A 72,089-nucleotide genomic window follows, 5' to 3' on the forward strand; every position below is an offset into this window, starting at 1 on the left:
TATATTGGGTAAATAAGGAGAGAAGCTCATGGCAATTTGATGAATGGCTACTCCAAAATTTTTCATCAAATCTTTTTTTTTTCCTTTTCTTTTTTTTTTTTTAGTTTATTTATTTATTTTTATCAGAAACAACAAATAATCTATTGAATCATGAATCAATAGTCCTTTTAAGAGGAGTAACAACCACAAGAAAAGAAAAGCAAAGCCAAAAACAACCTTGAAGCCCAAATACAGATAGTTTGGATGGGGCATGTTCCCTCAACAACTAGGTAACTTTGCAGAAGTTACAGATTCTGGATTGCTAAAATATGGAGTTAACTTTGAATGCAGGTGTGTACGTAAACACACCTGCATTGGGAAGAGACGTGTTACCTGAATGTGTAAACATCTTGGTGTTTATGATTTTAATTATTTGAAAAACAGGTATTGGGTTAGTGGATCTCACAGTGATGCATTTTGAAAATGATGAGAAGAAACAGACAAAAGCAGAGTCTGTCCTTTGACTCAAAGAAACAGAGAAGCAGTGGAGATATTTCAAGCTTCCTTTTGACTAGGAAGAATCCAAGACAGCAATGCATCAAATTCTGTCTTGATAAGGGATAGAGAGATGGAGAGCCAGGATGCTGCTTTTTGATGTGGGTGAAGAAGACATGGACAAACCACACACCATTTGGCCTGACCAAGAGAGAAATGAGCAGAGGAAACAGAGGTACAATGAAAGAAAATGGTCTTAGCTCTCAATTTCTCTTATTCTTTTATTGAGAAGGATTGTTTTATTTGAAGATTAATAAATACGAAACCCTTACACTTTGTTGCAATGCAGAGTAGAGGAACTGGACCAACATAATACCGTGCAGCATATGTTGATCAGAATCTTATGCTAAGCTGTAAGTATGTTTCAATGTCCACTAGTTAAACGAAATTTAAGTACCTGGTTCTGGTTCAGAATTTATTTTTCTTCAATGGACTGGAAATGAACTAATTTTCTACTGAAAAGAGTAAGAAGCACTTTTATTTTTTGGATGTTAACCTGGACTCAATTTTTTGAGTACTAGGAAAGCAAAACCTTTCCGACCAGCTTGTTATGCCCCAGCAAAGATTTGCTGATCATGAATTGCCCTAGTACAGATTGGGGTTCCATATGGAATTCTGAAAGAAAATTACATAAATTACTTGGTGGGTTCTTCTGGTACATGATATTCATGAATTGAAGGTTGGCCATACATCTTTCTAATATAACTTCTGTAGATCTTGTCCATGGGTGAATGCCCATTTAGTTCACAGGGACTGCAACTTTTAGCAACTTGGTATCACCCCCTCTTTTAGCATTGAAGAAAGCTGGCCTCCAACTAAGACACCAGGATCGTTCCATTTAGAAACCTGAAGGAATTCCAGAAATGTGTTGATGCCAAAGTCCCACAATTTTGAAGTGTGAGACTTCTTAACATGGATGACAAACCTGTCTCTTGGAAATAGAATCTCAGCCCGCCTGTTATTAACTTGTTGAGTGTATTTGTGTGTATTTTTGCCATCTGAATACCAACTATTCAAGTTCACAAGGCGCCAATATGTTTTGGTCCTACTCTTTGGCTGCTCTTCTCTTCAACTACCAGGGAGCCATAGATTAATGCTCCTCTTCACCATATCAAACAAAATAAACTGTAGTTTTTTGAAAATATATATTTTTAAATAATAATAATTAAGGTATTTTAAGATTTTTTTATAAAACGTTTTTAAAAAACAAATTTTAGGTCTAAAAATAATTGAGAATGTGCTAAAAAAATATCATTTACAAAAGTGCTTTTAAAGAAACACTGCACCCTTTGTAGTGTGATATTATATCACATTATAACCTATAGTTAATTATGAAATAATAAAATAAGTAGATATTTATAATTAATTTAAATTGTGATTGATTAGAAGTTGTTACATGATATAAATCTCCAATCAACGAAATAAAATCATATGAAGTCCACATGAAAAATCTTCTTTGAAAAACAAATTCAAAATAAATATTGAACTCGTCTTTTTAAAACATAAGTTCGATATAAAAAAAGAAGAAAAGAAATTCTTTTACATTGCACTTGTATTCTAAAAAAAACCACATCCGTGCTTTTAGAAGTAATTTGTCTTTGAAAATATAAATATTTTAATATATGTCACTGTGTTTTAGTTTATTACTTTTACATTCAACTTTTCTTTTGAGAAGACTAATTTATATTTACATTAAAATAAAATAAAGAAAATATAATAATATATTATGAAAATTTATAAATTATTTTACATGCAATTTATAATTTAATGTAAAGTATAAATTTAATTTTTTTTATATTAAACTTTTTTTTCAAAGCAAATTATTTTCCATTCAAATAAAGAAAATATAATAATATATTATGAAAATTAAAACATAATTGGCCATTGGAAGTTTAAAACTCCAAAACTTATGTCCAGTCCAGCCAGCTCTACGTGATCCCCAGCATATTTAGGAGAATGCGATAGCATGTGAATTTAAGCTTAAAAAATGCACCTAAAGTTTTGAAAGTGAATAAATAAACAGTGGTATGCACATGCATGGTCAGTCTCAAAACTTCAAAACTTGTGTTACAAATAAATAAATAAATAATATTTATTTAAATCAACAAAAATAAATAAATATTTACGGTTTTAATTTAAATTTTTGTTAATTAAAAGTTATTACATGGTCTAAGTTTCATTTCAATGACATAATATCATATGTAGCATCAGGCTTTCCATTCAAGTAAAACAGTTCAAAAAAATTGAAATAGCATTTTTCCAAAAATATTTCTTAAATTATCATAATATCGGGTTTTTATTTTATGATTTTTTTTTCATACGAAACCAAATAGAACTATACTTTTCCCTAATTTATACCAAAGTGAGTTCACTGGAAAACTTTTTTTTTGAAAAGACGAATTCAATATAAAAAACTAGATTTGTCTTTTCAAAATAAATTTATTTTTAAAATTGGACTTAGCTTCTAATTGGAAAAAGTAAATATTAAGTCTTACAATGAAGAAAGTAGTTTTATCTTTAAAAAATAAATAAAAAATAAAAAAAAAATCTTTAAAACTCTTTGAAGCCTTTTTACATAATCTTCATTTTTTTTTTATTTATCAAATTGCGTTCAAATTAGTAAAATCTTTAATTTACTTATATCATTGCCACGAGAATCTTAAGCTTGAAAATGTGCCTGATGAAATTTTGAGAATTTTTAAAAGTACGAAAATGAAAAATAAGAACGCAAATAATGGGATGCACATGGGCAGTTGGGAGTCTCAAACTCCAAAACAGTGTTCCATTAAATATATAATTTTAACAATTTCCAATAATTTAATAAATTGCCTTCACTCGGTTATACTAAATCCATTAAAATATGATGTTGTAGTAGAGATTTCGATTTGTTTATTTGAATGTGACACAAGTCACACCACAATAGACGGGGTGTGGAGCACATGGCCTACTCAGCATGTTGGATTTAAGGGTATGGAAGCAAAAGACTAGTCCAACCTCCAACTTTCTCTTTCTCTAAGCTTTCTAATATTTAAGCCCTCACCCAGCAACCCACGCTTCTTTCTGCTTCCCCAATTTATTTTCACAGTGCTTTGGTTTATAGCTACTTCTCTCTCTGCAAACTGATCACCATGGAAGTTGTTGGAGACGTTGTTCTTTCTGATTTGTGGAAGTACGCATGCCAAGAGCAAGTCCACACTGACCTCATAATCTTTTTGAATACTAAAACATCCATCAAATTATTTTGTTATGAGCTTTTTATTTTAATTAAAAATTTAAAATATGTACTATCTCTCTCAATTTTATGTTTTAAAACAAGTTTCTTTCAAAGCTTGTAATGTAAATTAATTAATGAATTTTAGTCATGAATAATTTTGGAGGAGTTTGAATTAAAAATTTTGAGGTAGCACTTTTTTGATTGTTTATGATTAAATATGTATCAAATAAATGTACAGAATTGAAAAGACTTTAGAGGGTGATGATAAATCAATTTAATGACTTAATTTTAAGTTATTAAATATATCAAGTATGATTGATAAAATAATAAATTTAAAAATGATTTTGAGAAATCGTATTAATAACTATGACTTAATGACTTAAATACAATTAATTTAACTTAAAGTCATCTTACCTAGTTAAATATCAAGTTTTACCAAATTACTTGCTAATGATCTTAATAATTTTTATTTTCCTTCTAAATATAATTATTTTTATTTATTTATTAATGGATTATGGAGAACAACCATCCTCTCTCCATCCTCTTTTCAAATTGCATATCAAAAGTTAGATAGATATTTGAAAGGATCCTTAAATATGGTCTAAAGTATCATTGAACTTGGTCTAATTAAAGTGACATGAACAACAACAACATGATTAGACTTTTCATCAAAGCAATAACTATCTAGGAACCTCAACCTTTAGACTATAATTGCAACTTGAAAATTAAAACAAATATATAATGAGCATGAAAAAAAATTTACTAACAATTACATAGATGTTTTGCAATTGCATTCAATGGTAAAATATTAGAGATAATGATGGTAAATTAATATAGACAAAATCATTGAAGATTGTTTCTTGATAAAAACTTATCTCTAAAATTGCTTCTTGGTAAAAAATAAAAAAAAAACACATCAATTATAATATTCAATATAGGAAAATATTGACTATACTACTATTTTTACCATCATTTGTACCACTCTGTTAAATGTTAAGTGATGATCATAAACTTTTGAATTTAATAAACAAAGACCTATTTTTATTATATCTAGGTATACCCACTTGTTATATAATAAGATGATAAAGGTTTACTAGTGGGTCTGCTTGTGACAAAAGTATGATATATATATATATATATTATTTTTTGTTATATCTATATATATCCACTTGCTATATATTTTTTATTCTCTACAAGCTTCTTATCCTTATAATTGAAGGCAGATTGACCATCAAAACTTAAAATTTGAAGTCATTACACTACACCTTTTGAGAGAAATTTTTTGATCTTGTTTGCTTCCCTTTGTTTCATTAGCATAATTTTAATTATGCATTTAATATTTTTAAAAAACATTTTATTTCTTTTTTTATGTTAATTTTAATAAAAATTTACCAAAAACTTTTACAAGCGGCAAACACTCGTGAAACTACTTAGGCTAAGGTTTGGATAACCCAAGCTAGCCCAAACCTAATTTTATATATTTATAATTTATATTATTTTATATAATAATACCTATTTTTTGTTTTTTTTTTTTTTTAGTTTTTAAAAAAAATGTTGAATTTTAATTATATTATTTCATTTTTGTTGGACAGAGACATAAATTTATTTATTTTTGTTATCATGTTTAAAAGTTATCCAATTTAATTTTTAAAATTATGATATAAAATAAGTATAAAAGAGAAAAAAAAACATTTATGAATAGGTTCAAACTAACTCAACCTTACAAACCTAGTTATGATCATACAACCTAATCAACTCAACTAAAAGTACTATGAGTCAATTTAAGCCTAACTTAGTCGGGTAAAAATGAGTTTGAGCTAAGTTTGGGTCAATACCTCACATTAGAGGCTAAATTTGATTGGAATCGAATTGGCTACCAATCGATCCAGTTCGTTTAAAATGTAATATTAGTTTTAAGTTTTTATTAGCCTATCTTGGAATTTTAATTGAATAATTTAAAACTTTTTAATTAAAAAGAAGAGAAAACATGTATAAAGTTTAGACTATGGAAAGTTTGGATAAAGTGGGAAAGATCACAAAGGAAAGAAAAATCAAGAAAAACAAAAAAATTAAGCTTAAGTTTAATATTTTCCATAAGTTCATAAAAATTTATTTGCCTTTTTTCTTTTCTGTAAAGAGTAAATATTAAAAGTATATAAAACTCTAAACAATTTTCATTATATGTAATTTCTTTCATATTTTTAAGATAATCAAATAAAGTTTGAACTTCTTTCATTTTCTTGTTTTTTTGGTTGCAATTTCAACTATCTAAACATAGCTTTAACCATACCTTTAATGTTTTTAAATTTCTAACTGTTCATCAGTGTTCATATTTCTAAACGAGTTTGAGACCTTACAATATGCAAATAATAATAAAAAAAAGAAATACAAATAAAAAAAATTAACACCAACATAAATTTCTTTCCAACCTAACACGATAGTAAGATCACATTATTCTTTTTTATAAATTATCTCTCCATTAAATTTAATATCATTTTCAATGCAATGACATATCATTTTTAAGGTAATTACTTGAAGGTGTTGTAACATCAGTTTTATAAGTCAAAAATTGATTTCGATTTGTTTATTTGAATGTGACACAAGTCATACCACAATAGACGGGGTGTGGAGCACATGGCCTACTCAGCATGTTGGATTTAAGGGTACAGAAACAAAAGACTAGCCCAAAAGACTAATCCAACTTCCATCTTCCTCTTTCTCTAAGCTTTCTAATATTTAAGCCCTCATCCAGCAACCCACGCTTCTCTCTCTGCAAACTGATCACCATGGAAGTTGTTGGAGAGGTTGTTCTTTGTGTCCCTTGAACTCTTGTTCAGGAAACTGGCCGCCTCTGATTTGTGGAAGTAGATATTTATAATTAATTTAAATTGTGACTGATTTAAAGTTGTTACATAATATCAATCTCCTATCAACGAAATAAAATCATATGAAGTCCACATGAAAAATCTTCTTTGAAAAACAAATTCAAAATAAATACTGAACTCGTCTTTTTAAAACATAAGTTCGATATATAAAATAAAAAAAAGAAATTCTTTTTACATTGCACTTGTATTCTAAAAAAAACCACATCCGTGCTTTTAGAAGTAATTTGTCTTTGAAAATATAAATATTTTAATATATGTCATTGTGTTTTAGTTTATTACTTTTACATTCAACTTTTCTTTTGAAAAGATTAATTTATACTTTACATTAAAATAAAATAAAGAAAATATAATAATATATTATGAAAATTTATAAATTACTTTTACATGCAATTTATAATTTAATGTAAAGTATAAATTTAATTTTTTTTTATATTAAACTTGTTTTTTCAAAGCAAATTATTTTCCATTCAAATAAAGAAAATATAATAATATATTATGAAAATTAGAACATGATACGCCATTGGAAGTTTAAAACTCCAAAACTTATGTCCAGTCCAGCCGGCTCTACGTGACCCCCATGATAAATGATAGATGGTACAGGCATATTTAGGATAATGTGATAGCATGTGAATTTAAGCTTAAAAAATGCACCCAAAGTTTTGAAAGTGAATAAATAAACAGTGGTATGCACATGCATGGTCAGTCTCAAAACTTCAAAACTTGTGTTACAAATAAATAAATAAATAATATTTATTTAAATAAACAAAAAAAATAAATATTTACTGTTTTAATTTAAATTATTATTAATTAAAAGTTATTACATGGTATAAGTTTCATTTCAATGACATATGTAGCATCAGACTTTCCATTCAAGTAAAACAGTTCAAAAAAATTGAAATAGCATTTTTTCAAAAATATTTCTTAAATTATCATAGTATTTTTATTTTATGATTTTTTTTTTCATACGAACGGAATAGAACTATACTTTTCCCTAATTTATACCAAAGTGAGTTCACTAAAGAACTTTTTTTTTGAAAAGATGAATTCAATATAAAAACTAGATTTGTCTTTTCAAAATAAATTTATTTTTTTTAATTGGACTCAACTTCTAATTAGAAAAAGTAAATATTAAGTCTTACAATGAAGAAAGTATTTTTATCTTTAAGAAATAAATAAAAAAATTAAAAAAAAATCTTTAAAACTGTTTGAAGCCTTTTTACATAATCTTCATTTTTTTTTTTATCAAATTGCGTTCAAATTAGTAAATCTTTAATTTACTTATATCATTGCCATGAGAATCTTAAGCTTGAAAAATGTGCCTGATGAAATTTTGAGAATTTTTAGAAGTACTAAAATGAAAAAATAAGAACACAAACAATGGGATGCACATGGGCAGTCTGGGAGTCTCAAACCCCAAAAACAGTGTTCCATTAAATATATAATTTTAACAATTTCCAATAATTTAATAAATTGCCTTCACTCGGTTATACTAAATCTATTAAAATATGATGTTGTAGTAGAGATTTCGATTTGTTTATTTGAATGTGACACAAGTCACACCACAATAGACGGGGTGTGGAGCACATGGCCTACTCAGCATGTTGGATTTAAGGGTATGGAAACAAAAGACTAGTCCAACTTCCAACTTCCTCTTTCCCTAAGCTTTCTAATATTTAAGCCCTCACCCAGCAACCCACGCTTCTTTCTGCTTCCCCAATTTATTTTCATAGTGCTTTGGTTTATAGCTACTTTTCTCTCTACAAACTGATCACTATGGAAGTTGTTGGAGAGGTTGTTCTTTCTGATTTGTGGAAGTACGCATGCCAAGAGCAAGTCCACACCGACCTCATAATCTTTTTGAATGCTAAATCATCCATCAAATTATTTTGTTATGAGCTTTTTATTTTAATTAAAAGTTTAAAATATGTATTATCTCTATCAATTTTATGTTCTAAAACAAGTTTCTTTCATAGCTTGTAATGTAAATTAATTAATTAATTTTAGTCATGAATAATCTTGGAGGAGTTTGAATTAAAAATTTCGAGGTAGCACTTTTTTTATTGTTTATGAATAAATATGTATCAAATAAATGTACAAAATTGAAAAGACTTTAGAGGGTGATGATAAATCAATTTAATGAAAATACCAACATAAATAAATAAATATAAATTAGTGATATTTTTATAAATTATCTCTCCATTAAATTTAATATCATTTTCAATGCAATGACATCATTTTTAAGGTAATTACTCGAAGGTGATGTAACATGAGTTTATTAAGTCAAAAATTGTGTCCACATTCTACTTTTCCATAACTTTCATTTTCTATGAGACTCACCACTAAGTTAAGGCATTAGAAAGTTCAAAATTTGGAATCCAAAGTCATATTCATAGAATAATTCATTTTGTTATGAAACATTTCACTGAGACGTTATATGATAGAAAATACTATTGGAATCTAAAGTGGTTTTAATCATTTATCATATCAATTCTTTTTTGTTGTCTTTAAAATTACTTTAAAAAACTTCATTGCCCTGCAATAGGTCATATATAAGTTGATAGGGTTTGGATTAATAAAGATTTTTTCTTCAAACAAAAAAGGAGTGTTTTTTCTTTTATTTATTGGCACTCAAAAGAAAAACCAATAGTCATAAAGACTTTAGAAAACAAAAATGAGATTTTACATCAAGGTGCTTATATTGAACAAGTTAATTGTATCATTTATACATGAAAGTTCGCATTTGATAACTCATCTTCTATTACTATATACAATACTACAAAAGATTAAAAAAAAAGATATAATTAATTAATTTAAAACATCTTATATTTCCTTATTCTTTCTATCTATACTTGAATCACATATCCTCATTCCAAGAAATGTTTCCCACTCTTTCCCATATCACTATCTTTTAAATATAAACTTTACATGTTTTTCTTCATGTTATAGGTTTTTCTCTTAATAAAATATTTATAGAAATACTTCTACCACTCTTTCGTATTTTATAAGGAAACTTATTTTTACAAAAAGATATAACAATCTCTATTTAAAAAAAAAAACACATTATTAGTATGATAATATTTTTTTTTCCAAAAAATAAGAGATATTTATTACTTATCTCTCTTTTGAAAGCAATTCCTTATGATGGTCAAATTTAATATCAATTCTCAATTCAATGATAGCACACTTTCAAAATAATTACATAAGGCATTGTAACATTACTTAACAAGTAAAAAATTGTGTCTATATTCCACTTTAATTTTCATACTTTTTGTTTTCTTCTAGACCCATCATTGTGGCATTGAAATTGGCCCAAAATTTGGAATCCAAAGTCACTTTCATAGTAACTACATAAGGTATTATAACATCACCTTACAATTAGTAAAAAATTGTGTCTATATTCCACTTTAATTTCCACATTTTTTATTTTCTTCTAGACCCACCACTAGGGCATTGAAATTGCCTTAAAATTTGGGATCCAAAGTCATATTGACATGAAAAATTCCTTTTCATCCTACGAATCATTGAGACATTGCATTGGGAAAAAGATTATTGGAATTAAAGTGGTTTTTATAATTTATCATGGAAATTTTTATCAATAAAATTTCTTGGCATTTTTCTTAACTATAATAAGCAAATAATAAATTAGTAAATGTTACGATTTTTGCTAAATTAACCTAAGGTAGTCACCCTTAAAGGGAAGGGGAAGGGGAAGGGGAAGGGGAGGGAGGGTAAATAGGGTGATGGTTTCTTTCTACAAATTTAAACTATATAAATACAAAATACAATTATATGCAAATATACAATAAACACAATGAAAAGTAATTGCATACAAATTAAAAATATTAGGGAAGAGAGAATACAAACACAATATTTTTATTGTAGTTTGGCGCAACTCGTCCTATGTTCATTCTCCTATAACTTTAATTCTAAACTTTAGGTTCTACCAATCTGAAGTTTCCAAGCATTACAATTAGATTAACCAACTCCAATGGACACTTACAAATCTTTCAAGAGATATCTCACTCTTGAATTTCCTAAATGATACCCCACACTTGACAAACACTAAGTGATCAATATCTCATGCTTAAATTTTCCTTTAAGTAATACCCCACACTTAATCTCCCCTTACAAAGGTTTACACAAAATGATAGGAAAGATAATCTCACACATTCCTAGTATAAATTTAAGCTCAAATGATACAAGATAAATTAAGATTAATGGTGAACTAATGATATGCAAGTTTTGAAACAAGGTGTGCTAAAAAACACTCCCTCAAGGCTCAAATAATGTTCATAAAAGATTTGGGAATGTTAAACTTACCAACAATGAAGATTGGAACCTTTATTTAGAAGTAGAAAGGCTAAACTTGTTGTTAGGCACATTTAGGGGGTCAACCAGTCAAGTTCCGATTTGACCGATGAACTAACAATTAGCAATTAATGCTAAAATCATTAGCAATTAATACTTTTAGTAGGTGTTCGTTAGGGTTCAAGACTTTGACCATGAAAGGCAAAGCATTGACCAAGAAAGAGAGAAAGAGAGAAAGCATGTGTAAAAACACCCCTCAGCTGATTGGACCCAAATGATTTAATCGATTCCTTGGACTTTTGACTGGTTGCACTATTAAGTGTTCAAATACTCAGGTTTTAAGTTTCAAACCTCTAGCAACTCATGCAACCCCTTTTAAAACCTTTTTAAAAGGTTTAGAAAAATATTTGGCATAAGGTTTTAATTAAAAACATGAAATCATCCAATTATAAAAAAAATTTAAAACAAAATCGCACAAGGATGATCTTTGATGCTTGAATAAAATGCATGTAAAATCTAGTGCACCAACAACCTTACGAAGAGATTTTATAAAAAGTTTTGAAGGTTCTTCTCTTTGAGGTCTTCTTTTTCTTATTTTTTTTTCTTTTGTTTTGGTTTATCTTTGTAATTGTTACTTTAAAAATCATCTTGCTTAGTCGCACTCAAGATGAAACTTTAGTTCCAAACCTTCTTTTATTATCATCAAAACTAAGAATTATCCCATCTTTGGTTTCGTAATAGAAATATGAGTGATAATTCATGTTGGTAACGTAGATCAAACACTCAACTAAATTATAATTAAAAATACAAACTCAAACACAATCTAATTATTAACCAGGTAATACATCGTAACCTATTTAATTCTTATAATAATTAGATGTTATTTAATAGTCAAATTGAGTTTAACGTTGTATGATCTTATGTGGTTAGTGTCCTAAACTGACATGTTTATATAACTCAATTATGATGTCACTATTGAAAATCAAATTTTAAGTAAGTCAAATATGAGTTAAATAGGTTAAAGTTATAATTAAGATTAATATTATTAAATAAGTCAATTTGAGTTAAATGTTTGTTATGAAAGTTGACCTAAAAACAATTTATTTTTATTCAAATACAAGTATACTCATTTCAAATTTATAAAAAATGTGTTGGATTTGAATGGTGTGGACAAATCATATTAGACTTTCCCTATCTTAGATAGAAATTACTTATCATAAAGTTTTCTTTACATATTCCTAGAAAATTCTAAAAATATGTTTAGAATAAGACTTTAAGTGAAGATGCATTCATCCCACTATAAAGACAATGTATAATTAGGGTCACAAACATTTTGAAAAAGTGAGATATATTTATTACTTGTCTCTATGTATGGAAATTCCTGTAGTTACCTCATGAGATTTAATATGAATTTTCAATATAATGACATCTCACATTCAAGGTAATTACTTGGAAGGTTGTAAAATCACTTCAAGCCTTAAAAATTTTGTCTCCATATTTCACTTCAATTTTCCAATCTTTTCTTTTTTCTTTTAGACCCACTAAGGCATTGAAATTGGCTCCAACCGTTAAAAGTTTAGACCAACTCCAATTGCATGCTTCAAAAATTAAAAGAAAAATGGAATAAATTTTAAAAAAAAATTATGACACAACATAATTAAATTGTTTTCCAAATGAGATCCAACATGACACAATAGTAACATCATAATATTGTTTTGAAAAAATGGGTGATATTTTTATGATCCAACATGACACAATAGTAAAATCATAATATTGTTTTAAAAAATGGGTGTTATTTTTATTAGATATATCTCTGTTAAATTTAATATCATTTTCAATACAAATAACATATCATTTTCAAGGTAATTAATTGAAGGTGTTGTAACATCACCTCCTAAGTCAAAAATTATGTTCATACTATACTTTTTCACAAGCTTCATTTTCTATGAGGCCTACCACTAAGTTAAGGCATTAGAAAGTTCAAAATTTGGAATTCAAAGTCATATTCATAAAATAATTCATTTTCATACTAAACCTACCAAGGAGACATTGTATTGAGATATTATATTGATAGAAAATATTATTGGAATCCATAGTGATTTTCACTATTTATCATAGAATTGTTTTTTTTTTTTTTTGTTATCATTTAACTAAATTGCTTTGAAACTCTTCGAAGTCCAACTGTGGGCCATACATAATTCATATGAACTCTCAAAAAGGTAATAGGCTAGTTGAAGGAACTTTTACTTATAGGTTATTATAGGCAGATGTTTTTAATAGCTTTTGATAAAACAAAGGCTATGAATAATTAAGGAAAATACCCAAAATGGGGGGTGAATTGGGTTTTTCAAAATCTTTTTCCACACAATAATATATACACAAAATAAATAAAGGAAAGAGATAAAGTTAGAGAATTCAAACTCGGGTTTATAGTGGTTCGGCACTCCTTTGCCTACGTCCACTCTCCTCAATCTCCTAACCGAGTGAGGGTTCCACTAACTTGAAGCTTCAATCAAGCTTTCAATCTTCTTACACTTGGATTCCGGCTCCAATGGACTCTTACACAATCTCTTCAAGATTTGAACCACTTGAAGACTTTCACACTCAGTTTACACAAAGATGAAACTCTCAACCTAGCTTAAGGATGGCTCAAGTACAAGAGAAAGGTAGGATGAATTACAAGAGTGCACTAAGAATATGCAAGTGATGGTTTGATGCACTAAGAGAGAAATGAGAGCTTTTTGATCAAGAACAGGTAGGTAGGCTTTGAATGCAATTGTTCTCTTGTCAATAAATGAAGAGGAGCTCTCAATTTATAGGTTTCTAAGCTCGGGAGTCAAAATCAGCAAAAAGCAACCTCGTCCGGTCGAGCTAGGGGTCGACCGGTTCACTAGCCGTTGGAACATTTAATGCATGACAGGTTACCGTTGCCTCAACCGGACCTTGACCGGTCCTCTATCGGACCTCGACCGGGAAGAGAAGGCTACTAGGAGAGAGAGAAGGTTTTTAACCTTCCTCGACCGGTCCTCGACAGACGACCTCAGTCGGTCGACCGGTTCCTCAACCGGTTGACCGGTTGGCCTTAGCCTCGATCGGTTGAGCCTTTTTGGCCCCGAAAAACCTATTTTTTGATTCCTTTCTTTTCTAACACTTAGGCAAGGTCTTTAGGTGAGTTAATATGCCAATTTTGAATCAATTTGCCTAAAGTATATTTGATAAAACTCGGGTTTTAAAGAAAATCAAGTTTTAAAGAATAAATCGAGTTTTCTAAGATGCATGAAAAGGTATGAACATCCTAAGTGCACTCATGCTATCATCTTACATTCATTTCCTATGATCTCAAGTCTTCCAAGCGTCTCGATCTTGTATCCATTTGGTCCTTTGATGAATTTTCGAGTTTATACCTGAGATTCTTAAACATTAAACCAATTAGTTACTTAACCATGGTTTGTTATCATCAAAACCCGATTAGGAGAACCCTTGGGCTAACAGCTTTTAAATTTTGAAAAGTTAACTTTTTTAAAAAATTTGTTTTAGGAGGAAAATTTAATGCAAGGAGGGTTTTTTTTTTTTTTTTGTACTACGAGGGAAAGCCAATAGTTATAAAGAATATGGAAAATAAAAAGGAAATTTTACTTCAAGCTAAATATATTGAACAAGCTAATTGCATCATTTATGCATGGAGGTTTGTATTCGCCTTATATTTTTTATCTCATTGTCCTATCAACATGAACCCACTTATAATCTTGTATCATTTATTATACTAGTAATTTCTTCAATAAAACATTTATCAATGCATTAATACAAAGATTAAAAACCGAAGAAAAACTTCATAAAAATGGCATAACTTATAGGATCCATTGGAATTGATTATCATAAATATGGTTTTAGCCTATAACGCTTAAACAAAGTTAATTAGCCCTCAACCAATATCATTATAATTTTATTTGATAAAATTTTTTTAAAGCATCTAATGAAAAAAAAAAATGTAATAATAAAGTAAAAGAAGTTAAGAAGTGTTTTTATTTTTTATCCTTACATTTTTTTATCTTAAATGTAAATATCTCTTTATTTCATTTAAATGAGTAGGAGTTAATACCAGTCAATATTGAGTATTTGTTTATATATACTTCTCATTTTTTGTTTTTAAAAACAAAAAGTGAGAAAAATTTTTATATGAAAATAGGAACTCTTGTTTAAAAGGTATAAATTTAGCTTAAGCCCTTAAAAATTATCAAACTAGTTTGCTTTTTTCCCCTCCTTATAATTATGATCTTTATGATTTTTATTCATCTCAAGATTAATTTAAAAGGTTAGGTAAAAGATTAACCTACTTGCAATTTATTAAACTCAAGTTAATAAAATTAGTCAATTAAATTAGTTTGTCGTCCTTTTCTTTTTTATGATTACAGTTGGCAAGGTTCTTATATATATCAAGATTAATTTAAATGTTAGGTAAGACTTAAGAAACCTTACTTGTAATAATTAAATTTGAGTTAATAAAATTAGTCAATAGAATTAACTTGTCGTCTTTTTGTTTTTATAATTATGGCCGGCTTGATTCTTATCAATATGAAGATTAAATTATAAGATTAGGTAAGGCACCCACTTGCAATTTATTAAACTAGATTAGGCAAACTTAGCTTCAATTATTTCTCTTTTTATAATTATGGTCGGCAAGGTTCTTGTCAACATCAAGATTAATTTAAAAGATTAGGTAAGAGACCTATTTACAACTTGTTAAATTTGAGTAATTCAAAAGGTTAGTCAAGTAAATACACTTGCAATAATTTAAATTCGAAATCCACTTTAAAATAATAAATATAAGCTATCTTTTTCTTGTTTCATTGAACTTATTGATAATCAGATTTAAACATAAATAAATCTAATTATTTAAGTATTAATTAAATTCTTAAAACTAATTAAAATTAAAATATCACTAATTAAATAATATAATATAAAATTTAATTAGTTATTTTATATGCAAAATGTAATTATCTATTTAAAATTATTAAATACTGAGGTATCACCATACCTAAGATTTAAAATAATTTTTTATTTTTTATAGGTACAAACAAATAACAGAGGACATTTCAATTTAAATAAATAAATAATCTCATGGAAAATATAGGAGTGAAAATAATATTTATACAATGTAATATTATATTATAACCTTTTACAATCCTATTTAGATTGATTTTTAGGAGGTTGAAAGCTTATAAATCGAAGAAAAAGTTTTATAGTTGTTTGTCTAGCTATGGAAGCCAAAATTATTTTGCATCTTATAAAAATTTTAGTTTTACTTATATGAGTTTTTTCATGATTAATAAAACTTTTTCATTATATAAAATATGATGTTACTAAAAGCAGATACTTTTACACTGTTATTTCCTTAAAAGAATATGCACCAAGTAAAAATCCCAAAAAAAAAAAAGAAAAAAGATATAAAAGAGCAAAAAAAAAAAAAGGGAAAAAATATTTGTTGAAGGCTTGTAAAAATATTTTCTGGTATACATTTCTTAGCAAATCACTTCTCATGATTGTTGGTTATTGAGAAAGTAGATGCAAAGTGCAAAGTGAGAATGAGTGAAGCTGAGAAAGTGTTATGCATTACAGGTTTCTCGTTTCATAACCTAAATAATGAATAACCTAACATTAATCTATGGGCTTGTTTGGTAAATAGTTTTTAAAAATTATTCTGTTTTATTTTCTAGAGTAAAAATTTGTTCGAAAATCTCAAATGTTTTTAAATAATCCTCAAAAAACAAGTGAAAACAATTGAAAATAACTAAAAAATGTTATCTAAAAACATTGTAAATAGAAAATGGAAAACAATTTTTTATTTTTAAATATGTTTTCCTTATTTTTTATTGTGAATAACAAAAACTATTCTCGAAAACAGCTGTCCAATAAGACTCTCATAAAGACAATTCAAATTGATCTACTTTATACAATTCAATTTTCTATATTGATCAACTTTTGTCTGGTTTCTAATTTTTCAATAAAGATTGGCCCCCAAATTGACTTTTTCTTTGGTGTTCTTTTCTTTAATTATGATTAATTAGCATTGATGTTAAGATTAATAAAAATGATGTAATAATAAAGCACAAGAAGTTAATTTTTTTATCCTTGTATTTGTTTTATTCATTTAAATCTCTCTTCATTCCATTTAAATGAGAAGAAATTAATATCATTACATATTAAGAGTGTGCTTTATAATGATTTAAAGAAGTGTTTTTATTTTTTTTCAATATATAAAATTTTTATTTTTTAAATATTAAAAAGATTAGAAATATTTTTTTAAATCACTAAAAAAAACACTCTAATTTTATCATATTTGATAATAATATCGTATAATATGATTTATCATATTTGATAGTAATATCGTATGCATTGATAAAAATATGAATTTTATAAATATACATTTATTATTAAATTACATATAATATTATGATATTTGATTATAATATGTCTAATCTTAAAATATATATTAATATTAATTCAATTTTATTAAACAATATAAAATAAATTATGATATATATATATATATATATATATATATATATATATATATATATATATATATATATATATATATATATAAAATTATATAATGTTTTTAATATTTAATTAATTATTAATGATATTAAAAATATTATGAAGAAAATTATATAATTTTTATATTTTTGGTAATTAATTAAAAAATTTACATTTAATTATAAAATAATTATAATTAATTTATTTTTAAAATATTTTCTTTATATAATGAATTTAAGTATATATATATATATGTTTAGTGTACTTTATACTACAAGGAATAGTTAGTTCAGATGGCAAGTAGAGTAAACCCCCATAAGCAATTTCAAGCAAAAGTGGGGTGTATTGTAACACATTTGACTTCATTCTAGTGCGTTTGACTTCGTTAACCATGCGATATAAACGTGGATGATTAAATAGATAAAAAAGATTGCTTTGATAAATATTTGGAGATGCGTATTTTTATTTTTTTTTATTTTTATGAACGGGATGATATTATTCTTTGCCGTTTCTTTCTACGAACGGACCACAAACGGATTAATTTGTACTTAAACGTCTCTCTCTCTCAAAATTGAATAATTGCTACAGTTTAAAGTTGGTGCATCCCATCCCACAGCAATAACTCTCGCTCCCTCTCTCTCATAATTGCTACACTGTAAAGTCCTCTCTCTCCCTCTCTCATAATTGCTCCACTGTAAAGTTGTTCTCTCTCTCTCTCTCTCTCTCTCATAATTGAATAATTGCTACAGTCTAAAGTGCATGTCATCTCTCAGCAATAATTATGTCTCTCTCTCTCTCATGATAGCTATTGGAGAGGCTCTTCTTTCCGCTTTCTTTCAACTCTTGCTTGTATTGAAATTTTTTGACTTGTTTCTTATTAAATATGTATCAAATAAATATTAAAAATTGAGAAGACCTTAGAAGATGTTAATAAATCAAATTTAATTTCTTAAGAATATTCAGTATCTTTGATAAAATAATGTAATATTATAATATAAAATCAACAATAATTTTAATAAATCAAGTTAATAACTTGATATAATTTAATTTAAAATTAATTTAAACCATTAAATGTTAACTTTTATCAAAATTACTCTTCTAATATCTCAATAGGTGGATTATGTCACATTAAAGTTTAAATACTCAACTAAATATCTCAATCCAAATATAATGTGAATAATAATCAAGGTTAAAAACATAAACTCAAAACACAATATAATTATTAACCAAGTAATATATTATAACCTATTTTATAATTAGATGTTGTTTAATAATCAAATCGGATTAAAGGTTGAATGATATAATATGTGGTTACTGTTTTAATTGAATATGTTGTTTATGACTCAATTATGATATATTAAAAAAAAATTAAATATGTCAAATATGAGTTAAATAAATTAAAGTTATCATTAGGTTTATCGGTACTATTATTAAATAAGTCAATTCAAATTAAATATGTGTTATGTATATTGACTTTAAACTAGATATATAATAGATTGATACAACTTTGATTTAAAACCGATTATAATTAACTCAAATCCCTAAAAAAGAAAAAGGTTGAATTCGAGTCATATTAAAAAATCATATCAAGTTGTATTTGCCTAAAATCAAAGCTTCTATATATGATTTCATTTTTGTAAAAGATATAACAATTATGTAGAATATTTGAAAATAATTTTTTAAATTATATTTTTTTGAAAATTAATTTTAACTTAAAAGTCCAACTAGTTTAATAAAAATCATAGAAATATCAAATATGCAGGTAGGGCCTTGAATAGGACTAGTTTCATCACTTTATGCTATTGGACTTTGCTTTTTACTTTTTGGGAAGAGTGCAGAAGCTTTTGTCAATTCATATCCTACTTTTTATTTGGTCCACCCACCTCAATCATATCTTTATCTTTCTCACCATCAATATAATTATAATTTTATTTATTAAAAACTATTTAAAACATCTAGATGTAATAATAAAGCACAAGAAGTTAATTTTTTATCCTTGTATTTGTTTTATTCATTTAAATCTCTCTTCATTCCATTTAAATGAGAAGAAATTAATATCATTACATATTAAGAATGTGATTTATAATGATTTAAAGAAGTATTTTTAATTTTTTTTAATATATAAAATTTTAATTTTTGAATATTAAAAAAACTAAAATATATTTTAAAATCACTAAAAAAGCACTCTAAGTACTTCTTATTTTTTGTTTTTAAAAACAAAAATTGGTAAAAAATTCCATATAAAAAAAAAATAGAAGTTCTTAACAAAAAATATAGATTTAGTTCATGCCCTTAAAAATTATTTTTAAAAAATTTTAAAATTTAAGATAGTATATCAAATTAGGGTGATTTATGGTGTTGAAAGTAATTTTTTTATGGAATATGAAAATAATTGGTGGTCCACTAAAAACAATCACATAATATTAATCTAAATTTAATTTATATGTATTTATTTATACTTAAATATCATTTATTTGTGTCATGGTTTTATACTACTAAAAATATTAATGATATTTAAAGTTTTCACCCTAGAAAATTTAAAAAATATTTCTTAAAAGACAATTATTTTTTCCTTCCTTCACAACTTTTGTTTTTTTTAATAAAATTTTAATTTTTATAACAAAATTATATATTAAAAATGAAATGAGACTAAGACATAAATAAATAAAATTAAGTTATAAGACAATCGAATTTAAATTTAAAGACGTATAGCTTTTCTATTTCAAAAATGTCAAAATTTATAATAAAAATTATTAAAATAATTTTAGAGGTTTTTATTATAAAATAATTAAAATTATTAAAAATTTCTAATGATTTTTTTTTCTTTTAAAAAAATATAATTATAACAATGTTCATGACTCATGTTTCACGTGCATGCACCTTCCAATAATTTAATAAATCGCCTTCTCTCAGTTAGACTAAATCTATTAAAATATGTGACAGCTGTCTGCAAAATAATATAGTGGAGATTTTGATTTGTTTATTTTGTGTGGTGCACATGGCTTACTAATCCTGCTCTCAGGCTTCCATTTTCATCTTCCTCTTCCCCTTTCTCTCTCTCTCACTAGTCACTCTCTCTGCAAACTGATCACCATGGAAGTTGTTGGAGAGGTTTTTCTTTCTGTGTCCCTTGGACTCTTGTTCAGCAAACTGGACTCCTCTGATTTGTTGAAGTACGCACGCCAAAAGCAAGTCCACACCGAGCTCATGAAATGGAAGACAGGACTGTTGGAGATTCGGGAAGTGCTCGACGATGCTGAGGGCAAGCAGATCGATAAGCAGGACGTGAAAAGATGGCTCGCACATCTCAGGGATTTGGCTTATGATGTGGAGGACGTCTTGGACGAGTTTGGCTACCAAGTGATGAGAAGAAAGTTGGTGGCGGAGGGTGGTGCGGCCAGCACAAGCAAGGTACGCAAATTCATCCCTACTTGTTGTACTACTTTCACTCCAATTCAGGCTATGCGGAATGTTAAGCTGGGGTCCAAGATAGAGGACATCACTCGCCGATTAGAAGAAATTTCAGCTCAGAAGGCTGTGCTCGGTTTGGAAAAGCTCAAAGTGCAGATCGAAGGCGCCAGAACAGCAACTCAAAGCTCAACCCCTCCACCACCTTTGGTATTCAAACCTGGGGTATACGGCAGGGATGAAGATAGAACCAAGATACTAGCCATGCTTAATGATGAATCCCTCGGAGGGAATCCGTCTGTAGTCTCGATCGTGGCCATGGGTGGGATGGGAAAAACTACGCTGGCAGGTCTAGTGTACGATGATGAGGAGACATCCAAACTTTTTGCTTTAAAAGCTTGGGTTTGTGTGTCTGATCAATTTCATGTGGAGACCATAACCAGGGCAGTTTTACGGGACATTGCTCCAGGCAACAATGATTCGCCGGACTTTCATCAAATTCAACGCAAACTGAGGGACGAAACCAAGGGAAAAAGATTTTTGATAGTTCTTGACGATTTGTGGAATGAGAAATATGATCAATGGGACAGCCTAAGCTCCCCTCTCTTGGAGGGAGCACCGGGAAGCAAGATCCTCGTCACCACTCGCAATCTGAATGTTGCTACTATGATGGGAGGAGATAAAAGCTTTTATGAGCTAAAACAGTTGCCTGATGATTATTGTTGGTTGGTGTTTCAAAAACATGCTTTTGGAAACAGAAATGTCAATGATCATCCGAACTTGGCATTGATCGGAAAGGAAATTGTACAGAAATGTGGAGGCCTGCCCTTGGCAGCAAAAGCGCTTGGTGGTCTTCTGTGCAGTGAACACAGAGAAGATAAGTGGAATATTATACTAGCTAGCAAAATATGGAATTTACCTGGTGATAAGTGTGGTATTCTTCCTGCGTTGAGATTGAGCTACAATCATCTCCCTTCACATTTAAAAAGGTGTTTCGCTTATTGCGCATTATTTCCCCAAGATTATGAGTTTAAGAAGGAAGAGCTAATCCTCTTGTGGATGGCGGAGGGTTAATTCAACAATCAAATGAGGATAAGAAAATGGAAGAACTTGGTGGTGATTATTTTTGTGAACTATTGTCAAGGTCATTTTTCCAATCGTCCAATAGCAATAAATCACGATTCGTTATGCATGACCTTATCAACGATCTAGCTAAATCTATTGCTGGAGACACATGCTTGCATTTGGATGATGGGTTGTGGAATGATTTGCAACGCTCCGTTCTTGAAAATACTCATCATTCATCATTCATCCGTCATCGTTATGATATCTTTAAAAAATTTGAAAGGTTTCATAAGAAAGAGCGCTTGCGCACGTTCATAGCTTTGCCGATTGATGAACAACGAACATGGGGTGATCACTTCATAAGTAACAAGGTGCTTGAAGAATTGATACCAAGGTTAGGGCACTTAAGGGTGCTCTCATTGACTTATTACAAGATAAGTGAGATACCAGATTCATTTGGTAAGTTGAAACATTTGAGATACCTTAATTTGTCCCACACCAGTATAAAATGGTTACCGGATTCAATTGGTAATCTTTTTTACCTTCTGACATTGAAATTATCATGCTGTAAAGAGCTTATCAGGTTGCCTATTAGCATCGGTAACCTAATCAATCTTCGACATCTTGACGTTGCTGGTGCAGTAAAATTACAAGAAATGCCTATACGAATGGGCAAACTAAAAGATTTGCGGATATTGTCTAATTTCATTGTGGACAAAAAAAGGGTTTGACAATCAAGGAGTTGAAGGACATGTCACATCTACGAGGAGAACTTTACATTTCGAAATTGGAAAATGTGGTGAATATTCAAGATGCAAGGGATGCCGATTTAAAATTGAAGCATAACCTTGAAAGCTTGATAATGCAGTGGAGTTTTGAGATGGATGGTTCAGGGAATGAAAAGAATCAAATGGATGTCCTTGACTCTCTACAACCATGTTCGAATCTGAACAAACTCTGCATTCAGTTGTATGGTGGTCCAGAATTCCCACGTTGGATAGGGGATGCTTTGTTCTCTAAGATGGTGGATCTACGTCTCATAGATTGCAGAAAGTGCACGTCTTTACCATGCTTGGGGCAGTTGCCATCGCTCAAACAGTTGAGGATCCAAGGAATGGTTGGAGTAAAAAAAGTGGGTGCAGAGTTTTATGGAGAGACTCGTGTTTCTGCAGGTAAGTTTTTCCCATCACTAGAGTCTCTACATTTTAATAGCATGTTAGAATGGGAGCACTGGGAGGATTGGTCTTCCTCAACAGAGTCATTATTCCCTTGCCTCCATAAGCTTACAATTGAGGATTGCCCCAAATTGATTATGAAACTACCCACTTACCTACCTTCTCTTACAAAGCTCTCTGTTCTCTTTTGTCCAAAATTGGAGTCTCCACTTTCAAGACTTCCACTGCTGAAGGAATTACGTGTAGGAAAATGTAATGAGGCGGTCTTGAGCAGTGGAAATGACCTCACCTCACTCACCAAGTTAACAATTTCTAGGATTTCAGGGCTTATCAAATTGCATGAAGGATTTGTGCAATTTTTGCAAGGGCTTCGGGTTTTGGAAGTATCGGGATGTGAAGAACTCGAATATTTGTGGGAGGATGGTTTTGGATCGGAAAACTCTCTTTCTCTTGAGATTAGAGATTGTGATCAACTTGTATCCTTGGGATGCAATCTTCAGTCTTTGGAAATAAGTGGATGTGATAAACTAGAGAGGCTTCCAAATGGATGGCAGAGTCTAACATGCCTCGAAGAGTTGGAAATCAGGAATTGTCCAAAGCTAGCGTCATTTCCAGATGTAGGTTTCCCACCAATGCTGAGAAATCTTATTCTTGACAATTGTGAAGGTCTAAAGTGTCTACCTGATGGCATGATGTTGAAGATGAGGAACGACAGTACTGACAGCAACAACTTGTGTCTCCTTGAAAAGCTAGTGATATACAGATGTCCACCTCTCATTTGCTTTCCAAAAGGGCAATTACCCACCACCCTTAAGAGTCTAAGCATATTGTATTGTGAAAATCTCAAGTCTCTTCCAGAAGGAATGATGCACTGCAATTCCATCGCCACCACCAGCACCATGGACATGTGTGCCCTTGAATACTTAAATCTACATATGTGTCCCTCTTTGATTGGTTTTCCGAGAGGTAGGTTACCCATCACTCTCAAGGAACTCAGCATAAGTAATTGTGAAAAGCTGGAGTCTCTACCAGAGGGAATAATGCACTACGATTCCACATATGCTGCTGCTCTCCAAGACTTGGAAATCCGTAAATGTCCATCTCTCACATCCTTCCCAAGAGGCAAGTTTCCATCCACCCTTGAGCGACTTGACATTGGGGGTTGTGAACACCTCGAGTCAATTTCAGAGGAGATGTTTCACTCTACTAATAATTCACTTCAATCTTTAATCCTCGGGAGGTATCCTAATCTCAAAACCCTACCAGATTGCCTCAACACCCTCACAAATCTACGTATTGCAGATTTTGAAAATCTGGAATTGTTGCTTCCTCAGATAAAAAAGCTCACTCGTCTTACAAACCTTAGTATCTGGAATTGTTGCGAGAATATCAAGACCCCCCTATCCCAATGGGGCCTTGCCAGACTTACCTCTCTTAAAGACCTCTCGATTAGAGGCATGTTTCCAGATGCAACTTCCTTTTCGGATGACCCCCACTCGATTCTTTTTCCTACAACTCTCACCTCCCTTACCCTTTCAGAATTCCAGAATCTGGAATCCCTAGCCTCCCTGTCTCTCCAAACCCTCACCTCTCTTGAACAGCTAGTAATCGAAAGTTGCCCTAAGCTCCGGTCGATTTTGCCAAGGGAAGGACTATTGCCTGACACCCTTTCACGACTGTATGTGGAGAGTTGCCCACATCTAACACAAAGGTACTCGAAGGAGGAAGGAGATGATTGGCCCAAGATTGCCCACATCCCCTGTGTGAAGATAAATAAGGTATTACATCTCATTCCCAACACATCATTCTTCCTCTTTCTCTTCTCAACACCACTTTCAATTTCTCTTACGCGCTACTGTAATTTTCTAATTGGACTTAATTTTTAACAAGAAAGCAGCTCTTGACATGGCTCCTGGCTTGGTATTTTCCCAGTGTCTAATTTTCTCTATAATCTGTCACAATAAAAATGAGCATTACTACTTCTACCTTTCCAGGTGCAATAAATGAGATTTTAATCCAACAAATTCAATATCTAATGTATCAAGACCTTTATACTAGAGGAAGTTCTAGTTTATTGACTTGGTTTGGTTTACTAATTAGATGACATTATCACTTCACTTATTGTAGTTCTAATGAGGTCATTTACCGGAAAAACGGTGTCAATTTGAGAAAGGGGAAGAATGGCGTTATATAGATCTCATTCCTAAAATAGTGATCAATGAAGTGCTATTTTAATCAAAGGGCCACTCCGCCAATACACAGTCAGGTAATTCTTTTGCGCTTAAACTTTTCTTTCTGTTTATTTGATTTAAGATTTTCTTTTTCTTGAAGCTTCAAGCTTGAAACAAATGTTGAACACATTTTCATGCTCTGTTTTGATTTGGCAGTTTGCAAAAATTAAATGAACCATTTATAACTATTGAAAAATTAAGAAAAAAATAACGTAAGAACCATGGATATTTTGTTTGTTTTTTTTTTGGCAATTTTATTTTTTATTTTTTATTTTTATTTTTATTTTATAATTTCTTATATAGTTAGCTGCTTTATTTATTCTAGTTAGGTGCTTTATTAGCAAGTCATTCAAATGCTTTGTTTTTTTCTTGCTTTAATATACCAAATTTTATGGACAACTTTAATGACTTGAATTTCAATGCTTTTAAATAATTTTATTTACAATTTCATGTGTTTGATTAAACTCATTTAATTGGAATTAAACATGTTTAAATTATCGATTTGATAACAACTAAAACATTTTTGGTTCCTAAGAAGTGTTAAATAAATTCCTCATAATTTTTTTTTCCCCTCAAATTTCCCATAAACAATCAAACAAAAACAAAAAAGTTTAAAATTTACGGGAAAGTAAATTTTATGAGAACCAAAATAGTTTTATAATTGCTCATTTTTAAAAATTATTAAATTCTTTTTTTTTTTTTTCAGTGTTCATTACAAGTAATCGGGATGAGCCTAGATGTGTGAACTCTCCTTTGGTTCAGCAGCTTGCACTGATTGGGCGTCCATGTAAAATGTGCTCTAACCAAGTGGATTTCTTCAAAAGGTAAGCAATAGGCATAAATCTCTTCTTGAGATAGTTGATGCACTCTTTTTGTCTCAATTTTGATGATATTTTCTTCATGTTTTGACTTTTGCAAGGAAGTGGAATATGAAGAAAGGATAGATTGTTCAGATTTTGCCTGTAGAGGAAGGGAGATTGCTGGGTGCTCAACACTTGATGCTCATTGCTCTGTTCAAGAAGAATAAGAAACTGAGAGGTACAAGGTTCATCTCCCTATAATTATCTCTAAAAATTTTGATTAATTCTTTTGCACATTAATCAATTGAAGAGATTTGGATACTCTTCTGTTAAATATCTACTTGTGTATGTGAACTTTGATTTCAGGATCAGTTTCAGCCATGTCAGGACTCTAATCCATGGCAGGCTTTCTCTGAGGTAGGTGCCCAGACAACAATAGCAAGTCTATTAGGACCCGAAATGGCCATCACAACAAACCAGCCACAGAAGCAACTTCTGGCCCTGAAACTTGGGGTTTTGGAACAGAGATTTTACAGCCACCCTGGTGCCAGCTCTAATATTTCCAGACCCTCCATTGGAGGCAATAATGCCCAGCTGTTTGTTGACTCAAAGAAGATTGAGGGCAAGCTGGCTACTCAACCTGCTGGATGGGCTGGTTTCTAACTTATTGGTGATGTATATCATCCTGGGCACTTCTGGCCATAAGAGATGGGAATAGGTAAAAAAGCAAAACAAAAAGGGATTCATGGCTTTCTGGGCATGGTTATGCTTGTAAGTATTGAGTGTTTGCCTTATGCAATAGAATACAACATCTGCATATGTTCCCTGGTTTCCATGGACTACTTACAAATGTGTACTGTTCTGAATGCCTCGATTTTCAGGTGGGACAAATAATCATTCTTTAATATTGTCCTGTCTGTGACCTTATCCTTCTATTTGCCATCTATTTTGTTTAATCCATGAAAATCTTGTTTCATATTTCATTGCATTTGTTACATGCATAAATCTCTTTATTAGATAGTTGATGTACTTGTTTCTGTGCCAATTTTGATGTTGTCTTCTTCTTGTTTTTGGCTTGTCTTAGGTCTTGAGCCCAAACAACATCCACTGTCTCTTAAGACCATAAATGGTCATCGTAACATTTATTGGTATTGAAGTGGTGTTAGGTAGAGGGTGGATTCTTCATCCAGGTTTTATGTTACTGCTTTTAGAAAATTATTAGTCAAATGAGTTTTTGGACTGTCTTCAGCTATTTTTGACTATTTTCCATATCTTATCTTAGATCTAAATGCATTAGCTGGACAATCGAATGGCGGTTACTTATCTAACAGATGTTGTTTTACTAGACCATGGTGAGCTTTCTTACCAATTCTTATCTTTAAAGGGCTTCTATATATAAACTTTTAGTGTTTCATTGATGTTTTTAATCTTATGGCAGAATAAAAGAAAACTCAACCCTCTCATCCGTAATTCAGAACCATCTAAAGCCTGGCCATGGAATAAGCTCAAGCCTTTCTGTACAGAGAAGCTGGACTCTCTCAAATTTTTGATTTGTAAATATCCAAAGGTATTTCCTTTTCCTTGCTGATTGATAGTTGTTGACTGTTGATTATCCTGAGATTCATGTTTGCATCCCTTCACACAGCTATGATTTCAAAAGTCATTAAATGTGCCAATCCCGTTGACCTCAATCAGAGCTTAAGGAGTGTGTTAGACTGTTACCATTGATCACCTCAGTCCAAAAGGCATTCCATTCAGGGAAAGAGGAAATAGAAGAAAATGGCAGCTCTTGATTTATTTTGATTTTGATCAAGGCTTTCTTGATGTATACTCTGATGTTTTGCTCAAATTAATCCTGATGATTTCTTGATTGGGAAGGTGACTTTCCTCCAAGGAAGAGGACAGATGTTATGATTTTGGCAGAGTTTTCCCAGTAAAGGAATTGAAGGAAGGGGAGATTCCTGGGTGCTGAACTATTGATGTTCATTGCTCTGTTCAAGAAGAACAAGAAACTGTGAGTAGAAGGTTCATCACTTAGAATTATCTTCTGAACATTCTGAAATATAATTACTCACTCGGGTTGAGCTCTAAAATTATGGTAATGGTTAGAAAGCAAAGCCCTCTTCCAGAATTTATGGTCTTGTCATTTTGTTCTCTCCAGTGTTGAAACTTTCCCAGTCTTCCAGAATTTGGTTGTTACTCCAAACAATGAATAGGATTCATTTATACATTTAATCAATTGAAGAGATTTGGATCAGTTTCAGGATAGTCAAAGCATAGGAAAAGCTGAAGCTGAAGATACCATGCACAAAAACAGGAGAGTTTCCATTGAAACAAGTCCAAATTATGGTACTCTTCGTTACCCAGCTTCTTAAGAAATTGCTGTTTCGCCCAGGCAAAGTCAAATCCCCTCAACCGTGAAACAGTTTTGGATAAAGTTGGCCAAATGATCAAATTCCACCAGTTCACTATGATTTATAATATAACACCATCACCATATTCACTGACAAAATAGGAATGAAGTTATACATAGAAACCCCTAGAGTTCTTGTATAAATGCTATAACAAACACCACTGAAAATGCAGAATGATCCATTTCTGTTCCTTATTATTTAGTTTGAAGGAAACATTGATGAATCCCTTGCTTTGCAGATTGAACCTTGGCATTGAGCTGATGCTTCATAACGTGTTATTATAAGAGACATAGGCTGCTCGAGTTGTCTGAATATACCCCATAGTCCCTCTGATGCCTGTGAGTGTTCTAGTCTGGTTGATTATCAGAAGCTTTCCCAGTCCGAGTTTGCAACTTTGGCTGTAAAAGAATCATCTAAGAGTTATGTTCTGAGGGCTTTATGTCACAATGGATGATCTGTTTAGTGCATTCTTCATGTAGGTACACAAGTCCTTGGGCGCCTCCAGAAAGGAAGCTTGATAAAGAGCCATTGTGCATAAAAAAAAAAAAAAAAAACACCAGTAGTCAGTGTTCACCCTCATGACAGTAACGCAGCAAGTGTCCTTGATTCTTATGGTGAGTTTGGCCTATCACATTCACTTCTGCTTTGAATTCTTTCTCATCTTCTCCCACCACCTTCTCCAACTTCTTTTCAGCAACAGAATTTCCAGAACCTGATGGTAATATCCCTTTATAGACAGTGTCAAAGGCTTCTACCATCGCTTGTACTCAGGATTCTGTGATAAAGCTGCAGATTTTTGAGGTTCAAGTGGTAGAAAACTAGAGAAATTGCAGCCAGAGAAACAAAGAAGAAAAACACAGAGGGGCCTAAGAGGACTGAGAGTATTAGAATTGCTTTATTTTGGTTGCCTCTGCCTGAAGTTAGTTCACTGGACTTCAATATCTTGATTAGAGCACTTCTGGAAACATCAGTTTGATCCAACCTCCCATTTGAAAGAGGTAGTCTTTCCTCCAACAGCTTCCAGTTCCATTTGCAAACCTCAGGTCCTCAAAAATAGCAACTGCACAGTAGGCTCCAACACCAATCCCTGGTTGGCAATATGGTATTAGTTGGGTGCTTGAAGCTCTCCCATATACTGGTATACAATTTCCAGTCCAAGCATGGCACCATGCACTGCTTCGCTGCTCACATTACCAGTCTTTGTCTTCATCTCTTAGCCTCTGGAGAACAAGTTGTCCATTGGTAGTAAGCTCAACTTTTGATCCTCTTGGCACCGGTTAACTTCCATTTGCAGTCCAGATAGCAAGAAGATATTGATCCTTTCACTTGGAGAGGGTCAGAATCCAAATGCAAAATCACCAGAAGCGAACCCCATGTGGAGTTGTCATCAGAGACATAAAGAGATGAGCCCAAGCTTATATTACTATAAGCTTGGCTAATGAGTAACAAGTAGAGGTAGAGAGACGATGTATGTAAGTTGGTATGTGAATAATTGGCCACCCGACTGCTTTTCTCTGCATGTTGATTAAGTTGAAAGAGTCTAGTGAATATTATTTTCTTCTATAATTGAACATTCTCCTGTAATTGAATAGTGTGAAAGCATTTTTTTCTTCTTCTTCAACAAATGAATATTGAGAGCATAGGATTACAATAAGTGACAGCTGATAAGATTTCCTACTATTGAACCTGATATATTTCAGAAGCTCTGTTGTCTTCTGCAATATCATGTTGATATATATCATGCTCACCAATTCTGGGAACATCTTAAACCTACTCAAGCTTTTCAAACTCATCCCCTTGATCTAGATCCTTCCAGGGTGATATATGTCAGAAACATATATGAACCTGGCATGAACATTCATCTGCCCATATACAAACCAGATCACAAAGGAGAGTATACTTTTCCAATCTCTAAGTATCACCAAGGAGACATGTACAAACCAAGCAGCTTATCCCATGAAACAACAATTCCTAAAACACATTGAATGGGAGTTTTAGGTCTTTATCTGCAATTTGACTCCAAGTTTTCATTGAGAACATCTTTCTTTCCTTAGTCTTTTAAAGCTAGTGATCTTGATAAAGCCTCTACAAACCCTGTTTGGGGTCATTGTGGTGTAAACCAAAGTGTCCCCAGTTATATGAATGTAGGCCACCATAGCACCATAGATTCATGGAGTTTTGCATGTTTCTGCAATTTGGATCAAATTAAGATGAAGTTAATGGGCTTCAAGATGAAGTACAACACACTTTTTGCCATTTTTTCTGTGATCAAAATAATTGCTAGCTGTAGAGGTTTAATGGCATTTGTCAAATGTAACTTCTTGGCGCCCATTTGGATGGTGCAGTTTGACTTGTATTTGTTATATATTTTGCCTTGATTGAATTATGATTAATCAGCATTGAACCGCCACCTAGTCATGTCCATCCTGAATACTATTAAAACTCATTCGATTTTTTGGGTCTTATAGGGTGTTTGGTAATCATTCATTGACATAATAACTTAATTTAATTATTAAATAGATTAAATATATTTGATAAAATAACTTAATATTATATTTAAAGTTACTTTTAATTTAAGTGTTAAATCAAAGTAATTAATTTATTCTTAATCTCAATTTTATTTTGTTTCATTTATCTGCATCTAGTTATCAAATTAACGAAGATAAATATGACAATTTGATAATTTAAAATGATTTTTAAATTAATTTTATCAAATAACTTTAATACTTAAAGTAAATATTAAATAATAAATTTTAGTAACTTAAATATAATCTAACTTAAAGTCAACTTAAGTTATTAAGTAATAAGTATTAAGTTTATCAAATAAGCCTTAATCATCAGCTTAAATATGAGATCTCTCTACTTAGCATTGCAATTAATGTTAAAATTCTCTATTTATTTAATGACATATAAAATTTTATTAAATAAGAATATTTACGCAATATGTCTATAAAATATTTCGATGAAGTTTGTATTATTCATTTCTTACTATTTTATACTCTTGAGGTATCAATTAATAAGGTCAATAATTTAATTTAGTGTAATTACTCATTACTTGAATTGTCCAAAAATATGACAAATTAATACATCTCAACCATAATATAAGTTTTTATATATAGAGTAAAAATGTTCATACAATATGCCATCTTTCGATGAATCTAGTTCAAAAATGTAATCTTATCTTATAATTCACACCTTCTAATATTTTTTTATTATTTTATATTTTCTAGGTATTAATTAATGAGATCCTTAATCTAAGCAGTTTTTTTTTCTTTTTCTCTCTCTCTTTATATATATAGCAAATCTAATCAAATTTTGTACATGGATATATAGAGTTTCTTTTTCTATCATTTATTTTAATTAATGTAACAAAGGTGTATATCTTTTTTTGCAGATGTTTAAGGGCTAATGGAGTTGTGTTTCATACTAGAGATAGACGGGCGACAAGGTTTAATTTTCACTTTATTACATGTACGTTCCTTTGTAAAGGCTTTGAGTATACATTAAGCCAAGTCATTTGAATTGAAACACTTATACAATACCTAAAATTGAAAGATACCTAATTTGATATTCCATATTGAATAAGAAGAAATTCATGATATTATATACATATGAGTTGCTCTTAACCATGTGGATGCAATTTAAAGTGATGATGATCCATTGAAATTAAAGTGGATATATTTACTGATTGGAAGAATCATTATACCCTAGTGTCACTTAACTGTCGAGCACTAACCCAACATTCTTCTATTAACTTCATGACAAGATGAGAACAAAAAATCAAACTACCCTAATTTTCTTTCTTTATTTTTCTTATATCCTTTGTTTGGTTGTGGAGAATGTGAAGGAACAATCAAAAAGTTTTTGGCATTAATTTTATATCCACAATAATTGCTTCACTACCTAAACTTAATAACATATATCTATATATATAAATGATTTTTAAGTTTTGATTTCATTCCTTAGTTGGAGGATTATAGCATGGAAAAGTTATTTAAGTATATATTAGATGCATGGCACAAACTTGGTCAATTAAAAGTTTTTTACAAAATAATTAATTTTACCTTTAAAATAAATTAATATTAGATGAGTAATTTAATAGGATGAGACAATTAAAAGAATAAAGAAGAGAATCAGCCATTTAATAATGTATGTATTCAATTTTTCATACAATATTTTATTAAATATTTGAAATGTAAGCCATGTAATTAATTTTGTTTTTTCTAATTTTTGTGGTATTTTTTTAATCCTCAATTTCTATGAAATAAATAAAAAATATTGATAACAATTACTATGACGACATCTCCAAACTACCTAATGTTGTTGTTTGCTGTCATGTCCCAATTAAAAAATGTTAACCTGATTGCCTTTCAAAGCTCGCACATTGTGCGCTATTAAACGGGCTTCCCTCGTCTCTTAAGATTGACGTGTGCAACTGTTGTTCACATGGAACCTTCCCATCACAATGAAATTTCAAAGATTACCCAGACCTGTCAATCAAGGTTATAGACTCGTTGCATACATTAGTGTAATGCACATGTGCCTAAAACATCTAAGGGCATCACAGACCTATTATCACCTCAAACTTTCTTGGCCTAAGTGATCATGGTCCCTCTAAGAAGCTAGCTATAGAGGTTCACCTCCACATAGCTAGTTAGCAATCCTTTTAGTATTAGTTTTTTTTTTTTTTTTTGGTGTTTTTTTTTGGGTTTGAAAAGACTAAAGAGCCCATCATATGGTGACGTGGCACTACAGTACTATTGGACTCACAAAAAGAGAGTAACTACATAAACTTCGATCTACGTGTAATGCATGCAAAAGAAAATACATGCAACGTGTGTAAAGCCCTCTAGTTTTCACACCAAAACCTCTTAACAAAAATTAGTACCTAAAATACCACCTCAAAGAGTAGGCCATGCCTTAAAATCTGGAGGATAGTTTAGGTATTTGAGAGACTACCACAAATTTAGTAGCAAAAATACCCCCAAAAAGTGCGCCATGCCATGGGTTGGAGGGTTTTTTTGGGATATGTAGAGAATAATGTGGGCTTAGCCATGGGTTGTCTTTTTGTATAAAGGAGATGATGCTTTGTAGAGAAGAATCAAAAGCAAAAAATGGTGATTAGAGGGTCTCTTCTTGTGTTATTCTCTGCTATTGTTGGATCAATGGCCCCAAATATTTCAGACATCTTTGGTATTGTCTTGTTTAACTTGCCATGTAACACCTTACGAACTTCCTGTTAAGTACATCCTTTATTGGCAGTTGTCATAGGGAAATATTCTAGAAACTTTTACCATCTTACATTTAGCCTCAAACATTGTGTTAGCATAGGAATCATCTGTTGTGTTGGAAACAACTTTGATACCACTTGTTATGCGGAGACAATTGAACAATAAACAAGAAAACAACAAAATAAACCAAAACATAATTAACATAATTCAAGAATGTGCTTACATCCATGGGAAGGAAGAAATCAACTCACTATTAACCTAATTTTTCTTTGCTTTCCAAGAGCCAAACCAAGGCTAAATTTATAGAATTTCCCTTTCAAGTTAAGTTACAACATCAGTTGATAGCTTACAAGAGGTCAACTCTAATATTACACATAAGACTCACAGACAGTTTTGAGAAAACAATATTACAATATATGGAATACTCTTAGAAGATTTTAGAAATACCACTTATCATCACTTGCTATTGTTCCATTTGACACAACACTGCATGATTGGGATGCAGAAAACATGCACCTCCATGCACACACATAAAGTTGGTCTTGTGAGGTTATCTACTATTCCTCTTACGATAGTTTCTTGGAGTGAATAGATTGCTTTACTCCATTCCCAGAAAAACTAACCACTAGAAGGTGTCATAAATTCTTGAAATTATGGGATCAAAAATGGTTGCACATGCAGGCTATATTTGTACAATACGAAGTTTGAAAGAGTAACTAGTTCCAATTGATTGTTACCTCTAAAAGTGTTCCAAACCCATAAGGCAGTAGCTTGGAAAGACTTCCTTGGGATAATGGAAGTTTGTTTGCTTGGTTGATAAGAACTTATTTCCCCATTCATCACTGCTGGTCTCAAGACCACAAGCATTGCAAAATGATTCCACATCTAATTCCTACAAGAATGCAAATGAAGTCTTCAAGGTTCAAAAGAAATTGGAACTTTGGATGACAAATTTTAGCAATTTAATGCTAGTAAATGCAATCATACCTTCATCATCAAGAGTTTGGACAGGTGTGCAATTAGATACGGATGAAGTTTGTAGCCACAATAATTTACACATGACAATGCCAATGCTCGAACCTTTTATGGTCAAAAGAAAACCAACAAAAATGTATATAAATCAGAAAAAATAACGTAAGAAGTGTTCTCTGTTTTTCATTTGTTTGTTTTTTTTCTTGGTTTTTTTTTTTTTTGTGTTCTTTGTTTATGTCTTATATAGAGGGCAATGAACAAATCTAGGGCATATTCTAGTTAGTTGCTTTATTAGCAAGTCATTCAAATTGCTTTGTTTTTTTCTTGCTTCAATATACCAAATTTTATGGACAACTTTAATGACTTGAATTTCAATGCTTTTTAAATAATTTTATTCACAATTTCATGTGTTTTACTAAACTCATTTAATTGGAATTAAACACGTTTAAATTATCAATTTGACAACATCTAAAACATTTTTGTTTCCTCAGAAGTGTTAAATAAATTTCTCATAGATTTTTGTTTTTCCCTCAATTTTCCGATGAACAATCAAACAAGAGAAAAAGTTTACAATTTTTTTTCCCTACTTTCCCATAAATTTTATGAGAACCAAAATAGTTTTATAATTGCTAATTTAAAAAATTATTAAATTCATATATATATATACTCTTTCTTTTCTCATGCAAGAAAAAGGAAATTATGCGTGCTAAATTTATCAAACCAAACTAATCATCATTTTTTGTGTTTTTTTTCTTTTCATTTCAGTGTTCATTGTAAGTAATCAAGATGAGCATAGAAGATTTCTTATGATAAACAAAGTTTCGATTATGACCATGGAAGAAACATGTAAGGTAAACAACAATAATTTTATGCCAATGTTTTTTTAGATATGAGATCATTTAGAATTCATATGAAGTATTTTATGATACTTTAGTTTGTCAAATTTTTTAGATGTTTGAACTCTCCTTTGGTTCAATTGCTTGTAGTGATTGGGTGTCCATGTAAAATGTGCTCTAACCAAGTGGACTTCTTCAAAAGGTAAGCAGTAGGCATAAATCTCTTCTTGAGATAGTTGATGCACTTATTTTTGTCTCAATTTTGATGATATTTTCTTCATGTTTTGAATTTTCAAGGAAGTGGAATATGAAGAAAGGATAGATTGTTCAGATTTTGCCTGTGGAGGAAGGGAGATTCCTAGGTGCTCAACACTTGATGCACATTGCTCTGTTCAAGAAGAATAAGAAACTGAAAGGTACAAGGTTCATCTCCCCATAATTATCTCTAAAAATTTTGATTAATTCATTTATACATTAATCAATTGAAGAGATTTTGGATCCTCTTTTGTTAAATATCTACTTGTGTATGTGATTTTTGATTCTAGGATTAGTTTCAGCCATTTCAAAAGCTGAATATACTAGTATTGTAAAGTTATATCAATTCATTTTCAATGATGGAAGTCAGTTACATCCTACATTTTATAATTTGAGCAACATAAAATGGTTTTCAGATGAGTTATTAATGATTTTTTTTTGGTTGAAAGAATGGAATTTGGGTTTTATGTTGAAGGCTCAAAACATGTAGTGAATGGAGTTAGTGCTTGATGATTGCAATCCAGATAAATTATAACAAGAAGCAACAACTTGTATCTGTCTTAATTCCTAGAAATCTCGAGATGTCCAAGTCTCATAAGCTTTTCCACTAGATAAAGTACATACCATATTTAAGCATCTATGTATTCATGATTGTTCAATTTTGTGGTCTATAGCTAGCTGAATGATATATGATGACAACAATAGCCATAGGAATTATCCTCTTGAATCACTAGAGATCGAGGGATTTCCACCTCTCACACCCTTTCAAAGATATGAGTCACCCACTTCCTTTAAAGCAAATTAATAATATTTTGGTACAATCAAATGAGGCCAATTAGGAATAGAAATTACAGAGAAAATGTCATTTGAAGTCTTTCGTAGTTGGCTAATTCTTTAATGATTGATGCTTATTTGGATTTAATCTTTCTTAGCTCAGCTGATTTTAACTCATTTATTAGAATTATTTTATTGCCTAGCCATCAAATCCTTGTGGAATTTTTAATGATGCAAATTAGGTACTTGTGGTGATGATATTCTTAAAAATTTTGGCGTCTTTCCCTTTGTGCTAAAATCAAACATGCTCATTCACTATATATAAATCTTATCTTCTTAGACATTAACTTCATATTTTTGTTTTAGTAAAAGTTTTTTGTTTTAATGAAATTTTTTGTTGTACGTGTAGTATGCCTAAATAGGTTGCACATCCTATTGGACATGCTATTGGAGCAGCAATGTCAAAGAAGATGTACATTATACAAATATTTGAAGAAAAGTATCTAAATCTAGAAACTACTAGTGTGTCTACAACATCAGAATTCTTCACTTAAGAAAATGTGGATCTCAAGTCCTACCTCATCAGATTTAGAGTCTCACATCTCTTTAACAGCTTTGTGTTGTACATTGTCCAGGTTCAGGAGTCCTTTGAGGAAACAATTTCATGAATACACTTGCAAGAGTATTAAAACCTCTTATTTTTGTGGAGCCTCGAAAGATTCAATTCTCTAAAAACTTAGTTCATTCATTTTATATTGTACATTGTTAAATGCAATTTCCTTTTGACAGGATTTCTTGCTACAACTCTCATTAATCTTTCAATGAAAATATTATCAAATATGGAAACCTAGCCTCCTCCCTTGGTCTTCAAAACTTCATTTCTTTAACTTGTAGAGATTGAGGGATGCCTTGTTCTAGTCCTCCTTGCCAAGTGAAAGGTTGTCTTCTAAGTTTTATCAAACTTTGAAATCAAAGATGTTTCAAGGAGAATGATAGAGATTGGCCCCAGATTGCTCGCTTCCCCTAAAATGAGGATACATCATATTTATCTTTCTATTCGATGGCTAGTATTATCTATATTCTACTTTTTATTAACTAACAAAATTATAGAAAAATAATTATTTTCATTTCCCAAATCATTGAACACAAGTTTCTAATGAAATTGGAAACATGCATAATTGATTACATGACAAAATCCATCTTAGGAACAAAAGAAAAATGGAAACCTCAATTTAAAAAGATTAAAGGAAGAACACATGAATAAAGCAAACCACATATAAAGGTTAGACAACTACCAAGGCCCAGACATCTCACTTTTTTTGCTCTTTGTATCTCTATCATAAACCATGAATCATTTTGCTCCACTAAGTGTTTCTCATTCTTCTTCACATCTACACCCTTCCCTAGTGAACCCTCTTGTTCTACCAATGTCTCTCGCTCTTGATCACATCCTTTTTCATCTCTTCCATAACTTGTTCTCTTCATGTCCTAAAATATTTATAAATATATTTGTACTAGCTTGAATTTAATTACAATCACATATAAACTTTGGAAATATTCTATGTAATATTCTTTTCACAAAAAAAAAAAATGGTATATTCTAATTTGGAATTTAAGACATTTCCTAACAATTTTTTATATCTTATAGTTAATAAAATTAACTAATGAAATATCAAATCGACTTTTGTTTTGGCTCTTCTTATGATTATGGTTTGTATGATTCTTACTGATCTCAAGATTAAATTAAAAAGGATAGGTAAGATATCAACCTATTTTTAATTTATTAAACCTAAGTTAACAAAATTAGCCAATTAAATTAGTTTGTCGTCTTTCTCTTTTTATAATTACTATTGCAAAGTTATCAAGATTAATCTAAAGGTTAGGTAAGAGAAATTGTGATTCATTAAATTTTAGTCAATAAAAGTAATCATAGCTTGTCGTCTTCTTGTTTTTATAATTATGGCCAATTTGGTTCTTATCAATATGAAGATTAAATTAAAAGATTAGGTAAAGGGCACCCACTTGCAATTTATTAATCTCAATTTAGTAAAATCAACTTGACTTATCTGTCTTTTTATAATTATGATTGGCAAAGTGCTTGTGAACATCAAGATTAATTTCAAAGATTAGGTAAGGGCACCCACTTGAAATCTAGTAAATCAACTTGACCTATTTGTCTTTTTATAATTATGGTTGGCAAAGTGCTTGTCAACATCAAGATTAATTTAAAAGATTAGGTGGGGGAACTATTTGCAACTTGTTAAATTCTACTAATTTATAAGGTTATTCAAGCAAATCTACTTGTAAAATTTAAAATCAAAATCCACTTCAAAATAATAACGATAAGCTTTTTTTTTTCTTGTTGCATTGAACTTATTGTTAATTAGATTTAAACATAAATAAATCTAATTATTTAACTATTAATTATATTATTAAAAACTAATTAAAATTTAAATATCACTAATTAAATAATATAATATAAAATGTAATTAATTATTTTATATGTAAAATGTAAAATAAAATGTAATTATCTAATTAAAATTATTAAATACTTAAGCATCACCATACCTAAGATTTAAAATAATTTTTTATTTTTATAGGTACAAATAAATACCAAAGGACATTTCAATTTAAATAAATAAATAATTTCATGGAAAATATAGAAGTGAAAATAATATTTATACATTGTAATATTATATTGTAACCTTGTATAATTTATCAATCCAATTTAAATTGATTTTTGAGAAGTCAAAAACTTAAAAGTTGAAGAAAAAGTTCTATGCTTATTTGAGTAGATGTGGAAGCCAAAATTTTTTTGCATCTTATAGAAATTCTATTTTTACTTGAACAAGTTCTTTCATTATTAAACAAAGTTGTGATTAAGGTTTGCTAGTGGTAAAAATGGGATGCATATAACTTGAGATAGATATGAGATTCCTTCTCCGTGAAATTTGAATATTTGAAGTTCATAAAATAACAAGTTCATCGTCCAACCAAAATATATATTATCTATATCTTCAATTTTTATTTAAATTGTTGTGAAAAAAATAAAAACATTTCAATTTTGTTCTAAAAAATAACTTGTTTTAAGAATAAATTCTAAAAATAAATTGTTTTATATTAGAAGTTTGTCAAATGTATATTTCTAAGTGAAAAACCCCATTTTTCATGTTGTTTTCAATAATAGTTTTCGAACAAGACTTTTATTTTATGTTTTTATATCTTCAAATAAAAATTAATCGATTATTAAATCTAAAATTATATAAAGTTTACTGCATATAAATCTTCATAGTTGCATTAAATTACTTCATATAAGCAAAACCATCTAAGTACAAATTTGATGTGAAAACACATTAATTGTCATATTTGTCTTTCTATTTGATGGTTAATATTATCTATATTCTATTTTTTATTAAGTAACAAAATTTAAAAAAAAATTATAGAAAAATAATTATTTTCATTTGCCAAATCGTTTAACACAAGTTTCTAATGAAATTGGAAACGGGCATAATTGATTACATGACAAAATCCATCTTATGACCAAAAGGAAAACCGAAACCTCAATTTAAACATATCAAAGGAAGAATACTAATATTAATAAAGCAAACCACATACAAAGGTTAGACAACTACCAAGACCCAAACATCCCACTTTTCCTGTTCTTTGAATCTCTATCATAAACCATGAATCATTTTGCTTCACTAAATGTTTCTCATTCTTCTTCACATCTACACCCTTCCTTAGTGAACTCTCTTGTTCTATCAGCGTCTCTTGCTCTTGATCACATCTCTTTTTCATATCTTCCATAACTTTTTCTCTTCATATCTAAAAATATTTATAAATATATTTGTATTAACTTCTATTTAATTACAATCACATATAAACTTTGGAAATATTCTATGTAATATTCTTTTCACAAAAGAAAAAAATATATTCTAATTTGGAATTTAAGACACCTCCTAACAAATTTTATATCTTATAGTTAATAAAATTAACTAATTAAATATCAAATCGACTTTTGTTTTGGCACTTCTTATGATTATGGTCTGTATGATTCTTATTGATCTCAAGATTAATTTAAAAAGGATAGGTAAGAGATCAACCTACTTTTAATTTATTAAACCTAAGTTAATAAATGTCACACCCCCGTTTTTTTTTTCAAACATAACAATTGATACTCAATCACAACATAAGTGCTCTTAAACAAAATATGGGGATAGAAAAATTTAAATGCTGAGTTCCTGCTTGATTTTGCACAGAAAGAGAATATGCAAAACCTGTTATAAAGAGTACATCCTGTATTAAACTTTGTAACTAGTAGTTAATAAAATGTGATTCGTTTCACAAAATAAACTTATACTACATTAATTTACATATACCAAAATCCCATGGTTCACTATGGGTAGCCCATACTACAAGTGTACATAACAAATATACATTACATCATTACTTAAAAAAGATTTAGTCTTTAATACAAAAGCAAAGCCTCAAAACACTTTCAATGTGAGCCAACAACATCCAATCAATAGAAAATCAATGCTCAAGCATTATTTCCAGCATAGGTCTTTTGACTTGCATCTAAAGGTGGAAGGGATAAGGTGAGTTCATAACTCAGTAAGAAAGTTTATAACCATCCTAAGCATACCCTTAAAAACCTTGAATTAAACATATAATAGCATGCATGATATACATTTTATAACCATTAACAAATATGTAATCATGTCAAACATGTATGCATGTGTTTGTTGGTTTCATCTTTGCTTTTCCTCATCCATTCTTTCACAACTAATAAACTACTAACCCCCACCAATCTACACATCATATATTAATGCTCCACAAGATACTCAGTCAATATAATAATGACTATTTGGGACATCACTCAAGGGTAAGTCATACCCCGTGTTTTCTGGGACTCATACCCAAGGACAGGACCAACCTCGTGTCTTTAAGGACTAAAACCCAGGGGCAGGACCAACCCCATGGACTAAAACCTAGTGGCAAGACCAACCTCATACACCCATATCGGAGTGTCTTCCTCGAGGGCTTTAGGGATTTTCACCCAAGAACCCATGATCCCACATAAACAATATATCAAAGGATAATGCCTGTAGCATCACATAAACACTTCCCACCAATCAATTCTCTAAATATCATCTATGATTATTCCATATCCTTCTTGCAATGCAACCACATTATGAACCATTTCTACAACATAGAACCATGAATCTTCATACCAATATACATTCCAATATCGTTGTAACATTTCAATACAATAAACCAAGATGCAATGACACATTAAAACATTTTATGAAATCATAAAAATGACATGAAATTCCAATAAATGTTTCCAGGAAAGAAATCAGATACACCATGGAACAACATAAAATTCTCTACCTTACACTGATTTCCCTTTGTGATACTTCTATGTAGGCAATCTTTACATATTACAAGGAACTGAAATAAAACAACATAATTTAGGTTTCTTAACCATAAAAATTTATTCAATTAAAACTTATGAAATTTTCCTTTCTTACTAATTTTTAACAACTTACTATTATTAATTTTTAATTCTCATATTCTCCAATTAATTACCAAAGACTAATTGTTTTGATTTTTTTCCTAAAGCCTAACCCATTAACAAATCCCAGGTGTCTAAATAACCTAATTAATCACGTGTTTACTAATCTATTTTTCAATCAAACCAAACTAAACAAAGATTTATGCTGATCTCACCATTAATAAAATACTTAAGCTAAAACACTTTAATCCTTAATTAATTGTGATTTTTAACTAAAACATGTTTGTAGCTAATTACACTCATCTTTTACACAAATTTTACCATTAATTTGTTTCAACATACTATTAGGAACCAAAATAAACCAAATTACTAAATTAAACAACTTGCTTACCTCAAATCTTCACTTTATTTCTCTAGATCCTCTCTCTAACCCAAGCTGTTACAGGTGAAATGTTGCAAAACGAGCTACAGGCCCTTATAAAGGGGTCTCCATGCAGCTAAGTAGGAGGTGGCAAGCCACATGGCTGCCACCAACCCCAACTTTCCAATTTTGCACTTCAATCATCCAAATTAACCAATATTAAACCTACAATTGCCCATTAGTCCTTTAGGTTTTCATAACTCTAATCAGCCCCTAAGAACCTAATAAGCATGCTTAAGTTATTAACTAATCCCACTTAACCTTAATCAAAGTTTAATTCATAATTAAACAAGATTAGCACTAAACTAGTTTTAACATCTAATTAAGCATGTTTAAAGTAAGTACTAAGATAATCATTATTGCCTATTTAATTCATTAGTACTAGGTATTACATCCTTTTCCCCTAACAAAAATTTGGTCCTCAAAATTTAAAGAAGCGAACCTGTAAAGAGTTCCAAGTACTTGTTTCTCATATTTGATTCCAAATCCCATGTATCTTCTTCCACTCCATGATGATTCCATAACACTTTCATTAGAGGTATGGTTTTGGTTCGTAGTACTTGCTCTTTCTTTTCTAAAATCTCTCTCGGCCCTTCCTCATACATTACATCTTCTTGCAAATTCAAATCATGTCAATCTAGTACATGTGTGGTATCAGGCTCATACTTCCGCAACATGGAGACATGAAACGTATCATGTTGGTAAGGCTAATTTGTATGCTACCTCTCTGACCTTTTGAAGGATTTTAAAGGGCCCAATATATCTTGGAGCAAGCTTTCCCCTTTTACCAAATCGAAATACGCCTCTCTGAGGTGTTACACGTAAAAACACGTGATCTCCTATTTGGAACTCTAGGGGTCTCCTTCTATGATCAGCATAACATTTTTTACTAAAAAAAAAAAAAACCTTTATTAATTAGGAATTTGGTATACATTCCAACATTATATATATATATATTATTATTTATTATTTATTTATCTATTTTGAAACTAAGTTGTAGAGGTGAATATAATTGAGTATCATAAGCTAGGATGCTTTTAAGTTCAAGCTATTATAAATAACAATCATTGTCATTGACAACTTTGCCTAATAGTGTAATATGCATATAAGATTAGAATAAATAAGAAAAAAAATGTTACAAATCAGAAATTAAAAAATATCACATTTTATTTAGCTTTCTTACAATGAAATGAAACATATTGATGCAACAAAAACAATATATTTTATGAATTTTAATAAAAATTTCTTCATAGTTTTGATTGGTATGAAAGAAATATCATGCAAAAAAAAAATAAAAAATAAAAGACCGCCTTCTTTCTGCTTCACTTTTTTACCCACTCCTCGATTTGCTCTCTCTCTCTGTGCAAACAAAGTACAAACCAACCATGGAAGCTGTGGGAGAGGCTCTTCTTTCTGCTGCCATCGGCCTGTTGTTTGACCAGTTGGCCTCCACTGAATTACTCGACTTTGCACGCCAACAATGGGTGTACTCTGATCTCAAGAAATATGAGATAGAATTGTCGGATATTCGTGAAGAGCTTAATGACGCGGAGGACAAGCAGATCACGGATCACTCTGTGAAAGAGTGGCTGGGCAATCTGAAAGATTTGGCTTATGATATGGAGGACATCTTGGACGAGTTCGCCTACGAAGCTTTGCAACGGGAGCTCACGGCCAAAGAAGCTGATCATCAAGGCAGGCCGAGCAAGGTACACAAGCTCATCTCCACTTGTCTTGGCATTTTCAATCCTACTGAGGTTATGCGTTATATTAAAATGAGGTCCAAGGTGTGGGAAATCACTCGCCGCTTACAAGATATTTCGGCTCAAAAATCTGAGCTTCGTCTAGAAAAGGTGGCTGCGATAACCAACTTTGCTTGGGGAAGGCCAGTCACTGCATCTCTAGTCTATGAACCCACTAAAACCAATTTTTCTGTGGTTTCCATTGTGGCCATGGGTGGGATGGGCAAGACCACACTGGCAAGACTGGTGTACAATGACGATGAGACCATAACCAAGCATTTTGATAAAAAAGCCTGGGTTTGTGTCTCAGATCAGTTCGATGCAGTGAGAATAACAAAGACGATTCTCAACTCGGTGACTAATTCTCAAAGCAGTGATTCACAAGACTTGCATCAAATTCAAGAAAATTTGAGGAAGGAATTGAAGGGAAAAAATTTCTGATAGTTTTGGATGATTTGTGGAATGATGATTACTTTGAGTTGGACAGGCTATGCTCCCCTTTCTGGGTGGGAGCACAGGGAAGCAAAATTCTAGTCACAACTCGCAATAATGATGTTGCAAACAAGATGAGAGGACACAAGAACTTACATGAGCTCAAACAGTTACCTTATGATGATTGTTTGAAGATATTTCAAACACAAGCTTTTGAACATATGAATATCGATGAGCACCCAAATTTGGAATCAATTGGCAGGAGAATTGTAGACAAGTGTGGAGGTTCGCCCTTAGCAGCAAGAGCCCTTGGTGGCCTTTTGCACTCTGAACTACGTGGATGTGAATGGGAAAGAGTATTGTACAGCAAAGTATGGGATTTCACAGACAAGGAATGTGACATCATCCCTGCCTTGAGATTGAGCTACAATCATCTGTCGTCACATTTAAAGAGGTGTTTTACTTATTGCGCAATTTTTCCCCAGGATTATGAGTTTACAAAGCAAGGGTTAATCTTCATGTGGATGGCGGAGGGGTTAATTCAACAATCAAAAGATAATAGGAAAATTGAAGATCTTGGTGATAAGTATTTTGATGAGCTACTGTCAAGGTCATTTTTTGATCGTCGAGTAGCAATAGATCACGATTCGTGATGCATGACCTTGTCCATGCTCTAGCTAAATATGTTGCTGGAGATACATGCTTGCATTTGGATGATGAGTTCAAAAATAATTTGCAACATCTCATTCCTAAAAGTACTCGCCATTCATCATTTATTCGTGATGATTATGATACATTTAAAAGTTTGAAAGGTTTCATAAGAAGGAGCATTTGCGCACATTCATAGTTATATCAACACCAAGATTTATCGATACTCAATTCATCAGTAATAAGGTGCTTCGACAATTGATACCAAGATTAGGACACCTAAGGGTGCTCTCCTTGAGTGGTTACCGATAAATGAGATACCAAATGAATTTGGTAATTTAAAACTTCTAAGGTATCTGAATTTGTCTAAAAGCAACATTAAATGTTTACCTGATTCAATAGGCGGTCTTTGCAATTTACAAACATTGATATTATCATGATGTAATCAGCTTACCAGGTTGCCTATTAGCATTGGGAATCTAATTAACCTTTGACATCTTGATGTTGAAGGTAGCAGTCGATTAAAAGAAATGCCTTCACAAATTGTCAAATTAAAAAAATTGCAAATATTGTCTAATTTCATGGTGGACAAAAACAATGGTTTGAATATCAAAAAGTTGAGAGAAATGTCAAATCTTGGAGGTGAACTCCGTATTTCAAATTTGGAAAATGTGGTGAATGTTCAAGATGTAAAGGATGCAGGTCTAAAATTAAAGGATAAACTTGAAAGATTGACACTAATGTTGAGTTTTGGTTTGGATGGTTCAGGGAATGAAATGGATCAAATGAATGTCCTTGACTATCTAAAACCTCCATCGAATTTGAATGAACCAGAATTTTTAGATATGGTGTCCAAAATTCCCATATTGGATAAAGAATGGCTCATTCTTTAAAATGGTGAATCTACGTCTCTTAGATGGCAAAAAGTGCACATCTTTACCACGCTTGGGGCAGTTATCATCTCTCAAACAGTTGTTGATTTCTGGAAATGGAGTAACAAATGTGGGTACAGAGTTTTATGGGAGACATGTTTTTCTGTAGAAAGTTTTTCCCATCACTAGAGTCTCTATCTTTTGAAAATATGTCAGGATGGGAGTATTGGGAGGATTGGTCTTCCCCTACAAAGTCCTTATTCCCTTGCCTTCGTGAGCTTACAATTTTGTCTTGCCCTAAATTGATTAAGAAATTACCCACTTACCTACCTTCTTTAACAAAGCTCTTTGTTGGAACTGTCGAAAACTGGAGTTTACACTTCTAAGGCTACCATCTCTCAAGAAATTAACAGTCGATGAATGTAATGAGACGGTCTTGAGAAGTGGAATTGAACTCACCTCACTCACTGAGTTAAGAGTTTCTGGGATTTTAGAGCTTATCAAATTGCAACAAGGATTTGTGCGGTCATTGGGAGGGCTTCAGGCTTTGAAATTCTCAGAATGTGAAGAACTCACGTGTTTGTGGGAGGATGGGTTTGAATCGGAAAGCCTTCATTGCCATCAACTTGTACCATCGGGATGCAATCTTCGTTCTTTGAAAATAAGTAGCTGTGATAAACTGGAGAGGCTTCCAAATGGATGGCAGAGTCTAACATGCCTGGAAGAATTGAAAATCAAGTATTGTCCAAAACTGGTGTCATTTCCAGAGGTAGGTTTCCCACCAAAGCTGAGAAGTCTTATTCTTCGAAATTGTGAAGGTCTCAAGTGTTTACCTGATGGGATGATGCGAAATAGTAACGGCAGCAGCAACTCATGCGTCCTTGAATCCTTGGAAATAACGCAGTGTTCATCTCTCATTTGCTTTCCAAAAGGGCAATTACCTACCACCCTTAAGAAACTAATCATAGGGGAGTGTGAAAATCTAATGTCTCTTCCAGAAGGAATGATGCACTGCAATTCCATCGCCACCACCAGCACCATGGACATGTGTGCCCTTGAATTCTTAAGTCTAAATATGTGTCCCTCTTTGATTGGTTTTCCGAGAGGTAGGTTACCCATCACTCTCAAGGAACTCTACATAAGTGATTGTGAAAAGCTGGAGTCTCTACCAGAGGGATTAATGCACTACGATTCCACAAATGTTGCTGCTCTTCAAAGCCTGGCTATCTCTCATTGTTCATCTCTCACATCCTTCCCAAGAGGCAAGTTTCCCTCCACCCTTAAGGGACTTAACATTTGGGATTGTGAACACCTCGAGTCAATTTCAGAGGAGATGTTTCACTCTACTAATAATTCATTTCAATCATTAAGCATCGGGAGGTATCCTAATCTCAGAGCCCTACCAAATTGCCTTTACAACCTCACAGATCTATATATTGCAAATAATAAAAATTTGAAATTATTGCCTCTGATAAAAAACCTCACTTGTCTTACATCGTTTTTTATCTCTCACTGTGAGAATATCAAGACCCCCTTATCCCAATGGGGCCTTTCTAGACTCACCTCTCTTGAAAACCTCTCAATTGAAGGCATGTTTCCATATGCAACTTCCTTTTCAGATGACCCCCACTTGATTATTCTTCCTACAACTCTTACCTCCCTTCACATTTCTCAAATCCATAATCTGGAATCCTTAGCCTCCCTATCTCTCCAAACCCTCACCTCGCTTAGAAGCCTGGTGATCTTCAACTGCCCTAAGCTCCAGTGGATTTTGCCAAGGGAAGGACTGGTGCCTGATTCCCTGTCAGAACTACGGATTTGGGGGTGTCCACATCTAAAACAAAGGTACTCAGAGGAGGAAGGACATGATTGGCCCAAGATTGCCGATATCCCCCGTGTGGAGATACATGACTAATCCATCTCTGAGCAATAAAACAGGTATTACATCTCATTCCCAACATCTTTCTTCATCTTTCTCTCCTCAACATCACTTTCAATTTCTTTTACCTACTATTGCAATTTTTTAATTGGACTTAATTTTTTGCTAACATTTTCAACTAGAAAGCAGATCTTGACATGGCTTCCGGCTTGGTATTTTCTCAGTGTCTAATTTTCTCTATAATCTGTCATAATTCGAAATTAGCATTATTACTTCTATCTTGCTAGATGCAATAAATAAGATTTTAATCCAACAATTTCAATATCTAATGTATCAAGACCTTTAAATTTCTTTTATATAGAGGCTATACTAGAGGAAGTTCTAGTTTATAAACTTGGTTGGGTTTACTACTTAGATAACATCATCATTCCACTTATTCTAGTTCTAATGAGGTCATCATAATGAAGCTGAATATACTAGTATTGCAAAGTTTTATCAATTCATTCTCAATGATGGAAGTGACTTACATCCTACATCTTATAATCTGAGACATAAAATGGTTTCTAGAGGAGCTATTAGGATTTATTTTTTTTATTTTTTATTTTTGGCTGATAGAATGGAATTTGGGTTTTATGTTGAAGACTCAAAACATGCAGTGAATGGAGTTAGTGCTTGTTGATTGCAATCCAAATGAATTCTAATAGGAAACAACAACTTGTATCTATCTTGATTCCTAGAAATCTTGAGATGTCCAAGTCTCATTTGCTTTTCCACTAGATGAACTACATACCATATTTAAGCATCTACGTGTTCATGATTGTTCAATTATGTAGTCTATAGCTAGTTGAATTATGCACAATGACAACAATAGCCATAGGAATTATCTTCTTGAATCATTGGAAATCGAGGGATTTCCACCTTTCACATCCTTTCAAAGATATAAGTCATCCACTTCCTTTAAGGCAAGATAATAATATTTTGGTACAAGCAAATGGGGCCAATTAAGAATAGAAATTACAAGGAAAATGTCATTTGAAGTCTTTCATAGTAGGTCAATTCCTTAATGATTGATGCTTATTTGGATTTAATCTTTCTTAGCTCAGCCGATTTTAACTCATTTATTAGAATTACTTTATTGTCTAACCATCAAATCCTTGTGAAGTTTTTAATGATATTCTTAAATTTTAGGGTCATTCTCTTTGTGCTAAATCAAGCATGCTCATTCACTTTATATAAATCTTATCTTCTTAGACATTAACTTTAGATTTTTGTTTTAATGATTTTTTTTTTTGTACATGTAGTATGCTCAAATAGGTTGCACATCCTGTTGGAGCAGCAATGTCAAAGAAGATGTACATTATACGAATATTTGAAGAGAAGCATCTGAATTTGGAAACTACTAGTGTGCCGGCTCTACAACCTCAAAATTCTTCACATAAGAAAATGTGGATCTCAAGTCCCTACCTCATCAGATTCAAAGTCTCACATCTTTTCAACAGCTTTGTGTTGCACATTGTTTAGGTTCTGGAGTTCTTTGAGAAAGCAATTTCATGAATACACTTGCAAGAGTATTAAGACCCCTTATCTTTGTGGAGCCTCCAAAGATTCACTTCTCCAAAAACTCAGTTCATTCATTTTATATTGCGCATTGTTAAATGCAATTTCCTTTTGACAATATTTCTTGCTACAACTCATTGATATTTCAATGAAAATTTTGTCAAATCTGGAATCCCTAGCCCTTTCCTTGGTCTTCAAAACTTCATCTCTTTTAACTTGTAGAGATTGAGGGGTGCCCTGTTCTAGCCCTCTTTACCAAGTGAAAGGTTGTCTTTTGAGTTTTATCGAATCTCTAAATCAAAGATGTTTCAAGGAGATTGCCCGCTTCCCTTAAAGTGAGGATAGATCATAAACTCATTTTTGAACCGTAATAATTCAAATTGCAAAAACAGGTGCAGAGCCAATTCAACCCTATCCTATCCTTACATTCATTAAGGTAAATCTTATTCTCAACACACATTTATACTCTTTTATCTGCACAGTACCTTGTCAACTTCTCATATTGATGTTGTTTTCTACTAGTGGCTTAACTATTTGTGAAAGTCTCCCTGGAGTTGTGTTGAAAGTTTGACTAGGAAGCGGGTTTTGAGTACAACAATTACAAACTTATGGGTGAGTATTTTGTTTCTTGTCGATCTTTCCCATGGTTCAATGTTAGCATCTCGAGTTCTACATGTGATGAATCTTGGTAATTTTCTTTTAGGTGCTCTTTGAGTAGTCTTAGTTGGAGATTTGACATGCAGGCATGGATAAAAATGTCAAGGGAGGGTGTTATTTGACAACAGTTACAAATTGGCATGGATGTCTTCATTTCAATTATTCATCTTTTTGGTACCTTTCTAATGGATTTAAATACAATTTCTAATTTCAATGTATAATGCACAAAGTTTACCTTAATAAGTGCACTTTATGTCAAAATATCTATCTTCCGTAATCAAGGAAATAATAGATTTTTCTTTGAGAAAGATAATGAAAGTTTTTTTATTGTATAATTATTTATGATCTGAGTCATTTCTTTCAGGTTTTCACATTGTCAAAAGGAAGGATTCAATTTGTTGTATGTTTAATGCTCTTATTGTGTTGACAAAATGAGATTTGGATTTCACATTGGAGACCACAAGTTTGGATTGAATGCAAGTAACACCTCTTTATTTATTTCATAGATGATTAAAAAAAATAAGTAGCAAGTGCATGTGTGTCTAACTTCCATTTATTTATTCTACAGTTTATACAACACACCATGTTCTTATGTCTCTTGGAAAGTTAAGAACCTTGTTTGAAATTTGGTATGCCTTCCATGCTGAGAAGTCTCGTACTCCGTGATTGTGGTGGTTCTAATAACAACTTGCATCTGTATTGATCCATGGAGAACTCAAGACAACATCTAGCTTTTAGTGTCTTTCAAATTAGTGGATTTCGTATTAATTTCTCAATCAATGTACAATGTGTTTTTCATGGAACACTGCTAAATAATTTTGTATTTCTTTTTTTTTTTGTCTATAAATCATTAATAAATTTTGATTGCAAACAATTGTCAAGATTCATTAGCATCAACTTTATCCAACATACAAGTTTTTAGGTAAGTGATAAACATTGAAATTTTTCTATTTTGTTTGGTTTGAAATCTCTTCAATTTTAAACTAACATATTGCTATTTGTTTGCAACATGTTATATTTGTAGAAAATTTTCTTATCAAGATTTATATTGAATAATGTTTAAGGTGAAGGAGACTTTTTGGCATGTCTGCTATCTTGAGTTGTGCAAGTAGAGGCTCAAAGAGCACAAACTCTTATGACTGGAAGAAAGACAATTGAGCTCTCATTCTATGATAAGTTGTGAGCATTGTATGGTATTCTTTGAATTGCACATAGCCTTATTTAGCTTTCGAATACTTAATGCAATTGTGCATGAACATAAACTAAACTCATACTTGACACAATTGTGAGTTATATGGTATTCGTTTATTTTTTTTTTTTATGCATGGTCAAAAAATGCACTCTTGGTACTTTGAACTTTAACTTTAATACCTAAGGAACATTTGGTTATTGCAATACCTAATGCTTTTTGGAAGCTGGTTAGGGTATTCATGGGTGAAAAAATCTTTGTTTTTATTTTTTATTTATTGATTTTAAGTAGATTCATGACCTTCATCAATTCCTTATATACTCCTAATATTATAAAGCTTACTTGTTTTCCCAAATTGCATATCCTATGATAGAAGTGAAAGCATTAAAGATTGTTAATTTAAAGAAATAATCTATTTGCAGCTGGAGATTGGAGATAAGATTACAACATGATCTCATGTCCTTGGTAATTTGTAGATTGAGGGTTTTCGCAAGGCTTTGCCCCCAATACCAGTAAAAGAAGAAGAGTTGCCAGGTAATTTGTACTAACATTAGTACCTTGTATCTCTAGTTTCATAGAGAGTTGATAATTGAATTGGTGCTCAACATGTGGTCTTTGTCCCAAGATAGGTGTGTTATCCATGCCGAGTAAATGCCCTATTCAAATTATAAGGCATTGGATTCCTTAATGATTGGAATGATCTCTGGAATTCTTGCCCATTTCTAAATGTCATGTCACATCTTTCCAACAGGTCAGCTTCCTTGTGCTCTAAATTATGGAGATCACAAGTTACTAAAATTTGTGGTCTTCATTAGAGAAGGATTGTTCGATGCTCTCACTACTGGCTACATCTTTTGCCTTTGAACGACATATCTTTCAATCCCCTCTGGTGAGAAAAGAATAAAGAACATAAACAAGTTATCCCATGATGACTCACATTCCTAAGGTTCTAGTTGATGATGTACCTTCCTGAGATTGAAGAGTGAGAAATGTCAAAGACATCCCTTATTTGAGTGAGGCCTTCAAAGTCTTTTCACTCTCAAACAACTCATGATTGATGGTATACTTTAAGATGTGTTTCTTCTCAGATGGCCAACCCTTTCTTTCAATGTATCTCATGTATATTTTCATGTAAAGATTCCATAATCCATGACTTCCCTACATCACCAAGACCTCACCTAAGCTCTGGTGGTATTTAGCAACTGAAGGAGAAACCTGCCATGGTTTCAGAGCTATGCATCAGTTCTAAATCCAATGATGAGACATCAGTTCAAGATTGCCCACAGGTTCTATTTGTAAATAGATGGAGAGATTCATTTTTGATCCGTAATAGTTTGGATTCCAAAAATGGAAGCAAGTGGAGTTCACCCTATTCTATCCATATATTCAATAAGTTTCATCTATTCCCAACACATAATTCTTACATTTTATCTTCTTTTTATGAGTATAAATTGTCATATTGTTGAAATTTTCTACAAGTTAAGCTACTAAAGAATCCCTACTTTGAACCTTTTTGTTGAAAAATTGACTAGGGGACAACTTCCGACAGCAGTTACAAGCTTTAAGGCTTCACATTTTCTATTCAAAGTTTGTTTCTCTTATTGGTCCCTCTCACAGTCCCATGTAAGCATCAATGTTTTCTCTCTCCCAATTTAGATTTTCACACAATAGTTTAACTAATTAGCAAGATGTTTTATTTGGTGTATTATTGCAGGATTCCTTTTGTGACAGGTTGTCTAACTTCCTATTCATTGTGTTTCCTACTATGTTCAATTATAGTGACATGCCAATTGGATATCTGGAACTTATATGTTGTAATGAATGAGAAGCTACCAAGAGGGTGCACAACTTCAAGCCTCTTAGAGAGCTAATAATTGATGGTTGCATGGCCCAAGACACATCTTTTTTCTAGGGATAGATTTTTCATCCAATGTAAGAAGGTTGATAATTCAAAATTGTGTATAGGGGCTTTGCGGTTGTTACTAATTGGAATGATGCACAATTCAAGCAATAGTAAGTCTCTAGAATTCTTTCAGAATTCTAAATGTCCTCTCATGTATTTCTAAGAGGTCAACTTCCTACAATATTCCTAATGAAGGTGGAGATATCCTAAGTTGCCAAAATTGGGATGTAAAGTGGATGAATGTTGTCAAATGCAAAAGAAGAATACCACTTTTCTTGAATAATGGTATGTTGCTTGTCTCTATCTCTCATATTATTGTCAAGAGATGTCTTACCTGATGCTTAAACACCTTGGTATTTATGAATATGGAAATCATGTTTTGTTATTGTGTCATGTTTCACTCCCAATCCTTCCATTTGTGTGTGAACTAGTTGTGGTGGCTGCCCACTTGGTCTTTCTCAATACCTTTTTTATTGGCAATTGGATATCTACAAATCATATGGTGTAATATATAAGAAACCACCAGGAGGGTGTAGAACCATGAGTCTGTTAAGAGAGATGGTTGCACGCCTAAGAAACGTGGATCTCTTTCCCAATGATGGATTTGTGTATATATCTTTAGAGTTATTATTGATTGGAATGATTCAAAAGTAGCAACAGGCCACTGGGATTCTTTCTGAATTCTAAATGCCCCATTTCCACGTCTTTCTAAGAAGCCAACTTTCTACAATCCTAATGAAGGTGGAGATTTTGAGTTGCCTAAATTTGGAGTTCAGACTAAATGCATGTTGTCAACTACAAATGTAGAACATCACTTCTCTTGAATACCAATATGTTGCTTGTCTCTTATCTCTCACATAATTATCAAGAGATGCCTTATCTGATGCTTAAACATCTTGGTATTAATGATCATGGAAAACAAATTTCGGGTGTTAGAGAAGGGGATAAAGCACCACAACACATTTCTTGTACATTTTGCAATGATGTTCTACCATAATGATCAAAATAAAAAGATTAGCCAAAACTAAGCAATGATACAAGGACAAAGGAAACAATCCAATGCAAAGATGCATCAAATTGTTGTGTCGTGACAAGGGGACGAAGAGATGGAGAACACAAGATGCTGCTTTTTGGTAACATGAGGAAGTCATGAAGATAAATTGTTTGGCTTGACCAATAAAGGAAGAAATGGAGAAACAAGAATCCAAGGTTCATCAAAGGATACTAGTGCGACATTACACCCATGCAAATTTAAACTAATTGTCAATGCCACATTGAATAAGGTTCACATGATATGCCCATGAGTGCTACACTTTTGTTATTTAATCAAACTGTCATGCCACAAACTGTGTGCATCAATATACCATGCTATTACAGCAACCCATAATTGCTTCCCAACTTTACATGATCAAAGAGGAAAATAACCATATCATGATCTACAAACCTAATGAATACAATTAAATCCAAATAATACAATCATTACAACTTAATAAAGATAAAACATTTTAGAAGAGCTTAGTGCACAAACCACTCTCGATCCTTCATAACATCATAACTTAGTGCACAACCTTTAAGTTATACATATGGTAGACTATTAACTATAGGCAAAAACTGAGTGCCTACCAAGTCCATCATGTTGTGGAAGAATCATGTCAATCTTCATTTCATACATTTCTTCATCTTTCAGCCATCAACCCATCCATAAATTGAGTACTCTGTCCCTACCACCAGAGGCTACCTTCTCACCATCTGGACTCCAATCAACAACAAAAACCTTTCCAAAATAGGAAAATAAAGAAAACATTAATTAAACCAAGTACAATGTCAAAAGAAGAATATTAACTAGTACTTAAGAAAAGGAAAATACCTCGTCTTCATAGCCTCAAAGATCTTGTTTTAACTTTTGTGTCTGGATATCTCAAGCCTATACGATAAACAATATTAAATTGAGTTCATCGCTATGTTGTTGATGTTAGCATGAATAAGGAAAGCCACCTTGGCAAAACAGTAGCACTCACATTCCATACTGCAACCAAAATTTCCCACCTGCTCTAAAAATTCTGGCCCCAAATTAGTAGACATGACCGTCCTTAATATTAGTAATTGGTTTCTAACAGATTTGAAACAATTTAGAACAACTACAAGGCTTGGTGTGATAGGAGTGTCTATGATGGTCAAGAGTGTAGGGGAAGATTCATAAGAAATATCCAAAGTAGAATGCATTCATGGGATTTTTTTATTTAAGTATATTTTCATAATATACTTTCCTGAATTACTGTTTAAACTTGGAGGAAAAAATGTTGCCATGTGATTATATCTAATTGTAATTTACCAAAATAAGACTTCATAAGGAAAGAGTATACCTGAAATCAGGACGAAATATTTTTCCTAGTTCTACCTTTGTTCTTTTCTTTTTTAGTGCCTTGAAAAGCTATAAGGAAGCAATAGAATCATTCAACTATATGATAACCCTATCGATACCACAAAAAGACATGGTTCCCACAATTTATCTTCAATATAGAGTCCTTGCTTCCACTCAAAAGAAGCCTACCATCAGCAGACCAACTATAGGGCAAGCATGAAACAAGATGATTGACTATGTAAAGAAAAAAAAAAAGGATTGTCTTTTCTGATATACAGGCTTGACATGGCCACAAAAAGCAGCAACAAATTAATGGCATTAGCATTGGGAATGAGCATCAATTCATTTTTCTTTCAATCCTAAAAGTCAGCTGCCATTCTGTCTTCTCATTTGTATGAACATAAATTGCTTTGGGTTTTAATAGATCAAAATCTTGCATAGCTGAAATTATACTTCTTTCTTTTGAGTTTTTAGGTTGCTATAGGATGGAGTTTATTTTTTGATCAATATGTGTACATATATAAATGTCCTTATTTGCATTACCCATTTTTAATGTTTTGAAGTTTGTGTCCTGTTTCAATTCCATTGCTCCAATTGATTTATAAACTAATATTCTGAAGCTTACTCATCTTCTCTGACAACATGCATCAAAGAAAACATCTATACATGGAGAATGGAGATTTAAGATTACAGCCTTTTCCTCGGTACCGAAAGAAGAAGAGCTTCCACAAAAGCAATTAGCATTGCCACCTTATGCACTAATTGGGAAGCTACTAAAAAAGCCTCAGTGCTTCCCAGAGATCTGGTAACTGAATTGGTCCTCAAGACTTGGTTTCTTTCTGCAAAATAGGTTTTTGATCCATGCTAAGTAGGTGATTCATTCAAAATTAATGGGCTTTAAATTTTCTCATGGATTCTTAATATTTCATAACATCAACTCATCTATAGAATTCTTGCTCGTTTTTAACTAACTTCTCCCGTCTTTCCAACAGGTCTACTTCCTCCCATGCTCTAAATTGCGGATCATGAGTTGCCAAAATTTATGGTTTATACTTAAATGAGGGTTGTTTGATGCACAAGAATAAGTGTAAATCCCTTATATACATCTATGTTGTTGTTAGTCTCCACCTTCCACATCAATTTTTGGGAGGTATATTACCTGCCATAATTAAATACCTCCATATTTATGATTGTGAAAAGCAGGTTCATTTGCGGGAAGTCAAGAAGATGTGTAATAATGCATTTTGAATATCTAAATAAACAATAATGCCCAAGTCTCCAAAGTTCTCTAAGACTACTCTGCATGACTAGAGGGAATTCAGATCTACCTACCTCCCTGACCAATAGTTACCTCACCTAAGTTCTATACAAACCTCTTGCATCTCAGAGAAATAGAGAAAAACAATATTCTATCCTTTGGCTCAAAGAAACAGAGAAATAATGGAGATATTTCAAGCTTCCTTTTAACTAGGAGGAATCCAAGACAGCAATGCATTAAAGTCTGTGTCTTGACAAGGGGATAAAGAGATGGGATAACCCAACACAGTGCTTTTTGATGTGGGGTGAAGAAGAAATGGACAAACCACAGACTGTTTGGCTTGACCAAGAGAGAAAGGAGCAGAGGAAACATGGTACAATGAAAGGAAATGGTCTTTGCTCTCAATTTCTGGTCTTCTTTTATTGAGAAGGGTTGTTTCATTTGAAGATGAAGAAAAGAGAAAACCTACTTATACTTTGTTACAATGTAGAGTAGAGGAACTAGACCAACATAATACTCTGCAGCATATGCTGATCAGAATCTTGTAACATAAAGCTATTAGGATCCCAAAGTGTTGTTTCTTTCCTTTGTGGTGGGTGGGGAGGAGAGGTTTGGGGGTTAATTAGTGATTTGTTAAACTTATCTAATGCTAAATTTGTAAATACATTTCAATTGTTCCACTAGTCAAACGGAAATCAAGTACCTGGCTTCCATGTTTAGAATTAGTTTCCTCCTCAATTGATTGGAAATGAACTCGTGTTCTACTGAAAAAAAAAAAAAAAAACAAGGAGAGCACTTGTTCCCTTGTTCAGATTATTACTTTCCATCATTAGATGCTAACATGGACTCAATTTCTGGGTACCTAAATGTAGAAACATGAAAGTTCTTTTGTTAACATTAAAAGTTTCAAAATGACATTTCTTTCAGGAAAGGACACACAACTGTGACTATAACCGTATGAACATCCCCTGCTATATTCATCTTAATCTTGTGAATGAGCCCCAACATGAACTTGACGCCTTATGTGAGATTTAGGCCATAACATCTAGTTATTCTAAAGAAATGAAGATGGATTAGGTAGAGATAATTCTGAATCTCTTGCACTAGATATACCTTGTATGAAGCCCCTAAGGTCCTTGGAAGGTTAGCCATAAATCAGCTTGACAATTCCAGATGCTTGAGGCAAGGTTGGGTGGTCTTGAAAATCAAGAAGTGCAGCAACTGTATAGTCTCTGCATACACCAAAACCTATTTCTCCACAAGAATAAATAGGAGGCGATTAATCATGGCAGGTAATGCAACTCAGGCAACTCCAGGCAATAGAGTAAGAGTTGAAGAAAGAACATACATGTTTCTGAGAGAAGTGTTGCAGTTCTTGTCCACCTGAATACCAACTATTCAAGTGTTGTAGTTTTTGACCTTTATCCCTAAATTATAAAAGGAAATGACCAGCTATTCAAGTTGCTCTTCTTCTACTACCAATGGACCTAGTTGTTTGAGAGACATAGAGATGGATTATGTATGGGTGACTCTGAAACACTCTTCTACAAAAATAAAAGGTGCTTAATTATGGCATGTAATGCAAATCCAGGCAACAAAGTTGTTTCTAATACAAGTGTTGTAGTTCTTGTCCATCTAGTACATATGGACTTCAATTTTTAGCAACATGGTATCACCCTCTCTTTCAACACTGAAGAAAGCTAGCCAGGATGATGACATTTACTAAAGAATTCTAGGAATGTGTTGATGACTTGAACCATTCCATTTAGAAACCTGAAAGAATTCTAGAAATTTGTCAATGCCAAAGTCCCACAAAAATGAAGTGCGAGCCTTCTTGACATGGATGACAAACCTACTCTTGGAAATAGAATCTTGACCTGTTGATTAGTAGTTTGTTAAGTGCATTTTTGTGTTTTTTTGCCACCTAAATACCAGCTATTCAAGTCCACAAGGTTCCAATACATTTTGTTCCTGTTCTTTGGCTGCTATTCTTCTTATATTACTAAGAACAGGTTTTTGATCTTTACAATGTCTAAATCATGAAGAGAGATGAGACTATGTTGCAGTCTATTCTCCTACCACCATAACAAGATTTCTTGTAAGACTATGAAACTGTAGTGACTAATTAATTGGTTTCCAATATTCTTCAAGCATATGAAAGAGAACCAACCTGAGGGTAGGAAGGCTAACAAACCTCTGTTTTTGGTTGGCAAAATGTCATTAACAAGCTTCCTAAAAAACAGATTAAAAACAAGTAAATGCTTATCAAAGGTTTCCAAATCCAAATAAGGAAGATGTAGACCTATAAGAGTGCCTACAAATCACCCATTAATGATATGTAAATTGTCTTTCTTTCAATTTGCAAGGGTTTATACTCTGTGAATCAGGATATACTGCCAAGAAAAATGCCTCATTTCCTTGTTGTAAAAAAAAAAATATCAACTGAAAAATATATGCAGGTTTAGTAAAGGTCATTTTTATTGAATACTAATAGCTATTAGAAAGACATCCAAATAGAAGTGCTCATAAAAATCCTGTTTGCAAAATAATGCTTGAGATAAGCGAATACAAGCTATTGTTTATATAGGTTATAGCCATCAGATAGCAATTTCAAACCATCATAACTAAGCAAAAGACTTGATGACAAACCAGTCCTAAAAAAAAACAAAAGAGTTGTGAGATTCTCAACTCTCCAAGAGATATGTGACTATTTAGTCTTACTGGCAGCTTCTCCAAGTTAAGCACAAAAAAAAGGTTCATGTCTAAAGAAGACCTGACCAACGAAGCATAGTATTCATCAATCAAGTTTCAAAACAATTGAGCTCATATAGATCTTGCATAACTTGAAATCAAAGTGAATCTCATATTGTCTTTTATGGGTTTAGAATAAAATCAATGACATCACTATGGCCTTTGTCAATGTCTTGGTTTTAAACTCTGGTGCAAAACATCTGCTGCAATGGGATAATGGCCATAACCTCTAGTGATGACTTTGGTTCAAAACATCCACTACCATGAGATAATGGCCATAAAATCTGGTGGACCTCATTTTCCCAGACACTTCGAGATGGATTAGGTAAGGGTAACTCTGAATCACTTGCATTGAGTCTACTCTGTACCAAGTCCCTAGGGTCGTTGGAAGGTTGCCTGATGATCAGCTAGATAATTCCAAAAGTCTGAGGCGAGGCCAGATGCTTGAGGAGGGTAACTCAAGAGTTTGTTGCAATGATAAGAAAAAAAAAAAAAAAAAAGTGTTTAATTATGGCAGGTAATGCAACTTTAGGCAATAGGGTGTGAGACAGTGAAAGGTGAAGTTAGAGCAACATACATTTCTTGTCCATGGGTGGACTCCCATCTAGTATATAAGGACAGCAATTTTTAGCAACATTGAAGAAAGTTAGCCTCTCATTAAGACACCGACATCACATTTGGAAAGCTTAAGAGTTCTAAGAATGTGTCGATGCCTTGCATCATTCCATTTAGAAATCTGAGTCCCAAAAAGGTGTTGATGTCGAAGTCCCAAAATTTTGAGACTGTGTTGCAGTCTATTCTCCTACCACAGTAACAAGATTTCTTTACAATGAACAGTCATTGATAATTTCACATATGCTAATGCGAGCATGAACCATTTTGAGAAAAGAATTGATCCTTGCATTATTACCAATCTTTAAGGAACTGAAAAAGGCCAGATGGTTGAGCTCTAAAGTTCTTGATGACATTCCCAATTCACAAACTGACAACAGTATCATAAGTGAAACAGAAGACATGAAGTCTAAAACAGTCAAAATCAAAAGCATCTATTTTGATTCTTTAGCAAGAAAAATAACATAATGGATCGTATTTGTATATATATCAAGATTCATATTGCCATTGCATGACTTCTCAATTGGTTTCCAATGTTTAAATAATTTAAAGACACCAATATGTTTAATTCCAATATAAAAGACTGTCAAAAAAGAGGGTTATAAATCTGCTTGAAATTTATGCAAAAGAACTAGTCTCTAATAGTAGGAGAGTTAACAAACCTCTAGTTTTTTGTCAGCAAAATCTCATTAACCAGATTCCTGAAAAACATATTAAAAATAAGTAAATGCTCATTAGCGTTAAATTCCAAATCCAAAGTCAATAGATGGTTGTTTATTGTAGAACTAAATACAATTACTAAACCTTATAATGCAAGAACATAAAATTGTCCTGAAACACATTTCCCATCTTATCATATTCAATTTGTGGCCTTCTTGCATAACTGCATTTTATATTTGAAAGGTAAATTAGGTATTTTTTTTATGTGAGTAACAAGAGAGTAAATGCCATAAAAAAGGCAAACCATACAAATGAAGAAGTTGTAAACATATTAGAATGCTTACCGATCACTGTTGAATGATATGTAAATTGTCTCTTTTTCAATCTGCAAGAGTTTACACTCTGTGAATCATAGTATGCTACCAAGAAAATTGTCTGTCTTCCTCATTGTTGGGAAAAATGTAGTGAAAACACGTAAATTGCCAGTAGAAATATATTGGTTTAAAAATAAAGCATTTCAAGTTACATAATAAGGTTAATTTGTGTAAGTTATAACTTATAGGTATGATTAAAGTCATTTTTAATGAATCCTAACCATGGTTAAAAAGACATCCAAAATGGGGAAATCTAGATTAGCATTGCGCATCCACCTTAAAGAAGTAATATGAAATGCATCAACATAAAATAAAATATATTAAAAAAAGGTAGTGCTCATAAAAATCCTTTTTGCAAAATAATGCACAAAGATAAGCAATTCATCAATGTAAAACAAATAGAAGCAGTTGTTTATATAGGTCATTGTTCCATCAGAGAGTAATTTCAAACCATCACAACAATTGAGCACAAGACTTCATATCATGGATGACAAACCAATCCTCAAAAAGAACCCAAAGAAATGTGTGATTCTCAACTCTCTAAGAGATGTGTGACTTTTCAGTCTTACTAGCAACTTTTCCAAGATAGCACCAAAAAAGGTTCATGTCTATTGAAGACAAGCGAAATAAGCAATGTCTAAGGATAATTTCGGTGCCAAAATCCTCTCTGTATCAAGTGCTTGAGGAACAACTCAAGTCATAAACATAGAAAATTTAGAAGAAAAAAAAAAGTCAATAAAAATAGGAATCTAAAAAACCAGTAAAAATGTAAAATAAAATTAGCAACACACCATGATCTTGCTATGTCGTTGTTTATCCTCTTTCTACACTCTCAACATCAACAATGAAAACAAAAACAACAAGTGCCAATTTGCATTTGCCACATTCACTAGACTTTGAGCCTCCAAATATAAAACCCGAATTCCCTTCAATAAGAAGAAAAATACTTATACTCTGGCACCTGGGCCATGCACCTTTAAGACCTATATACTTCATGAGAAAACAAAGGCTATGTTTAGTTAAGAAAAACACCCAAAAGGGGGGGGGGGGGGGGGGGGGGGTGAATTGGGTTTTTAAAATATTTTCTATAACAACAAAATTAAACAAAATATAAGCAAAGTAAAGAGATAGAGTTGAAAGAATTCAAACTCGGGTTTATAGTGGTTCGACACTTCCTTGACTACGTCCACTCTCCTCAACCTCCTAACCGAGTGAGAGTTCCACTAACTTGAAGCTTCAACCAAACTTCCAATCTTCTTACACTTGGATTCCGGCTCCAATGGATTCTTACACAACCTCTTCAAGATTCAAACCTCTTGAAGGCTCTAACACTCGAATTGTTACAAGATATAATCATTCAACCTAGCTTAAAGATGTCTCAAATACAAGACAAGGCTAGGATGACAAACAAAAGTGCACTAAAGGATATGCAAGTGGTGATTTTAATGCACAATGAAAGAGATGAGAGCTTTTTGATCAAAAAACAGGTAGGTAGGCTTTGAATGCAATTGTTCTCATGTCAATAAATGAAGTGGAGCTCTCAATTTATAGGTTTCTAAGCTCGGGAGTCAAAATCAGCAAAAGGCAACCTCGTCCGGTCAAGTTAGGGGTCGACCGGTTCACTAGCCGTTGGAGCATTTAATGCATGACAGGTTACCGTTGCCTCAATCGGACCTCGACCGGTCCTCGACTGGTAAAGGAATCACCTCTACCGGGAAGAGAAGGCTACTAGGAGAGAGAGAAGATTTTTAATCTTCCTCGATCAGTACTCGACCGGACAACCTCAACCGATTGACCGGTTCCTCAACCGGTTGGCCATAGCCTCGACCGGTTGAGCCTTTTTGGCCCCGAAAAACCTATTTTTTAATTCATTTCTTTTAACACTTAGGTAAGATCTTTAGGTAAATTATTAAGCCAATTTTGAAACATTTTGCCTAAGGTAAATTAGTTAAAAACTCGGGTTTTAATGAAGTTGACGTTTTAAAGAATAAACCAAGTTTTCTAAGATGCATGAAAACGTATGAAAATCCTAAGTGCACTCATGTATTTATCTTACATTAGTTTCATATGATCTCAAGTCTTCCAAGCGTCTCGATGTTATATCCATTTGGTCCTTTGATGAATTTTCGAGTTTATACCTGAGATTCTTAAACATTAAACCAATTAGTTACTTAACCATGGTTTGTTATCATCAAAACCCGATTAGGAGAACCCTTGGGCTAACACTTCAAAAGAAGAGACACGGTTTTATCAAATTAAAAACTTGAGGAACTATGAGCAAAGCCATTTTGTTTTAGCTCACATACGTAAAACTAGGCGTATGTAAATATGATAGTAGCTCACATTTTTCAGAAATCAAATGATATCTCCAAGCAATCACAAAGACAAGATTAATTGGGCTATAATGAAACTAGTTCTTGTGAAAGACAAGAGTTTCAGGCACTAGATGGTTCTCAACTTTCAAATGATACATAAGACCATGCAGCCTTATTTTATGAGCAGTTTCCCCAGGATGGCAAGAAAAGAGGCTTTTGTTGATTAAAGATGCAAATGAAATCTTGATTTAGTGAACCTCTCTAAAGCACTGAAGAATCTATCACAAGTCATAAAAGAAGAAAATTTTAGGAAGATAGTCCTTAGAATACAAAAATATATAGATCAACTATATAAATGAAAGTCACGCACCACATTCTTGCTAAATTGTACTTTATCATCTTTTTGTTGCACTAAAATATAGTCATAAAGTGCCAGTGATCCTTGAAACATTCACTCTATATTTTTTGAGGCTTTGATATAGGAGGAAAATTCTAGTCTACCAACATAATAAAAAAACCACATTTACCTTTATGATCTTTGGACCCATCCTTTTGACACCTGCATCATTAATTTAAACAATTTAGTACATAAAACTATAGGACTTATTATTAGTGTTCACAGATAGCCAAGTAAAATGGTAACAAATTGCAATAATATATGTGTGAGAAATAGAAAGTAGCATTAAGGAGAGAAAGAGGAAAAATTGCATGTTGGGAATGAGCATCCAGTGGACAAGAAGAAAACTCGAGAAAAATAGTCATTAAAATAGAAATATAAATATAAATAAAAAAAATACATAAACGAGAGTCACTCACTATAATCTTGTTGGGTTATTCTTTGTCTCCAATTCACACTCAAATATAGTAAAAAAGAAATGAACAACGGGGGACAACTGGAATTGGCTGCATTCACTCCATACTTTGAAGTCTTTGATATATTATCCAAGTTTCATCCTCTTTGAGAACCTACATCATAAATGTAAAAATTTGATATCCAGATGACAAAGCATTGGATAGTATCTAACATGACATCTAATATGTTCAACTTAAATGTCATGGCTGGACAAGGGAATTGATAATGTCATTTAGTTAGCAAAACTATTTAATTTTGATAAATTACATTTGTTTCTAGTTTTGTTTATGTCACTATGCACTCTCTTCTAGAAATCAGAAAATTATATTCAAAAATGCAATTGAATAGTACAATTGATGATACTCACAAGGAACTGAAGAAGACACTGCTAATCAGTAGCCATTGCCAAATATTCCACCTATTCTTAAATTGAATAAATCTTATCTTTTCCTTTTATAGTTGTAAGTATCACATATCACATCATCAACTTCAATGCTCATAGAGAACTAAAAAGAACAAAGGAAAAGGAAAACCGAGAACTACATAAGAATGAACCCATGGAGTTTATGGATAAAAATTTTGATAAATAGAATTTGGAGAGGCAGAAACATTGGTGCTTACATAGAATTGTGGCAGATTGGAGAGAAAATATCAATCCTAAGCCATTTCAAAAGCCACTTCATGGCAAATTTTCAACAAAAAGTTGAGTGAGAAACTTACAGGTAATTAATAGGGGAAACTAGTATAATGTATATGAGAAATTGAAAGAGAAAAAAATAGGCATACCTTGTTTAATGTGAAGATGGGAGAGGGGTGAATGGTGTTTGCTTCTATGTTCTGCAATCTCTTAACTTGCTATTGATCAAAGATGACTTTCATCATCTATTTTCACATAGGGGATGTGGGCGATGTTGGGCCAATCTTGTCCTCTCCTCTTTGAGCACCTTTGTTTTAGGAGTGGGCAGTCTTTGATATATAGTTGTGAAGGGGTGTTAGGGAGCCCTTCCCTTGGGTAAAACGATTGAAGCTTAGGGCATATTGGATCCATAGCTTTTCAAGTGAAGTGCGGGTTAGGAGAGCTAGGGAGCACAAGGATTTCAGATTCTGGAAATCTTTAATGGAAAGATAAATGAGGGTTGTAGGAAGAAGTGGTAGTATTTGACCATCTAAAAATGAGGCAACTTGTGGAAATATGCCAACAATGGTGAGGTGTTTAAGAGAGGTAAGTGTGGCAAGGCCCCATTGGGATAGAGGCGTCTTGATATTCTTACAATGACAGATAGTAAGTGACGTAAGAGCAGTGAGGTATTGCTAGGCAGCTCATGCTTTTCTTTCTCTCCCAAAGATACAAACTCGAGACAACTGCTAGTTTGCAATGGCTAAATACCATCAAATCCATTTTCCCACAAACACGTCAATTCATCACACTTATAAATTTCTAGCATATACCCTTCATGTAATCTGGTGAGTCCTAGCATAGAATGAATTCTTAACTTGGTGAGTGAAGGCAATTCCAATCTACTTCTTAGTACCGCCTCATTGCAATCTTGTATTCCTAATTCAGAAAGAGATGGAAGCCTTTCAAGAGGAAACACCAACTGTGGGCATTCCCAAATGGAGAGATGTACCAGGGAAGGTAGGTAAGTGAGTAATTTCTTGATTAAAACTCTCTACCCACCATTTTTACTTCATCCAATCCTTCAATCCCGAAGTGTTTGAGCATGGGTAACCACCCCAAACATGGCAAAGATGTGCAATTTTTGCAATTCACTAGATTTATATCCACCATCTTAGAGAATGAAACATCTCTTATCCAAGGGGGAATTCTAGACCACCATAATACTCAATTTTTAGTTTGTTCAAATTGAAGTGTGGTTGTAAAGAGTCGAGTACATTTATTTGATTCCTTGCATTGTATGAATCATCCAACCCATCACTCCACTTTATCGTCAATTCTTCAAGCTTGTGCTTCTTGTTTCGACTAGCATCCCTTGCATCTTGAGCATTTGCTACATTTTCCAAGTTTGAAATGCAAAGTCCCCCTTGAAGATGGGGCATATTCCTTAACTCCTTTACATTTAGACCATTGTCTTTACTCACAATAAAATTAGACAATACTTCTAAGCTTTTTAATTTGCAAATTTGTAGAGGTATTTCTTCTAGATATGTATTAGTAATATCAAGGTGTCGAAGATTATTTAGGTTCTCAGTGCTCAAAGGCAATCTAATAAGCCTCTCACAATTTGATAATATACTAATGTCTCTAAGTTATAAAGGTTACCTATTGAATTAGGTAACCATTTAACCCTGGCTCGGGATAAATTCAAATCACCAATTGAACTTGTTATCTTGTAACCGCTCAACGAAAACACCCTTAGATGTCTTAGCTTGGGCATTAATTCCTCAAGTACCTTGTTGCTTAACCAATAACTACCCCATGATATATCAATTGGTAATGCGATAAATGTGCGCAAATACTCCATCCTGTGAAAGACTTCAAATTTTTTGAAGACATCATGTTCACTACGAATGAATGATGAATGACGAACCTTTTTAGAAATTGTTTGTTTTGATTATCTTCCAAATTCTCTTCCAAAGAAAAACTTATTTCTCTAGCAACAAAATTTGCTAAATCATTAATGAGATTATGCATTACAAATTAGGATTTATTGCTACTTGATGGTTGAAAAAATGATCGAGATAACAATTCCTGAAAGTAGTCATGGCCTAAATCTTCAATTTCAATTTGTTGCTCATAACATTCTGATTGTTGAATTAGACTCTCTGCCATCCATAAGCGAATTAGTTCTCTCTTATCAAATTCATAGTCTTTCCAAAATATCGCACAATAACTAAAACCATCTCTTGAGAGAAGAGAGATAATTATAACTTAATCTTAATGCTGGAATAATACCATATTTATCACCTGGTAAATTCCAGATTTTCTAGTCAGTATAATATTCCACTTATCTTCTCTTTGTTCATGGCCCAGAAGACCTCCGAGTGCTTTTGCTGCCAAAGACAAGCCTCCACACATCTTTACAATTTTCCTACCGATCAGTGCCAAATTTGGTTTGCATGATACCAAGGCATAAATATTTAAGGGGAAACAAGATGGCAGGCACTCTTCAATGTATCCAATGGAACAATAAGAAGTAATATCGTGTTGATCTCACTTGCTTCTAATGATGGCACTAACGAGCACTAGCAATAACTAATAGAAACTTACTTTTCAGGTAGAGGTAATCCAGGGTAGAGCTTGCGCAAAATCTTCAGTGTCTCAGAATAGTGTAAATCCCTCTCTACTAAGCAGTATCTTCCACTAGCTTTTGGGATCTCATATGCTTGAATGTGTGCATTGGCAACATCTCTAACATCAACCCACCACAACTATTCCAAACATGCTAACTGTGTAGTCCTTTGTGATAACCTTATTTTCCATGTTACTGGTAGATCACCTTAGTCCAAAATGCCATACTTAAATACCTTCATATTTATGATTGTGAAAAGCCTGCACATCACATAAATCCTGAACAAATCTCTCCCAACATCTCTTTGGATTGAATAATGGCACACAAAGATTCCGGATGCCTCTGCTCAGATGACACAGGCTTGCCTCTTCCTTCCTACATCTCTCATGTATATCTCCACACAAAGATTCCAGTATCTGGAAGTCTTAACCTTCCAGGGTCACCAAGACCTCACTTCCCTCTAAGAGCTACTATCTATACTCCAATGGTGTTTAGTCAGAGACTGTTTAGAACCCTACATTCAATATACTATCTATATTGCAATTTTCTATATGTGGCTCTACCAGTGAATTTCGTAGTGGACTTTTTGTTGACAATTGACAAGGAAGCTGCTTTGGACAGCAGCTACAGGCTTATGGATTTGCATTTTCTCTTCCATTTTTGTTGCTCTTGTTTGTCTTTTCCTCAGTTCCATGTAAGCATCGGTAGTTCTACCTCTCCCAGTTTAATTTTCAGACAATCTGATTCCTTGAAATGTTCATTTGTGTTCCTACTTCATTCAAGTGTAGTGGAAGTGGCAGTTGACATGGGATATGTAGTGCATAAGATGAAAATGGTAAGAGAAGATGTGTTGTTCCCTCAACAACTAGGCAACTTTTGCAGAAGTTACAGATTTCGGATTGCTAAAATTTGGAATTTAGGCTAGAACAATGTCATCAAATGCACTGGTACTTCCTTGGAATACAGGTATGTATGTTCCTTGTCTACTACACCTCTCACATCATTGTCAAGAGGACGTGTTACCTGCATGTGTATACATCTTGGTATTTATGATTATGAATTACATAATTATGAAAGATTATAATATAAAAAGTCAAGAAAATCTTCATAAATGACACAACTTATAAAACCCATTGGGATTTATTCTTATAAATGCTTTATATGCTTTTTTTAGCCTATATCATTTACATCAATAACTCTTTTAAGTAGAAAAAAAGCGCTTTTGTGAAGAATTAATTGGTGCCTAGATACGACCCAAAAAAGTGGTTTAAAAACGTTTTTGATGATAAGATACATAATAGAAAAGAAAAAAAAATTGATATTCAAGTGTCTATTAAGTGCTATTTCAAAGTGATACTCTAGATTATTTTCAAATATATACAGTTCATTTGGTCATGTTTTTTGAAACTTGTTTTTAGAAATTGTTTTTTATTTTTTAACTTAAAAAAAAAAAAGTTTTAGAAAATATGATCAAATGGGCACAAATTTTCCTTTTTTTTTTATGTTTTTTTTAAAAAAAAATTATTAAAATAAATGTAATTTATGAGTAAATAAATTATTTTTCATAAATTTTATATTCTATCTTGATAAAAAGTAAATTTGTAACTTTATTTTAAATATGATTAAAAAGGGGAAATGGAAAAGGAAATTAAATTATTTTTACTTAATTTTATATATAAATGAGGTGAAGTGAGATAATACTTAAAATCATTTTGGTAATGATTCTAAAAAATGTTTTTAATCTAAAAAGTGTTTTTTAAAAAAAAAGTTTTTAAAAACAAGTTTAAGAAAATATGGTCAAATGGGCTCATATTTTCCTTTTGTTTTTAAAAATCAATGAAAACAATTTATATTTGATCTCTAAAAATTGTTCTTTATTTCACCTTATTTTTAAAAATTGCTTCCAGATAACAATGGTCAAACATTGTTAGAAATTTTTAAAAACAGTTTTTTATTTTTAAAAACAAAAACAAAATGTTTTTAAATCACATGACCAAACAAGTTCTATTTGTAAGAAAAATACCTCTAAGCATTATAAATTTTTTCAACCTCTCTTTATATTTGATATTCCTCAACCTTCTTATATTTTGGTTTAATTTTTATATGGTCAAAATTAGAGATGACAACTATAGAAGGATTTAGGACAAATTTAAACAAATTAGGGATATATTTGAAATTTTTTTTATAAAATTAAATAAAAATTAAAATTAAATCATTTTTATTTATAAAATTCAATAAAAATAATTTAGTTTCTTTTTTCGTTTTCCCCCTTTTGAACATGTTAAAAATAAAATTGAAAATATAATTTTTATCAATGCTAGTATAAAATTCATAAAAATTAATTTATTTACGCTTAAATTATATTTATTTTAATAAGATTTATATTTAAAAATAATAAAAAATAGTATAAAAATTTAAATAAGACATGGTGACTATAACTTATAACTTAAATAATCAACATGAGTTGAGACAAGGATGACATGACCCGTTAACATAATTATCCAAAATACAATAAGTACTTATATCTTATATAAAAGTTATTATTATTTTCTGATTTTAAAAACAAAAAACAAGAAGTTTATCTAAATAGATACTAATTTTATTATTATTTTTCTTATTATATATTTATGACATACATATAGGGATGACAATGAGACGGGTTTTCACCCCATCCCTAATGGGATGGATTTGAAATTTAAATAAACGAGTTAAAAGCATTTTTGAGAATTTTTTTAAAACTCGAGATGGGTTTGGGGTAGGTTTAGGTATTACCTTGTCCTGCCTCAATTAGATATAAATTGTTATTTTCCTATTTTTAATAATGATAATAATAATAATAATAATAATAATAATAAATGAGTTATAAAAAAATTTAAAATTTAAATTATTTATAAAATATATTTATTTTAATGTATTTAAACAAATTTTAAAATAATTTTAAAAAAAATTAAAAATTTAAAAAAAGAAATTAAAAGAGGTAAGCGGGGTGGGTACAGGAAATTCTCATACCTACCCCATTCCATTTAATTTCTTCAATGAAACGAGAATGAGAATTATTTTGAATAAATGGGGTGAGGTTGGAATAGGAATGACTTGTCCATATTTCACCCCATTGTCATCCCTATTTGCGTAATGCTTGGGTAGATATTTTTATCAAATTAAAATAAGATCCATAATAATTATCATATGAATGGTTGGTCTTATATGTAGCTATATCAACAACTAAAGTAAAAGATATTATATGTTAAAGCTAATGCAAATATTATGGTTGGTTTGGAAATTATTTTGATAAAAACACTTCTAATTTGTAGAATTTCTATTGTAAGTGTTTTGATAAAAAAAGTAGTTAGTATGATGTATATGTATATATAATACTAAGGTTTTGTAGTGGTACCTATCGAAGTCTAGATCTGAACCATTAAATATATGTGTGACACTACCTAATTGATGAAACCTTTTCAATTCATGTTATATAAAAATGTATATGTGACACCATTTAATTGGTGAAACCTTTTCGATGCTAATATATATACATATATATATATAATTGTAGACCCCCATTTGGGGCTCGTTTTTTTTGTGCAGCCCAATTTTGCCAAGTGTCGCGATCTCAAAGAGCCACGTGTCCATGCATGGTTGGTTGTTGAGGAATCAGAGTAGTGCTTTTGAAGGCCAACCAGAGGTCGACACGTGTCCAAAGAAGGGGAGATCCTTTGAGCTAGTAAAGAAGAGCTAAGAGGAAAAGAATGGAGAAGGGGGGATTCACGGGAGCTAGAGTGAGTTTTTGAGAGAGACTTGGGAGGCAAGTTTGAGGGGAGCGAGCAAAGGGGCAGAGCTGTGTGTTTGGAGAGTAGAAGAGGTGCTGCTGTCTCATTAGTTTTGTTGATTTTAAAGGGAAACTTGAGGTGTTTGTAGCTGAACGGAGCTTTACCGGAAAGGGGTTCTCTCAGGTATGAATGCAGCTGATTTCTTGTTTGGTTTGGATTCTTATTACTCCTCTGCATTTCCTGTTGATATCTGGATATTTGTTGGTTTGTTTGGGGTGGATATTGGAGGCCACCGGATTGCTTGTTGAAACATAATCTTGCCTACATGTTTATCACTGTTAATCTTAGTATGTTTTGCTCCTATTGTGAAAATGGTCATAGTTGCATTTGATGCTATTTTTCTCACCTAAATCAGAGAAGGTTCACGGA

General features: G+C 31.9%; 3 protein-coding genes, 1 long non-coding RNA gene and 1 pseudogene across 9 annotated transcripts; 4 read left to right on the forward strand and 1 right to left on the reverse strand.

Moving 5' to 3' along the window:
* Positions 1-20,571: 20,571 nt before the first annotated feature.
* Positions 20,572-21,960, forward strand: LOC117910499 (putative disease resistance RPP13-like protein 1). The gene has a single exon (XM_034824570.1). It carries the CDS (start codon positions 20,572-20,574, stop codon positions 21,958-21,960), a length of 1,389 nt encoding a protein of 462 aa, XP_034680461.1.
* Positions 21,961-22,600: 640 nt separating this feature from the next.
* Positions 22,601-35,555, forward strand: LOC117910501 (putative disease resistance protein At3g14460). Of its 5 annotated transcripts, none has more exons than XM_034824571.1 (9): positions 22,601-24,904; positions 25,254-25,392; positions 26,064-26,181; positions 26,277-26,395; positions 26,524-26,928; positions 27,440-27,509; positions 27,596-27,724; positions 28,810-28,909; positions 29,051-29,111. In XM_034824571.1, the coding sequence occupies exons 1-2, from the start codon at positions 22,703-22,705 to the stop codon at positions 25,257-25,259; spliced, it is 2,208 nt and encodes a 735-aa protein (XP_034680462.1). In that variant the 5' UTR covers positions 22,601-22,702; the 3' UTR covers positions 25,260-25,392; positions 26,064-26,181; positions 26,277-26,395; positions 26,524-26,928; positions 27,440-27,509; positions 27,596-27,724; positions 28,810-28,909; positions 29,051-29,111. The 5 variants fall into 5 exon arrangements, with proteins under 5 accessions (XP_034680462.1, XP_034680464.1, XP_034680463.1 ...); XM_034824573.1 differs by having other exon boundaries at positions 26,120-26,181; XM_034824572.1 differs by having other exon boundaries at positions 26,123-26,181.
* Positions 30,227-34,771, reverse strand: LOC117910503. Its single transcript, XR_004650690.1, has 2 exons — positions 34,540-34,771; positions 30,227-30,759 (listed from the first exon to the last, which is right to left on the reverse strand). It is a non-coding gene; the product is annotated as an uncharacterized LOC117910503 (long non-coding RNA).
* An 8,408-nt stretch (positions 35,556-43,963) lies between the features above and the next one.
* LOC117910500 lies at positions 43,964-45,405 on the forward strand (annotated as a pseudogene).
* Positions 45,406-47,110: 1,705 nt separating this feature from the next.
* LOC117910504 (putative disease resistance protein At3g14460) lies at positions 47,111-52,218 on the forward strand. 2 transcript variants are annotated; one of them, XM_034824577.1, is made up of 2 exons: positions 47,111-48,210; positions 51,977-52,218. In XM_034824577.1, the coding sequence occupies exon 1, from the start codon at positions 47,114-47,116 to the stop codon at positions 48,185-48,187; it is 1,074 nt and encodes a 357-aa protein (XP_034680468.1). In that variant the 5' UTR covers positions 47,111-47,113; the 3' UTR covers positions 48,188-48,210; positions 51,977-52,218. The 2 variants fall into 2 exon arrangements, with proteins under 2 accessions (XP_034680468.1, XP_034680469.1); XM_034824578.1 differs by lacking the exon at positions 51,977-52,218 and adding an exon at positions 49,466-49,553.
* The last annotated feature ends 19,871 nt before the right edge of the window (positions 52,219-72,089 follow it).

This window comes from Vitis riparia, unplaced genomic scaffold, assembly GCF_004353265.1.
Source record: "Vitis riparia cultivar Riparia Gloire de Montpellier isolate 1030 unplaced genomic scaffold, EGFV_Vit.rip_1.0 scaffold762_pilon_pilon, whole genome shotgun sequence".
In the NCBI taxonomy this organism is placed as follows: Eukaryota; Viridiplantae; Streptophyta; class Magnoliopsida; order Vitales; family Vitaceae; genus Vitis; species Vitis riparia.

Coding starts and splice junctions, on each gene's coding strand:
- LOC117910501 (XM_034824575.1), top strand. CDS start 22,703: ATGTCACATCTACGAGGAGAACTTTACATTTCGAAATTGGAAAATGTG.
- LOC117910499 (XM_034824570.1), top strand. CDS start 20,572: ATGGAAGTTGTTGGAGAGGTTTTTCTTTCTGTGTCCCTTGGACTCTTG.
- LOC117910504 (XM_034824577.1), top strand. CDS start 47,114: ATGATGCGAAATAGTAACGGCAGCAGCAACTCATGCGTCCTTGAATCC.